Below are 72,089 nucleotides of genomic sequence, written 5' to 3' on the forward strand. Positions count from 1 at the left end.
TTATTATTGAACTTTATTTTGTAAATAAGCCAAATCTCAATTTGTTACATTTGACTTAAGTTTAGAAATATACATACAATTTACTAAGTTTTCTCCATGAAAAATAAATAATAAATTATATAATATTATAGCCAATGATCCCCTGCACTTGGCTTCCTATAAATACTCATCTTTGCCATTGCTTTTTCCTCCCCCTCCTCCTTGCATCCTTCAACACCATTGTACTACAATATTTCTCTCTAAGCTTTGCTTCTTCCTAATCCACACCCTTTCCCACACCCCATTCATTTTTCTGTTTCTGGTAAGCCAATTACTTCAATTCTTCTTATGCATAGTTTCATAGAACACTAAAGTTTTCTGTTTCACTCTTCACTCATTGCCCGTATTCCATCCAAACCATGGCTTCTTAATGATTCTACCAAAGACCCTTTATTGCCATGAGTGCAAGCCTGAGGTTTTTCCTTTTGAATTCTCAAAATTCATGATGATATGAACAAATGGTCGGAATTGAGAACCGTACCTCTGTTTTTGTGAACACACCAACTTATTTGGTGATCTTAATATGCAGACACGTGTTAACTCTTTTTTTTTTTCCCTTTATTCCCAGTTTTAAAAAAATTACGTTGTTGCTGAGTGTTGTGATTTGGTTTTATATTCCGTTGAATCCAGAAAGTTTGATGAATGAGTGATTGTGTGACTCCAAAAGTTTAAGCACTTTGGAAAGAAATTTTCTGTGTCTCAAACTCTGTTCAAAAGATTATAATAATGGGTTTTTGGCTTTGAACCGTTCTATGATTGACCTTTTTTCTGGAGGGTCCTTTTTTATTTTCTTATTTTATAGTTATAATAATTGAAGGAAGCTTATGAACCCTCTCATGTTTCTTTAAATTCTGTGCCCCCAAAGGGGTACTGTTGCAACATTTATTTTTAAATTAATCTATTTACTTGGTTGTGGATTGTCCACTCAGAATCTCAGCAAAGCTTTATCTCCAATGGATTGGATGAACACTGTGATTGTCTTCCTTTATGGTGCTTTAGCTTATATCAGTGCTAATCCGAGTAAACAAGAGCATTTTTTTAAAAATAAGTAAAGCCATCAACATTAGTAGGCTGAGAATCACAAGGAATCCCTATATAAATTTTGGTTGGTTCATGTTGTCATGCAACTAAGTGTTCACTTCCTTTTGTTGTCTCTTAAGGTTTTCTGCCTGAAATGGAGTTCGAGGACCGCTTCAGACAGAACCAGAGACCAAAATATGATTGCCTTCTTTTTGGTGAGTCTTCTAGTGAGACAGTTCATTGATTAATTGCAAATTATGAAACCTCATTAATTTGGGTGCGGTTAAGATTATAACTCTTACACTGTGCTGCAGATTTAGATGATACTTTGTATCCACTAAGCACTGGTATTGCAAATGCATGTGGCCAAAATATTAAAGGTGAGTGTCTCTTTGCGAATAATGTTCTGGGTAATGTGTTTGCTCTTTATGGATATCCTTGACACGAGTGATACCATTGATCTAGACTATATGGTGGAAAAGCTTGGCATAGAGAAAAGCAAAATTGATGACTTGTCCAACCTCCTCTACAAAAACTATGGAACAACTATGGCTGGTTTAAGGGTATGATTAAGTTTTTCAATGCTTTCAACTCCTTGCTCAAAATTAGAATTAACTGTTGAATTCAGAAATCTTTGATAACTTATGCTTGTTTTGTTTCATTGTCAATGCAGGCAATTGGATATGACTTTGACTATGATGAATATCACAGGTACAATACAAGACCTTTTATTTATCTGATTGTTTTTACCCCCGTTTGATATCCTTACGAGTGTTTTCTAGTGGTGATACTGATGTTTGAACTCTTGGTGTTACAGTTTTGTTCATGGAAGATTACCTTACGAAAACTTGAAACCAGACCAAGTTCTGAGGAACCTTTTGCTGAGCCTGCCCTATAGGAAACTAGTAAGTTGTTTATATTTGACCAAATAGAAATTGCTCAAGATTCTAGCGAGAAAAAATGAAAATAATCTGATAAAACCTCTTTTGTCTTTTTCTTTTTAGATCTTCACAAACTCAGACAAAGTCCATGCAGTTAAGGCACTTAGCAGGCTTGGATTAGAGGACTGCTTTGAAGGAATCATATGCTTTGAGACCCTTAATCCAATCCATAAAAGCACTGTCTCTGATGATGAAGATGACATTGAGTTTATGGGGGTTTCAAGCACAACCAATCCAACCACAAAAAAAAATGCTAGTGGCTCACAAATCTTTGACATCATTGCCCATTTTTCTCAACCCAATCCCAACACAGTTTTGCCTAAAACACCAATTATTTGCAAACCATCAGAAAATGCCATTGAATTGTCTCTCAAGATAGCCAACCTTAACCCGCAAAGAACTGTAAGAAAAACCATCTTATTTCACTTAGATTCTTAGTTTTGTTGACTCTTATTTTCTGACATTTTGGATTTTCCTATGTCACTTTCAGTTGTTCTTTGAGGATAGTGTCCGCAACATACAAGCTGGAAAACGTGTGGGTCTTCACACTGTGCTGGTAAGTCACTGGTAATTTTGTTCAGTAGTAGGAACACTGCCAAACTAATAATGAAGAGGAATCCAATAATTTTATGCAAGGGACATCACATACGTATATAATCTTATACATCATACATAAATGTTAGTGGTCCAACACATAAAAACAAGAATATTAGTGTGTTGCCCCCACAAGACAATCCTTATTGTGTAGGAAACTGAAATGAGCCTCTAATTGTTGATTACAATTCAGGTTGGAAAATCTCAGAGAATTAAAGGAGCAGATTACGCATTAGAGAGCATCCACAACCTTAGAGAGGCCGTGCCAGAACTATGGGAAGATGACATAAAATCAGAAGTTGCTTACCCTGGAAACCTTGCTGTGGAAACATCTGTGACTGCTTAGATCATTCATGGAAAAATAATCAAAAACCAAAAGAAAAGAGAAGTCCTTTGTGAATTTCCCAAGTTGGAACCTTGTAACTGTAGTTGATGTAGATGCTTTGATCATATTATAATAAATTAATATATGCAGTTCACGTAGATGCTTTCATAAGATGATATGAAATATTAAATTCCCCCTTTGGGCCTCGCCTACATATATAATAATATAATGTAAGGAATCAATATTTTTTTTCCCTCGTCTCCATCAAGTGAGGAAGATTCGTTTTACATTAAAGTGTAAGGAAAAAAAACATGTAAAGTGAATAGAAACTCAATTGTCATCTTGTAATTAAGTGAATTATAGTATTTGTCACCAATACATGGAAGGAAACAAAATGAGAGAAAAAGAAAATTATAGAAATGGATAGCTGTAATGCAATTTTAACAAAAAAAAAATCATTTGATTTAATAAACAATTAAATCAAAAGGTTATTTTATTTCTAAGAATGATGATTCAAATTTATTCTGTACAAATTTATCATATGAATATTCATTGACAGCATGACTAATTTTAGAATATGTTGTTAAATTTTACTATACAACAAAACGTTGTTAATTAACTTTTGAAATGCTTCATAAAAACTATCCCTTGAAATAATAAAACTTGTTTCAGTTCCACTGCAAGAATTAATTAAGAGCTAATCATTAATTAACATGAATTGTCTGACAGTTAGTTAAATTTCTATCAATTATTCGTACAAATCATAGTGAAGACAGTTAAATTGTAAACATATTTGACATTCTTGGCACGCTATTAATATAAAAACAAATACCTAAGTAAAATAGGTTAGTGTTTTAAATGCGTAACGTACTTCAATAAAAGAAATGGTTGATACGCAAGTTGCACACAACATTATCAAATCCATCATCCATTATTTTTTATAATTAGTTCACCAAACGATGACATGTTCTCTTGTCTACTACAGTGTAACCAATCTCAACGTTTGAATAAAATTAAAACAAAGTATTAACTAGGTAGTTAAAGTGCCAAATTCGGAATATATATATATATATATATATATATATATATATATAAGATTTTAAATTGAAAGTAAGGACACATTTTGAAGTCACGATAACTTTAAATATGTTATACCACTCGATGATAAATTAACATAAGAAGAAATACACATTTATTGTATATCAATATATTTGTTGTTATAGTAAACACTCATCTTCTAACCTACAAGAGAAAATGAAAATGTGGGATGAACTATAAATGAAAATGTGGGATGAACTATAAAAGCAGTAAGAATATGGGAAGCTTGTAACTTTTGTTGTGTCTTTGGGGATTTTAATTCAATAAGAAATGATGGTGAAAGGAGGGGCTAAACTGTGGCAGAAGTAGTAAGAGAGAAATCAAAGACTTTAACAATTTCATCGAGAGTATGAAGGTGGTAGATATCCCTAGCATTGGGAGAAAATACACGTGGATCAAACCTAATGGAAAGGCAAGGAGTAGGCTTGATATGTTCCTAACTTCATTTGAATGGTTGCAACATTGGTCAGGCAACAAACAATATGTCATCAACAGAAACATTTTCGACCACTGTGCACTGGTGTTAAAATCAAACGTGGCAGATTAGGGGCCAAAACTGTTCAAATTTCTGGATATATGGTATGAAGATAAGAATTTTGGTAGTTTTATTAAAAGTAAATGGGAAAGCTACATTGTTCAGGGAAATAACTTCCAAATACTAAATGGCAAGTTGAAAATGTTAAAGAGTGATTTGAAAGGGTGGAAAAGAGAGGTGTTCAGGTATATAGACAAACTCAAGTTTGATCTCACTAAGAGAGTAAATGAGATAGACTCCTTAGACGAAGTCGATAACTTGAAGAAAATGTGATTATGGAAAGAAGGGAGCTTTTGAGCCAATTACAGGTTCTTATTATGAGAAATGAATCCCTTCTACAATAAAAATCAAGGGATTCATGGTTTAAACAGGGTGACCCTAAATCTAAATATTTCCACGCATCAATTAAATGGAGAAGGATGAGTGATGTGAATCAAAAATACATGAAGATGACCAATGATGCTAAACTTGAAGGGTCATCTCAATAAGCAAATAAAGATGTCATCAATAGGAGGAATGATCAAGGACCAAAATATTTAAAGTTCTTCCTATTAGTGTTCTTAATATGGAGGCCCAAGCCCAAACTGAGGCCCAAGCCCAACACATGATTTCATCATCCATCATGCCTCAAAAGATTATTAAGAGCAAGAGCACAAGCAATAATAGATGAGTATAAATTGATGTATCTTTTTATAATTTCTTTAGAGTAGAAATTAAGTAGAACATAAAAGGAAGGTGTAGATATAGATATAAGGGGTGCCAATGTACAAAGATAAGTCACACCTTCCATGTGACATAAAAATAAGGTGTAGGTGTAGTTTTAGGAGGTGCCAAAGAAAGAAACCAAGTCACACCTCCCTTGTGACATGTAATTAGGCGCCAAATTCAAATGCTTCTCATTTGAATTTTCCCACTTTAATTTCAGCCCTCTCACACTATAAATAGAGGTGCTATGCTCATGTAAATTTAGATTTGGAATTTGAAGAAAAGCTACTCTACTCAAATTGAGAGAGATTTGTGTGAGACTTGTTCTTCTTCTACTAGTCTTATCTTGTGAGTTTGGGAAGCTCTCAAGTGGTGGCATCTTGCACTTATCTTGGATCAATCACCATCCATGTGGCGTGTTCTTCCATTCCATGGCTTCATTCACATAAGTTCTTATTGCTTTCATCTTCCATTTCCATTTTCGCATCCTATTCTAGTTTTCTATTCAGTCAATTGTGTTTGTTCTTCATTTCTATTCGGTAGTTTGTGTTCTTGTTTAATTCAACCGGTTCAATTGCTTTGTGTTGTGTTTCTAATCGGTTCAATGTCTTTTTCTTGCATTGTTTAAAATTCCGCACCAAATTCCATTGTTCTCTTGTTGCTCTTGTGTTTTTACTATTCAATTGTTGTGTAAGGAGATGACACTCATGTTCATGAGTTTGGTTCATCATTTGGAAGGCATTGAACTCCATTGATGTTTCCTTAAGCCTCCTTATTGTACTGCACCTTGTCTTCTTTCTATTCAATTCTTCATCAATGAGAAATTAGATTAAAGGAGTACATAGTTTGATCTCTGGATTCTGGAAGGAAGATCTGATTATTGTGAAGGAAATAATCAAAGATTTCTACAAAAGCAAGATGTCAGCACACGAGGACATTCGATTTAAGTTGGACAATGTTGAATTTAAACCCTTAACGAATTTAGATAACAGGCTACGGATTGAACCTTTTACGATGGAGGAAGTTAAAAAAGCCATATGGAACCGCGAAAGCAGCAAAAGCCTTGGCCCTGATGGTGTTTCCTTTAGCTTTGTAAAGAAGCACTGGGAATTACTTGAAAAAGGACGTATTTGGTGCAGTACAATATTTCCATAGAGAAGAGAAAATACCAAAATGATGCAATGTTTCATTCATAATGCTGATTCCAAAGTCAGAAAACCCTCAATCTCTAGAAGAGTATAAACCCATTTCACCTGTCAGATGCTTGTACAAAATATTGGAAAAATGATATCTATAAGGATTAAGAAAGTCATTGACAAGGTGATAGACGTGTCACAATCGACTTTTTTTTTATCAAATAGAGGGTTATTAGACAGAGTCCTTGTTGTTAACAAGGTTGTGGATGAACATAAGAGAAAGAAGAGGAGTGGGGTAATTGTAAAGATTGACTTTGAAAAAGCGTATGACTCAGTTAATTGGGAGTTTTTGTACTATATGATAGGAAGATTAGGATTATGTGGGAAATGGATTCAATGGATCAAAGTCTATCTAGAATATGCTACTATCTCAGTTCTGGTAAACGACAACCCAACAAAAGAATTCAAACCCTCTAGAGGCCTTAGACAGGGGGATCCGATTGCACCTTTCTTGTTCTTAATCATGACTCAAGGCCTATCCGGGTTGGTAAACCAAGCGACCAGAAAAATTTTGTTTTCGGGAATTAAAGTAGTAAATAAGAAGCTTGAGGTGAACCTACTCCAATTTGCTGACGACATCTTATTTGTCTACGAATCAAGTGTGCAAAATATTATGACAATTAAGGCTATGCTAAGATGTTTTGAATTAGGTTATGGACTCAAAGTAAACTTTCATAAGAGTAAAATAGGTATAGTTGGTGTGGACAGGAACCTGGTCAAGTTGTACACTGAAATTTTGTACTGCAACCTAATGGTTTTCCCCTTTACCTACCTGGGCCTACCTGTAGGTGGCAACTCATCTAGATGTTCTTTTTGGGAGCCAGTGCTATCAAAGATAAAAAAGAAATTTTTAGTGTAAAAAGGTAAAAACTTATCCTTTGCGGAAAGAATTTGCCTCATAAAATCGGTTATCAACGCTATACCATTATTCTTCTTATCATTTTTTAAAGCTCTGATTGGTGTGTGCAAGGAAATTATAAAGTTACAGAGGAAATTCTTATGGGGATGGGGCACAAAAGGGAGGAAAATTGCTTGGTGTAGCTGGGAGAACATATGCAAACCAAAAGAGGAAGGTGGCCTTGGTATTAGACGCATTGATCTATTCAATAAGGCCCTATTGACAAAAAGGATATGGAGAATGAGGTACCCTAAGGTTGGCCTGTGGAAGGACGTCTTAGAGTTGAAGTACGGATCTGGGAGGATGTTAAATACATCAGATCGAAATAAATACAAGTCTAGATGGTGGAAGGATTTATCTGAAACAAGTCTCTCAGACCAGGGAAGCAGATGGTTTGATTCAAATGTAGTCTGACATGTGGGAGATGGCTCAAAGTTTAAATTCTAGGAAGATGAGTGGTTAGACAACACCCAACTTAAAGAGAGATATCCTAGAATACACAAAAATTCCCTGAAGGAAGATAAACCAATTGTGAGTTTCAGAAGATGGACTACAGAGGTTTGGGAATGGGTATTAGTTGGAGAAGAGCTTGGTTTGAGTTGGAAAAACCTATGGTAGAAGACTTCATGACAAATATATCGCAGGTACCCCTTGATTCAAATAAGTTGGATTCATGGCTATGGAATGAACCCCCTTCTTATAGTTTCTCTGTAAAATCCGCATACTCAAAGCTAGCATGTCATGGTTATGGGAGTATATCTGGCCCGCTTACCTATTTATGGAATCTAAAGGTAATGCCCTCAACCTAGTTTTATGCGTGAAGGACCTTTTTGGACAAGATAGCACCAAGCTGAACCTTCACAAAAGGGGAATTATTTTGAGTGATGTCCTATATGTGGGAGGGAGGAAGAGTCAACCCCACACATCCTCATTACGTGTGCCATTTCAAGTTCAGTATGAAATATGTGCAATAGTGGGCTTGGGGTTAGTATGGTGAACCATGAGTCATTTTGACTAGTTTTCATGTCATCCTTCACATTTATTTCCACCCACCAACCTTCGCACCCTTTCTTTTTGTGTAAATACACTACTAATTAGTAACATAAAATAAAATGTTGCTAAATCAAATAAAATGCTACTAATATGATTTAGTAACATTTTATCCAATGTAATGATAAGTTAATGTTTCTAAAAACTTTTAGGAACATTTTTACATAACAATAGAGACATTTATAAAAATGTCTCTAAATATTTTTAGTAATATTTATTTAATAAAAAGATAATTTTTTTTAAAATGTTACCAAATTATTTTAGAAATGTTTTTTTTTAATAAAAACTAGCTCTATAAAAATGTTAATACAAATTTTTAATAACTATAGAGGTGACATTTTAAAAATGTTACTAAATTTTTTTAGTAATATTTTTTTAAAAAATAACATTATAAAAATGTTACTAGTTATTTTTAATAACTTTATTTTAATAAATAGGTAACATTTTCAAAATGTTACTAATTATTTTTAGGAACTTTTTTAGTAAAGAGATGACATTTTAAAATGTTACTAAATATTTTTAATAATATTTTTTTATAAAAAAAGTAACAATATAAAAATGTTACTAAAAGTTTTCAGTAATTTTTTTAATAAGTAATATTTTAAATTTTTTACTAAATTCTTTTGGTAATACTTTTTGAAAAGATAGTAACATTATAAACAATGTTACTAAAAAATTTAGTAAATTTTTTTTAATAAAAAAGTGACATTCAAAAATAATACTTAATATTTTTAGTAATATTTTTTAATAAAAAGTAATATTATAAAAATGTTACTAAAAATCTTTAGTAAATTGTTTGATTAGAAAATTATGTAGACTACTTAGGTTTGGATTGTAATATTATGAATTTAATAATTTATGTTTGAATGCTTTTATTCTATAAGCAAACTAGTAATAAAAATCTGTCAACACAAACGTCAATAGTATTTTAATGAATTTTTAATGTTTGAAAGTGAATTTAGACATGCCTTGTCAATAAATTGTTACTTTTATTTACCATGTAGCATGTATAAGATTCCTAGCATGTACTAGAACTACAGTCTCACAATCCGTTCTAGAAATTCCAACTTCATCATTATCATCAGTTACAAAAACTATCATTCCATTAAAATAATTTGAAGTTTCAAACAATTCAACTTTTGTAGGGAGCAAGGTCTTCAATCGGAATCACCAATAGTCAGAGAAATAAATTATTCTATTAATTCACTAATATAAACAAAAGAAGAAAGAAATTGAAAGAAGAAATAAAATTGAAAGAAGAAACTAAGGAAACAAAGAGATGGTATCATCATCAGTTATAATAAAGAATATAAAAAATTTTGGTTATCGAATCATGAACTGAAATTCGTCCCATCAAAATGAAGTTTTGGTTACGTTCTCTTTTTTCAATCTGTTTCCTTTGAATCACTGATTTCATTACTTATGTTAGATGGAGTTCATTAACAACAAAATAATGAAAGAAAATAAACATATAATAAATTACACTATTAACTTTTCTTTAATGTAATTTTTCTCTTAGTTTGCCTCCTCTATTGAAATAAGGTTCTTTTGTCTAATTCAAATATCATAAATAAAAGGCTTAATCAACATTAAATTACTTAAAATAAAATAAAAAGACTTAGACGTACTTCATTAGTCATACACTTCCACACTTTAATAGCCTTTTTTTTATGAACCTACTTTTTTTAAAAGAAATGTTAATTAATAAATGACTTTAAATAATTAAAATTTATCAATTTTTGAAATTTCACGTACTCTTTCAACATTCCTTGAATCAACAGTTCTTTCTTTATAATTCTTTTTAAATTCCTGTTTGTAATAATGATCATTATTAGCCAATAAATCAAAATAACAAAATTAGAAAGATATTTTAGAGAACTAGATTTACAAGAAGAGTTCCTTGTATCATACTTGAACCAACCTTCATTTCAAGACGTGTTGAGTCAAGCTAAGGAAGAATTTGGGTATGACCAACTAATGGGTGGTCTCACAATTCCTTGTGGAGAAGATGTGTTCTTAGATATCACTTCTCGTTTCAATAGGTGCTAAAATTGTGTGAAGATGAAACTGACTTAGATGTAGACTATACTTGACACATTTTTGTATCTTTGTTTCTTACCTAGAACATATCCCCTTTCTCTATTTTTGTTATCTTGTTTAGGCAAGTGTAAAAGAAGGTTAGTCTGAATGAGAAGTTTTCTACACAATGTTTTTTCTCACATTTTCTGTGAATTTGATCTATATAATTACTGAATAAGAAATTAGTTAAAAATCTTATCTATATCACATTTTCTCTTCACCTATCATGAGTGATGTAATAGAGAAATAAAACGAAGCATTCATGAAATTTATAAGCTTTTGTTAACCTAAATTGCTTTGGTTTCACCTAGCTCCAAGTGGTTTGCGAACGTTTCTGGTCACTTGAATATTGCCTAACATGATGACATCAAATTTCATTTTTGAAGTCCATTATAACTGCCATTTTTGGGGGCAAAATCTCATGTATTACTAGGACCATGAATTTAGTTTAACACGTATGTGAATAAAACTTCAAAAATATTTTAAATTCGTTCCACATAAATGTTAGAAAGTATGACTTTAAACTAGAGGGGGGTGAATGGTTTAAAGAGGGTTTTCGCAAACTTTAAAGCCAAGAATGAAATTACTTCAAGAATAACTTGATTAAGAAATCAATTTTCCAAAACACAAAGCAAAAAACACAGCATCAGAAAAACAATCGGTTGTTTCGCAGAAACAATCGGTTGTTTCGCAGAAACAATCGGTTGTTTATACCAGTTCACAAATATAAAAACTGAATTTAAAGAGTTAAAGGATAGAGAGAATGCACACAGAGGTTTATACTGGTTCACTCTTAACCAAGAGCTACATCCAGTCTTCCCAAAAACCATTGCGAATACACTAAGCAATCAACCCTAGATTACTTACAACACAACCAAAGAAGAGACCTTGATCCCCTCAAGACACACACTTCCTTTGGTCCAGCACAACACCACTAAGAATGCTGATCTTGATCCCCTCAAGAACACACCACACTTCTCAGCTATACACACAAAGTTTCTTTCAAAGTACAAAAGATTACACTTGTTACAGAACAAATCTGAAATCAATACAAGATGAAAATCCTATCTCACACTCTTTGATCAATGCAATCTCTAAGTAATTCTCAACTTTTCAAAATCTCAATCTGTTGAAAAACTCAAATATGTTTTTCTGTATTAAAACAAAGTTGTTTGTTGCATAATCTTAACAAACTATTAATTGCAATTAAAGATTGGTCAAAGCATTAAAAATTGGAGCGTAAACAGTTAGAAAATCTTTTAATGCTCAGTCAAAGCACAAAACAGTTCTCTGTTATGGTCCCAAAACAAACAATCGGTTGTTTCCACGAATCAATCGGTTGTTTTGGTTTGACAGCAAGTCAACCATCAAAAACATTTTTCAACCTTTCTAAAACCACCTAAGTATAAAACAATCAGTTGTTTCGACAAAACAACAGGTTGTTTTTCACTTAGTTTGAAAAACACTTTTCAATTAAAAGGTTTGAGAATGTTTATGCTTTGGATTCAATCAAGAGTGGATATATACAATTAATCTACCCCAGATCCTATCTAAAGACAGCTCATCAACAACAAGCACATTCAACCTTTCATCAACCTTCAAAGGGTTTGGATTCTTCAAAGCTTGAACACACTTGGTTCAACAATAAATTGATGGTTTTCGTTGACTATACAAAACACTATTACTTTACCCTGCCCTGACAGTGCAGATCATGGTTTGTTAAGCTGAAGAATTAGTGAGAACAAAAGTATTTTTTTGGGAACATAAAACCTTCTAGTATTCTCTACCATTCTAATTGCATGGAGATTTGAACATTGTAATGATAAACATAAAAATTTAGTAGTTGGAGTCATTGCTCAAAATTTCGTAATAATTTTTACATGATGGAGAAGATTCCTATTGTACAAAATGTCTTGACTAATGTATGTCAGTATCAAGTGTGAGATTTATTGTCCATAACAGGAAGTCATATGTTCAAAGATATCTTCAATGCAAGGAATTATGAGGCCAATCATGGGATGATCATATCCAAACTCAGCTTGACTTAATAAATCTTGGAGGGAAGGTGATGCAAACCAAGCCAACAAGGAGATGACCAAGGATTCACACTATGAGAAATCATCTCAACAATCAAGTGAAGGCCTCACCAAGGATTTAGCAGACCTCACCAGAAAAGAAATGGACACAAACCAGAGCATCTAATGTTCTTCTTGTTGGTCTTCTTAAATAATAAAACAAGTTGTAAATAAATTGGCTCACTTTAGGGGTCAAAATAGCAAAGATAGGCTAGAATAAGGTACCTTTAGCATAATAGGGGGTGTAGTTAGCATTTTAGCTTGTTCCTAGTCCTTTAGGAAGAGATTTTGACCTAGTTTCTAGAAGGACAAGCCTAGTGTGCGGGTTTGACTTAGTCAAACCCTAAGGCTACCCCTTTTTAGTGTTTCCCATCCTACCCTTCATGCTTGTTCTCCAAGGCTCCTTCACCTATAAATAGGAGGCCTATCTCATTGTATTTTACGAGTTGAATTTGAATGAAGTAAAGAAACTCCGCACAAGTTGTGTGAGCTCTTAGTGAGGTTTATGTCCTCTTAGGTTTGAGGTCTTATCTTAAGTGATTTGGGAAGCTCTCAAGTGGCGACCAACACACTCATCTCGGAGTACATCACACTCCAAGTGGCGTGACATTTTTCATCCACCATCATAAGTTTTCTCATTTCATCTTCCTTCCATTTCTCCATTCCATTTTATGTGTTTGTCTCTCTAGTTTCTATTCTTTGTTGCTTTTGGGTTTCGCTCATAGTCATGAGTATATTGCATCATTTGGGAGGTCATGACCACCATTGATGTTAACCTTGTGCCCATTTTCAATTCTGCAATTGCATCTCATTCTCACCATATCTTGTTTTTCATCTTTGCCTCTGTAACTGAACCTTCACACTTACTTAACCACTTGGTTAAGTTCGTGTCCAGTGAGAATCTTCCTTAGGTCCTCACCATTAATTGTTAAAAATCCTAATCTTAAGTAAAAGTGTCACTATAAATGAAAATATCTAAAATCAACTCACATAAGAAGGTTGGTTCAAATATCTCTAGCATACACGGTACAATATCGCTTGGGACTTCTACAAATTTTGAAGCTGCATGCCTACCTGTGGATGATGATTGTCGAATAGCAAGTAAACGGAAACCCATTTTTTTGTGCTTGTCATGAGAAGAAAGAAGAACAATATGAGATTTAAATGAATGGACCTAAAATTTCATGGATGCCAATATAGATAGTGTATATAGTTTTAAAGACTCCCTAGAAATTGGAATTTGAAAGAAAATGTAGATCTTTTAGAAACAAAGGCAATAGTTAACAAATAAGAAAATAAAAAGGACCCAAATCTATTAAAATACTCTTCAACCAAAAAACTTGATTCATAACTGCTACAACTGCAATAACCTCAGCTTCAGCTGTTGACTGAGCTATAACCTATTTTTTAAGTCTTCATGGACCTGAACTGCTCTGATTTAATCTTCAAGATTTTACTTAACTATTCCTGGTCACTAAAAATCTGAAATATGACGTGACACGAGATCAAACCCATCCATACAAGTCTATGTGATTCACATATGAGGAATGACTTAATTCTTTTATGATAAACAAGTCTTCATATATGTGAGTCAAGCGGCAACACGATCTTCACTTTATCATGTTAGGTGGTTTTACAACCACAAAAAATTATGGTAGTGACGAGTTCTCCATTAACTGAATATTCTTCAAACTTTGAACTATTTTAAGATATTAGCATCTATTTGGGGAAGAAAATAGAAATTTAGTATATCTTACTCCTAGAGGAATCTATTAAACCATCCACTGAATCTAAATAACCATGTTACTTAGAATTCCATGGAGTGGTTTTTGTCAATTTTTCAAAAACTATTTGTGTCAGTACTACACATGCCACTGGTTTCAGTACTAGCTATCCAGGGTAGACTTTAATTTGCTAAGCACAACACAATATAGGAACTGCAATTAAAATTTTTGAAATGTGAAATATGAGGCTACATGAAAAAAAATGAGATACAAAAAAAAATTCTACATTTTAAAGTTATGCAGATCAACCTGTTCCGACCTACACTTGACCCGCGCTACGAATTATACAAAACATGACTAAACGAGCCAACAGATTAAAATAAACAATCCGTCCTGCATTTTTTTTCAGAACTAACTCACGACCTGCCCACTTTTTCACCCCTCACACAATAAAAACATATTTATAAATAAAAAAATAAAATGGGTGACGTCATGGTGGGAGATAAGGGAAATGGATAAGAAAATCTGTAATGTAAGGAAAGTACACGTAAAAGGTATAACCTAATGTAACACACATTAAAGCTCAACGAATACTGAGGCGCGACAACCACCCCAACAGTGTCTGCTCTCCGAAGTGACCGTTGTTAACGTTGCCAAAGGTCGCATCATCCTTCCCTGTTCTAAAGTTCTAAACTTTTCTCCATTCTTTTCTTCTCTCACCTTCGCCATTATGCAACTGTGTCAACTACTCTGATAGATATGGCTACACGTGTTCCCTTTTTCTGCAATGCCACCTCCCTCAATCAATGCCATAAATATTGTGGGTTGTCACCGTCCCTTCCTCTACCGATTTCATCTTCCTCATTAAGGCTTCGCTCTCTCTCTCTTTCTTCTTCTTCTTCTTTGGGCGTCTTTTCTCTTGCGAAGAAGAGGAACGAGGAGGGTGTGAAGAGGGTGACGAGAGAATTCGGTGTTGTGGCCATGGCGGAGAGTGCCAAGAGTACCGTGCTTGTCACTGGAGCTGGTGGTCGCACAGGTAAGGTCTTTTTGGTTTGTGCTTTGATGGTATTTTTTTCTGAATTGTTGTTTTTTTTATTGGTATGAGACCAGAAAATGGTGTTTCGGGTGTTGCTTTTTTCAGTTTTTTGGGTTATGAAAAATAAAAGATGGTGGAGTTTAACGGTCTGTTGTATGCTTTCATGGGTATTGTTCAAATTCCGTTTTTTTTTCTTGCTCAGGAGAGAGAATTTAGGCTTTGTGAGTTTTGTTTCTTTAGGTGGATTGAGTATTTTTTACTCAGGCTTAATGTTGCTAACTTATCATGAACTGAGAAAATGCTTATTTTGTTTTATGAGTTGTGTTATTAGGCATGTGTTTACAGTGTGACTTTTTTAGATAAACTTATCATTTTTTTTTTCATTTTAGCCACAAAATGCCATTTTATTTTCTTATATATAATATTTATTCGTTTCACTCCTTATTGCATAAAATTTAAAAATCAGAAAATGAAAATAAAGTGACATTTTTGTAATTATAAAGGAAATACCATTTTCTCAAACTAAAAGTAAACACTGTCGAAAACTATTCTCAAGTTTCCATTTGGATTAAGGATTAATTTTTATTTTAAATTATTTGTTTTATTATAATATAAAAATAAATAATTATAAATGATATATATATATATTAAAATATAATTTTTATATATAATCTATTATTTTTTATAAAAAAATAATATATAATTAAACTTTCTACGCAATTAACTGATGAAAAGCATTGTTTTCCACCCTTTTTAATATTATGTTTTTCATTTTTCAACTTTCAACTTTACTTGCAATGTTTCTGTCTTAGCATTTCCACGCCTTGATCCAAAGAGCCTGTAAGAGATAAGGATGCACAGCAACCAATACACCATGATATGGTTTGACTCTTGCTGCTTTTCATTAAATTGAAGATTAGGATACAATGTAGAAAAAAGTATATTGTAATTGCACTTGTAAGTAGGAAATATAGACAAACGGTACAGTACTCAGCCTTCAGCTTGCTGATGGAAATCTATGATACTATGTTAAATCTATGATACTATGTTAAACTGGGCTTTCAAAGGCTTTGTTTTCAAAGAAGAGGATAATAGTATTTGGATTTGATTCTGATGCACCATTCTGATTTGAATAGGTATAGTGTATGGAATGTGGTGTGATCTACATATTACATAATATAAAATGTTCTGTTATATAAAGTGATTACGATTGTTGGCTGATGTTGGATAGTTACTGTGGTTTTACCAATAACTGAGAATTGATGTTACTTTTCAGGACAAATAGTTTACAAAAAATTGAAAGAAAGGCCAAACCAGTATGTGGCTAGAGGACTGGTTAGAACAGAAGAAAGCAAACAGAACATTGGTGCTGAAGATGACGTTTTTATTGGCGATATAAGGGATGCCGAAAGTATTATTCCTGCAATTCAGGGTATAGATGTTCTCATAATCCTCACAAGTGCAGTGCCACTGATAAAACCTGGGTTTGATCCAACGAAAGGACAAAGACCAGAGTTCTATTTTGATGATGGTGCATATCCTGAACAGGTACCGTTACAATTTTTGTCTTACTCTCAATTATTTTTAAATTTATCTCCTTTTTTATTCATATTTTAGTGGTTTGTGCCTATTAGGTTGACTGGATTGGGCAGAAAAATCAAATAGATGCCGGTGAGAATCCATGTCTTCTTTCCATTAACCATGGATTGTAAACTGTAATGCAGACTTTTTTTAGGTCTTGTAATAAACTGACACATGCTTGCAATATTGAAATTACAGCTAAGGCTGCTGGAGTGAAGCAGATTGTGTTGGTAGGGTCTATGGGTGGAACAGACCTTAACAATCCTTTGAATAGCTTGGGTAATGGAAATATATTGGTTAGTAATGTTTTCTTCTTTACTTCTGAATTCCCTCCTTCCATACATTCTGGCCTTGCTTTTATATGATTAGAGAGAGCTTGCAATTCATCTTAATGCCAAATGCAAGTTTGGTAAATGTATAGTATTTTTTACTTCTGTATTGATTGCAGGTTTGGAAAAGGAAGGCAGAGCAATATCTGGCTGATTCTGGCGTCCCATATACAATTATAAGGTACACCAGTTCTTGTCAGTATTGAGACATTTGACAGCTAGGTTTCTTCTGTATGAGTGCCTTTCAGTTGGAATAATGTATAATATTACTGACTGCTTGACTGTTACCTTAAATAAAATGTTGATACCTTCTGTCTCCATAACCTAAACTGCACCAGAAACACTATCAATCAACACTATAATGTTATCTTGATGCCTGGTTGTCTGGTAGAACACTTTTAAATTTTTGGTGTTAGTTTTTTTGAGAAAGAAAGAAAATGGTGATATGTTTAATTGTAAAACATCGATGTTAACAAATTGTGATCTCGAGCTTTTGTTGACAAGTGTTCAATTTGTACCTTGCTTGCATTTGCTTTTAAAGAATTCCTAAATAACAAATGATAGAATAGAAGTATCTTCTTTCGTAGTATATATTACTTAAGAGTTAGATATTTTAAAGCAAGGGGTACAGATTTGATGTCTGAAAAATAAGTAAAATTTGGAAGGACAAGAAAACAACACAATTCAATGATTCTTAGGAATCCACCTAAGATTTACAGAGTCAAAGATAAATTTGCAAGATGAAGTACCTAAGTGACAGCTTACAACCATCACCAAGGCACCTATTTATTTTATACTAGAAGTGCCTAAGAATGAATTATGCCTCTTTTTTGTATTCTTCTTTATTGACTACACACTTTTCCATCATTGGGAATGAGAAACTATTTTTTCCTAAAGAGACGTGACAAATAATTTCAAAGACTGATTGGAAGAGGACATGGAAAATGTATTAAAAATGCAGCTCTAGAATTCTCCGTAATTCTCCCCTGTTGAAAAATCTGGGGTCTTCTTTTCTTCTTCATTTGAAGCCAAATCTGAGACATTGAACTCTAAAAGGGCCATTAGCTCTGGGTCTGAGCTGCCTAAACCAGCCTTTGGAGTTTGTTCTTGTCAAAGATGAATATAAACAAAATCCCCTTGCTTGAAACTTGGTTTCCTAAATTTATCAGCTTTCTTTACTTTTATTTTGTTGAAAAATATTAAGTCAAACCTCGTAGTGTAGCCATTGAATTTCTTTCCCTGTATTTTCAGTATCATTAGTTGGAATAGGAGCCAAGTCTAGCAGGCTAAAAGGATTAGAATAGGTCTGTAACGACCTCAAATAGACTTTTACTGAATTTCTTGCTTTGAAATCAATTGCAGGAAATTCTGCCTTTTGAAATTGAAACCCCTTTGTCAACATTCCACTCATTAGTGATCTTGATAAATCACCCATACTTCAGTGGCTACTTTTGTTTGCCTGTGAGTTTGTGGCTGATGGGAGGAACTGAATTGTAGTTTCTTCCATAGAGTTTGCTAAAAATGAATCATAAAATTCACAGCATATTTGAACTTTTGGGGCTGATGGGAGGAACTGAATTGTAGTTTCTTCCATAGAGTTTGCTAAAAATGAATCATAAAATTCACAGCATATTTGAACTTTTGTTGCATTGAGCTTCTGGCAATCCTACCATGAAATCAATATTGGCATCTTCCCATGGTGGAAAAGAATCAACCAGACGTGGGTATAAAGCATACAGTTGTATTTTGAGCATGTATGGTGATGTGACGAGTAAGACATCACTTTCTGTGCCTGGTAACAGCAAAACCATGCTAGGCCAATAAGATTTTGCTTGAATAACAGAAACAGCCCAAACTAGCCTCAAGAACTCCACTATGTGCTGTTAACATTATTGTTTCACATGATGAACGTTGCGGAACAAACAATCCATTATTTTTGAGAAGGAACTCATTTTGTAAAGAGGAATTCTTAGAAGTTCTTTAGAGCTTTCACTCCAAATCTCCTAAAAATATAGGTCGTCTTCTAAGAGTTCCATAAAAACTTTGTTACAGATTCCACTTTGACTAACTAATAATAAGGTTCAAGTAGTGTACATAGAGAGAAACCTTCACTCACAAGGAGATTTTGTGGGTTTAGTTAGGTCCAAACTCAAATTTTAAGATAGTATTAGACATATTCCAGTGATTTGTCAGCCACCTGCTATCATTATAAGACCACCCGTAGCTATTCAGTCTTGCAAATTTTTTGCTCAAAATGGCCAATATGAGAGTGTGTTAGAGATCTGGTCGACTAATAATAAGGCAGAAGTAGTTACATTAGTGTGGGACAACCCTCACCTCACCAGTTTTGACAAGGTATGATCAAATTGATTTTGATTACCCACCATGTGCGTGCTGATCACAAAGGAATTGGCTTCTTTTCATAACTTTTATTAATGTGTATACAATGTTTTGGTAATGCCCAAAAATCTCACATAGCTAAGAAGTTGAGTCAAAGGGTTATTTATATACATCTTTCTTTTTTAATCCATCGAGACACCTTTTGAAGACAAAATTGTGATGGAGCCACTGAGCTCCAAAACAAACAATACTTCAGGTGCTGTAATTGACCTTAAGCAAATACTCTTTCCCCTTATCCCTTGATTGGGGGACTTATTTTTAGTAGTTACATTAGTGTGGGAAAACCCTTGGCTTACCAGTGTTGACTAAGCATTATCAAATTGATTTTGAGTACCAACCTTGTATTGATAAAAAAAGGAATAGGCTTGAGGGAACTCTACCCTCTTTTCATGACTTTTATTGATCTTAAGCTGTTCATTGATGAACAACTTTTGAAACGAAATCATGCCTCTAGTTTGTCAACACTTGACTGATAGAATAGAATTCCTTGGCATAGATTATCATGCCTCTAGTTCGTCAAAACTTGACGAATAGAATAGAATTCCTTGTCATAGATTGAATGGATTCTCCTTGAAACATCCAATTTCTCGCTGAAGTAGGAAAATTATTTCCCTTCTTGAGAAGGAACATTACCAATTCACAAATGTTTAGCCTCAACTCCAAAGACTTTGTTGAAGTCCAATATTTCATGAATGGGTGCTTTTATCATTCTCTCGTTTAATCAATTTGAAACTTATATGCCTGAGTCCCTTACATGTTTCTCCTTTTAAGCATTTTGTTATAAGGAGCAACATTTGTGCTAAAGACTGATATGGATTGCTGCTAGATAGATATTTTGGCCATGAAAGGCCTGAACTTCTTGAAGAGAATTGGGTGAAGGCCACAGTATAATAGCCTGAACCTTAGTTGGATCTATGCTAATTCCTTGCAAGATATTCACAGTCTATGAAAGTTACCTTACCTTTCTTTGCTAAAAAGGCACTTCTTGAGATTTGCACATGCATGCAAGCTATGTCCATCTAGTACCTTAGAAACTTTTCAAATACACTATCTATGTGCTTCTAGGATTTTGCTATGGATCATTGGAAAGAAAATTGGAAGAAAGAGAAGTAAACATACAACTCAATGCACCTTCATGTAAGATAGAGATGTTTTGGAAACTATTAGCCACCCTTATACTTCTAATGGACGACAAACAAAGTATTATATGTATAAAAATTATATATTACATGGTAATGTTACTCTATCACTCTAATTATACGCAAGTATAAAAATGTGATAATTCTTTAGTCTCAAGGATACACAATCTAATAAAGATTGTCCTACGATCACTCCTACAATAGTAGGAAAACATGAATTTTTGCTATAGACTAAATCTAGTCTAAAGAGCCGATGACAAACATGCTTCTCTAGAATTCTCCATCAATCATGTGACTAGTTGAGTTTTTTGATGAATAGCTACTCTTTCACTATCTCACTAAATCATGTCATGGTCCATTCTATGTCTAAAGCTTCAAATAAGACTATTTATCTCAAGTGCAGGAACAATGTGACGAGAAAATCATTTTAAATTTGACTGTCTGGTGCTTAGCACTTTACATGTAATCAGATCTGGTTTTGTGCATATTACATTTAATTACATGGTTACTTTCTTCAATATCATTTTGATATTTAGATGGAACATGTTTTCACTATTCACCTTTCTAATGAGAATATTAGTCTTTATGGACATACTAAGTTTTTTTTTCTTTCTCTCTCTTTTTTAACTTTCCAATCTTACACACTTTCTGTACCGAGTCAGGGCTGGTGGTTTGCAAGACAAAGATGGAGGACTTAGAGAACTACTTGTAGGGAAGGATGATGAGCTTCTCAAGACTGAAACCAGAACCATAAGTAGAGCTGATGTTGCTGAAGTCTGTATTCAGGTATATTATTTATATCATTTACTTTGCATGGAAACAGTTGTCATCCCACTACCCGACTCCAAAATAAAATATTTCACCATTTTTTAATTACTTCTCAAATCTCAGATTTTGATGCCCTTTCGTTCAATTGGTTTAACAGGCACTAAATTATGAGGAGGCCAAATTCAAGGCATTTGACTTGGCATCAAAACCTGAGGGAGCAGGTTCAGCAACAAAGGACTTTAAGGCTTTATTTTCCCAGATCACTACTCGGTTTTAATTTTGAATGTTGTTATCATGATCCATAGATCCTTCTTGTCTGCATTTGGGATTGAACCAAAGCATATTTACTTTATGTCTAGGCAATATAGTAAAGAATTGTTTTAATGCAAATTATAGACTTCACTAGCACTGCACGCCTTGAGAAAAACAAATGTCTACTAATCAGCGGATCATGTCACTTTCATGTTATCTCGTGTAATGTTTGCAATTCTTCCTAGTATATTGCTGAAAGTTTCAATTGCATGATATTATAAAAATATAAAAGCAGTTTTCATGGGAACAAAACTGAACTGTCTGTATCTCCAGTCTTCTGATGTTTCCTGGTTTGCAACAGTAACGAACTTACTAGAAAATGCAGTCCTGATAATCATCATCATCATTATTATTATTATTAGATTAATCTAATCATTTTGCACCTGTAGTTGTGCCTTCATTTAAAGTTTTAATAACTATACGAGCATAAGTTTTGTGCAAGTTCAATCCTCATTATCAATTAGGTTTTGATACCTGGTGAGAACACTAGAGAAAAAGGTTTCTGGGTCAATGGTGAATTTGGTCTATGAATGTCTGAGGTGCTGTAAACATACAACAATTAAATTCTGTTAATTTTTGTTGAACTATTTTATCACTAAATTGAAATTAAATGTTACTGTCATTAAGTTATTGTATTAAGGGGTCAATTTACAACTTTTTACAGAGATTAAATTATGTTTTTTTTTTTAATTTTTTTAAGAGATTTAGAGGTTTATTTTTGCATAGGCATAACATTTAAAATGAGAACTGATGAAGTAAATAAGTAGGTAAATCTTATTATTTACTAAGATAATTGCAATCCGATCTCTTTGTTGGAAGCACATGCACTTCAACACTGCCACTAGGGGCACACGTGCCCTCCAATTTGAGTGACAAGAGAATGCATCTGTTAGAATCTTAGTTGCCATTATTCAAATAAAAGTTGACTTTGAAAGAAGTGATTATTTTTAAGTTTTTCCCTGAATAAAGTTTATTTGAGTGGAGGATTTTCTAAATTTTCACCAACGCACAATCACTCTTCAAAACTGATTTTTGCTCCACCAAATAAATAAAATAAATAAGATGATGAAATGAAAAATGAGTTCATCCCAATTATAAAATAAAAAAATGCTTCCACTATTTCATTCTGTTTCAATCCAAAAACATTGAAACCCAATCATTATTGGAAGGAGGCAGTGTTATAAATATAAAAACATTGCAATCCAAAAAGGAATTGAAACCTACCAAAATTTCTTTTGCAAAATCATTGTTTGACGCACTATAGTATGTCAAGTAAATTTATCAATCAAGCATGTCTCTGTTCCATCAAAATGGACAAAGAATAATCAAACCTTTTCCATGGAAGAATTTTCCTGGTATACAAACCAACCTCGTTGTTTGTTGACTTACATCACATCTTTGCAATTTCTTTTCCTTCTCTTACTTGTACTTGTGTTGGTAATAAACTTCAACATACTTTAGTAAGTTTAACTTTTAAGAATTGTGTAAAAACAAATTTTTAAGCATTATTAGGATTTCTTTTACAATATCATTACTTCACAATCACCCTAGCTAGTACCTTTTAAGTAGCTTTTATGAAAATTAACAACTTCATTATACGTACAGTAATTGACAATTTATAATTGAATGACAATATTTGTATTTAATCAAATTCTGAAAACAAACATGCTATTATTAACTTATTTAAATCACTTTACTTTTAACAGTGCGTTTGAATATGAAGTTACTATTAGTTGTTTTTGTTTTTGGTGCAGTAATTTGCTGAGACACGAATCATACATTATTAATCTAAACACACTAAACTCACATCCTTTAACGTTACAGATTCTTCTAATAGAATCACCTTTTCGTCTTTGTTTAGATTTTGTTTGGTATAAGAAATAGAAAGAGGGAAGAAGAGAGTAAAAGCATCACATCTGGCACTTTCTCTCTTCTGATCTCTTATTTCACCTCCAATCCACCCGAAAATGAAATGAACGTCTATAATTTTCCTTAGAAAATAGTTTTGATTCTTGCAACACATTCGACTCACCTTGCTTGTAAAACATATAAGAACCTTTCCAAAGACAAAAAGGAAAAAAGTTCAATTCCTCATGTGAATCTTCAAAAGCCGCCGCATCAAACACAAGGGGTCCCCTGCTACGAGGTCCACCACTATATAATGTTCTATACCATTAGGGTTGCAAGCATTAACAATCAACTTTCTTTTAGTCCACTATGATTGTTTAAAGTTTGACATTATGTTCAAACACTTTTATTGACACGGCAACACAAGGTGCAACACTATATAGTTCAGACAGTTATACAAGGGCAAGGAATCAAAACTAAGTCCTTAACAAATTGTAAAAGCAGAATGTATAAAATAGAGTTTCTTCTGATGCACTTTCAATAGCTACAAGTTACAAGAATGCGCCAGTGGTGAAAGGTTTCAATAAAGTCCTAGGAACGTCTTCAAATCATCGTGCCACCACTGTTCTAAAGAACAACTTTCATCAGCTATCCACCAAAGGGAAAGCCAAATGGTGAATTGTGAATGATGAATGGTGACCAACTATAGATTTAAGTACAGGTCCAAATAAGTAGTAAATGTAAACCTCAAATGAAATCATACATTGAGAAAATGTTTCTCCAGTAATAATTCAACAAGGAAAATCTGTACCAGTAACAGTGTTCAAATTTCTAAGTAGAGGGCTCCACCACCCAATATGGGTCAAATGTCGAAACAAGTCTTCATAAGCAAATGAGAAGAGGTCCAATTGCAGCATCTTCTAAGCTAAGTGGACCTAGTCAAACTTTTGCCTTTGGCAGCTGGAATAGCAACACGAACCATCTGGTGTGCAACATGTATTTCTCCCAAAGTAAATATTCCATTAATTGTTAGGAGGGAAATACATAAGCTATTATCTTCAGTTAAGTAGTAAAGTATCAAATATTAAAGTAGAAAGCTCAAAATGAGTAACAGCAATAATTGGTCTTGTTACATGCTAGATTCATCCGCCACTTTATATTGAATCATGATCACAAGACAGCCCTCACGTTAACTATCATAAAACAGAATTTATAATGATCTATAGGAGAATAACATGGATTATCTACTTGCATACCAGGCTATTCAGAAACCATGTTTTCTCCCACTGAACTCACAGACTGAACCCTTACTTTTTATCTTGAACCCTATATTGGACACACCATGAACAATTATCAAATTGAAGTTAGTTCAAGATGTATCAAACAACAACGACATAAACCAGTATTGTTGAACAGAACTGACAAAGGGGATAATAAAAGTACCTGAGCTCGTCAAGAGTCGAACTAACTTGCAAAGCCCTAGTGAGATGCACACATGTACCATCTTGGTCAGTCATGCTGGTTTCCAACAAGAAAGGGCATAAACAATTCGCCCCTTCCAACCTTGTAACAACCACTGGCTATCTTCATCAATAACAAAATCCTTGTGGTAGCTAGTTGATACTTTCTCTATTGCCCTCTTTACTAAAGCATGTTCAAAAGATTGTTGTGAAAATCCAGCCCTAAGAATCCGGGCTTGCCACTGCCTATAAGTCTCTGGCCTCTCTACTCTCTCACAGCCTTCACAAGCTATGACATTCAATGCTTCCCTGCCAAATATCTCTTTCTCAATTAGCATCCTCTCCCAATCCTCTTGAGGCACAATAGTTTCAAGCATGTCAAAAAGTGAAGAGTAGTGAAACAGTGCCTCCCTGAATCGAGTAACAAAAAAAGGCGCATTAAAGGCCCCGTTAGTAATGCCATGAATGAATAAATCCGGGTTGATCTTCCTTATCAAACTGAGGAATTTGTTCCTTGGACTGTCCACAAGCACAGATTCATCAAGCACATTTTTACCGCGATAAAAACAGGTAACAACGAGGTACTCATCCCTATCAATCTTTAGTTCCTCAAGCTGAACTGTTTCCCACTTTTTTGCTATAGCATTATACTCAAATGGCACCTTAAATATTTCAGCATAAGCTGCCAAGCGGCGTCCAGTTTCTACAATTCTCTCAGCAGGCCTGAAACCAGGTTGTGGGAAGTCTATTCCTGTAATTCGAAGTTTAGGTGGTCCTCCAACTGCTAAGGAAAGTCTCTGAATAAAATTAGGCCACTGGAAACCATAAAGGATACCAAAATCTATAACATGGACCCTTGCTGAATTTGAGGAAGATGTCCTTATAGTGATATTAGAGACAAAACTAGCCATCTTCCTAAAAGGGCAAGCAGCAAGATAAAGATGATAGGCCTTCAGAAAATCAGCAGCTGATGTTCTTTTGCTAACAAGTCCTTTATAAATTTGGCTACCAGTACCAGCCAAGCGCGCTTCAAGGCCATCAGCAAAGATGTGAGCCAACCTCTGATTTCCATCCCCAAAAGGGTTTGAGTGTTTCCTGATCCGCTTTAGAAACTCATGTGCGCCATTATAGTCATCTGCTGCAACAGCTTGTGCACAAAGAACCAAAAGTGTTCTCAAATCAACCACTTCCTTTTTCCCACTTTGTTTCTTACTACGTCCCTTGCCACTGTTGGAAGCCTTTGATTTACCATTTGACAGTGCTGTCTTATCACTCTTAGTTTGCAAAGCCTCACGACGGGCCATAAAAAGCTTCCTGCCATCCCCTAAACTATGAAGCAGGATTGCATCCATAGAAGTTGATGGCAATGTAGGTTCGGAGAAAATTGCAGCTTGCTTGCTGCTTCTATTTTCTTCATCATCCGCCTCTTCCCCAAGATGATGTTTCCTTACTTTGGACCCAGCAAGAAAAGAATCCCCCACATCCTTCTCCACCTTAACTGACAATTCAGCACTCCCCATTTTAGGCTCTAGTTTTGAAAAATTAGCCGCACCCAAATTAGCAAAGAGCCCAATTCCACTTGGAAGAAACTTGCTAGCTTCCTCAACACCCTTCTGAAATTGCAAAATGGATTGACTCTCACTGTTCAGATCAGGAACCTGGAGAATACTGCTTGGAGAGTCCACAGGTCCTTCCACACTACTTATGACACTATTTGAAGAGCTACAAGATGACTGTGAAATGCTATTGCCTCGTAAATTATGGTTAGGAAATTCTCCCAAATTTTGACGAAAATTTGTTAAAATACTACTGAGATCACCATCATTGTAAGAACAAGTACCATAATTTTCAGAGAAATTACGATCCCCAACCCCACCATCTGGATCAACAGGACTTGGATTTTCTAAAAGCGAAGAAGGGTACTTTTCTCCTATCACCTCATAGAATGATCTCTCGGCAATTTGAAGATCTAAAGAGTCATGCAACATGCATGTCTTATCTTCCATGTCTTCCTCCATAAGGATCTGACTGATGTAGCTCAAAATTGCATCAGAAAATTCACATTCTTCCGGAGAAGGTTCCTCGTGACTTAAAACAGAGGATGCAGAAGGCGTCTTATTAGGCACTAGATTGGATTGAAGGTAACCAAATTCCCTACTTTGATCAAAGAAATCATTTTCAAATCTCTGATTTCCTAACCGGACTTCATTAGAGGGACCACTAAACCCACAAATACGTGGATCCATGAGGACTAATCTTTGCATAAAAACTCAAACTTTAGTCCTCAAACAACTCCAATAAACAACCCTTCTTCTCGTCTCTTCTGAAAGTCCTTCAGAAACCAAAACAGAAGCATCAAAACACAAACCTTTAAACCAAATCCTCTAAACACGTGTCATGACTTTCAAGTGTGTCAGTCTATGCACAAAAGAACAAGAAGAGTAAAACAAAATGGAGAAACAGATAGAGTTCACCAAAACCATCAAACAAGGCAAAACAAAACAAAAAACATGAAAAAAAAGAGTCACCACACAGTAGACGAGACCAAGACGCTGCGTTCAAAGACGAGGCTCGACAATTGGAAGAAAATCAAGAAACACAGAGATAAACGAAAAAGAAAAAAAAAACAATAAAAGTCATACACAAATGGTGAAGTTGCAACAAAAAGCAGAAAAACAAAGAAGTTACAACCCAGAAGAGAGACAAAGTTGTTTACCTCGTTGGAGACCCACCAGAACACTAGTTCCGAGAGAAAGCATCAGAGGGAGAGAAAGAGGAGAGAGAGAAGAAAAGAGAGCGCGAAAAGGTTATGCCAAGGAATAATATATATATATATATATATATATATATAATTGCTTTAACTATATAAGAAGAGTTATCTTAAACAAAAAAGTACCTATTGCTTCCAAAAAATTATTCATTTGTGAATTTTTGAGCAATCTAAACACTCAGCAAATAATTAGAAAAAATATAAATATATATTTGGTGTAGAGAAAATAAAAGAGAAAAGAAAAATAAAATATGGAACTAATTATTTATTTTGACTCTTTTTTTCAACACTTCTAATAAAAAACTTTTAACAGATAATGAACAAGGGGAGAAGCTACCTTAATCATGGACAACATAAAGACTAGGCAAAGCAGCACATTTCCACACAAGTCATCTCTTCATGTATATTTTTATTAAATAATAAAATTTTGTTTTTATTTTCACTCACTCTTTCTTCTACTTTCTTTCTTCTTGACCTAACATCTTTTAGTGTCTAAAATGAAAAAGTATTGAGTAGATCTTTGTTAGAATTAGTGTATTATTTTATTTTCTCTTATTTTTTCATCAAATACTTCTAGCTTTTCTTTTATTTTTGACATTTTGACTCCTCATATTATTTTCCTCTCTAGCATTCCACACATAAAGGTACAAAAAGTTATATAAAAGAGAGGAAGAGAGAGAAAATGTGGTGGGGTAGGGGAAAAGGGTAGAAGCAATGATAGCCGTTGATTGTTGTGATGAAAGGAAATAGGAGAAAAGTGAAAGATGATGTTGTGGAATTGCATGAAGGTTGAAAGGCCATGAGAGGGAGACACATATAGCGCAAACTGTGGGGACTCCAATGTTCTTGTCTCTTACTCTAACCTTCAATAATACTTTATTCATTTTTCTTATTCCCTTCATTTATACACTATAATTTTCACCTTCTGACTTTTCATGCCTTTCTATTATATAAATCATAACTACAAATAGTGCTCTACCATCCACGAGCTAATATTCTGCTCAAACCAGACACACCATTCAAGAGACTTATCTTTTTTAATGTTTTCTACTTTTATTACGGGCATAACAAGTGTCTATGCTTGTGTTTGTGTATGGATAGTGCGTGTGTTAAAAGATTAGGTGCTCAGAAGATGAAAGAGGTTTTGCATTAGTTTTATACAAGGTAGGTGTGCATAACCACTCTAATATAAGGAAATGAGCATGAATATTCAATATGTTTTTAATATATCAAGTGTTAGTTTATGATGGATCGTGTTTAATACATGTTTTTTAAATAATATTGAATAAAATATTATATTATTAATTCGAGATGTGGTTGAAGGTTCTCTCATTTTAATGACAATGCTCTAATGGTAATTTGTGATGTGTGACTCTTGAGAGTGTGATTTAATTTATATAGATGTATGTGTTATATATGTATTATAGTATCTAATGCTTAAAGAAAATGAATATTATAAATGGTAGCATGAGATATGTTATATTGTAAACTTGGTATATACTATTTTCAGGAAACTTTTATAATTCAAGGTTGTGGTAATATTTTATATAAAATTACTAGTGAGTGTGAGCCTATATATTTATATATAGGCTTGGTATTAGAGTAATTAATTTGTTATCTTACTTGTAAAACTATGAAGCAAATTAACTAAAAAAATTACCAATTAAATTATGAAAAAGTTTTTCCAAAATAGTTGCGAAAGATTATTTTTCATGATCAGATGGATAAGTATCCTAAGTTATCAAGTTAATTGAACCTTTTGTCTTTATCTTAAGAATTTTGTTTAATTCATGTCAAATTTATGATTTAAACACTTTTATTTGAAAATTGAAGTAATTTGTATATTTTTTTTAGAGATCTGAAAGCTTAAAGTTAAGGAGGGAAAATTATTTTAGGGTCTCTTCACCCCAATGAGCAATACTCTTATCTAGTGAGAAGACCATTATGCTCTCGTCTAGAGAGAAGAACATTTGTCCAAGTAAAGGAAAAAGTTATAACGATTTAAAAAGTTTTTTTTATCACCCAACAAGTGGTATTGCTTGCTTATCGAGAGGTCGCTTCCTAAAATGTTTGTGAAAAATGGGGTTTAGCTTTCTATGTGTTTCTTGTTGGACCATATTTGTTCGTAGTCAGACATAAAAGAAACAAGACTATAGAATGTTGTATTGTCTATTAGACAAAACTCTTGTCTCTTACATTATTTGTTATTTACACAAGTTATTGTTCTTGCCGGTTGACCCTAAACGTCTTCGTGCATCTACGCCACTCTTACATCTAGAATCCCTGCGCTTGCACGTGCTTTCCCTTTGATGAATGCCTGAAAACACAAAGACAAAGGGCGCCTTAGAGGCCGTTTGCACTCCGACACTCAAGTCAATCTTAGGGCTAGGAAACACCAAAACTGTTTAACGTAAATAACTGTGTTAAGCGGCGCAAATCAATAGCGTACCTTACTAAGTTTGTTACTTCCCTTTATATAGGATGAAACTAGGGATTCCACTTTACCCAAAATGGGCTTTCTGAGGGGGTGGGCCCAACACTACCGTTACCTACTCTTAGGATAACCTAGCGCGTGGGGTTCCCTAACTGGAGTGCAACCTCTGACGGGGTGACCACCTGGATGCCTCCTCATGCACCTGATCTCTGGGGTCACCCGCCTTGGGAGCGCCCTAGCTGTTCACGTGTCATGCATGCAACTCACCCCTAGAACATGACCCTCACAGGTCGTATCTTTCCAGTGGCTCTGTACTTGTGTTACGCCTAAACGCGTCATCCACTCCACACGCATGGACCCTCGTGACCTAGGCTTCTCCCTTACTGATAACTGGTGTGTGGTCTGTGATCCACCTCTCGTGGCCCAGCTCTGCTGTTCGGGTTCCCGATGTCCAACCTCTCCACAATGACTAGTGGCACGTTGGTACATCCTGGTGACTGATGTCTGACCACTCTTTGGTTCCTTGGCGCTCGTGCCTCGTAGACACTAACACATGCCGCTCGTAGGACCTCGCTTACGTGGCCCTAACATTACTAGTGGTCAACGACGCCCGAGGACTGGTCGATACAAAAGCCCCCCAGTCTCGAGCTGTAACTTGTTCAACGAAGATACTAAGTTCTTGCCCTAGGCGACCTACGTGGCTCTGTATGACAAGACGTGAATAGTGCACAAAGTGACGTCTCTCTGAGCCTGTCTTAACTGCGCACACGTGTTTTGATCAACGGTCAGGGCTTAACGTCGCTTACGCTTCTTTATTTAAATATTCGAAAACGCGCGCGTCCAATCACTGTTCCAGCATTCTCTGAATCACCCTTGATGGCTTCGTCTTCTTCCTCGAGCGCTATTGCGTTTTCCCTACAAATTCCAGAACCTTCATCCTACTTGATCCAAAGGTACGAACTTTAACTGTTGATCGCACTTATCTATTAATTATGATGCTTGATAACCGCTTGGGGCTGTTTAACCCCTTGCATTTTAAGCTTTCCCTGTTTTCTCTTCGTTCCTTTTTTCTAGGATCCCTTCGAGTGGGGGTTTCTGATGGAGATCAAGCTCAAGTGGACATGGAGGCCAATCATCAAGAGCGAGAAGCGGTTGAGGCTCAAATGGAGGACGCTCATGGAGTTAATAACCCACCTCAAAGGCTTACAAGGAGCATGTTCAAGGCTTTAGGAGCTAATGGATGTTTGTTTTCTCTTTTTGTAATTTCTTTGTTTGAAGGTGCTTAGAGGGAAACATAAGAAACCTCTTTTGTAAAATCATCTTTAGGTCTTTAGCTTAGGAAACTTAGGGGGGTGTGCGTTTAGTAGAGAGGTGTAGACGTAATAGGGAGGTGCCAAACTAAGAGAGGAAGTCACACCTTCCTCATGCTCTAGGATTGGCGCCACTTTTATGTCATTTGGGGGGAATTTTGAATTGAATTAGCTTTTCATTTCAGCACCTCTAGGCTATAAATAAAGGTGCTTAGCTTGTACAATTCAGATTTGGAATTTTGAATTAGAGAAACTCTACTCAATTTGAGAGAGAATTGGAGAGCTTTGTGCCTTCTTCACTTAGTCTTATCTTGAGTGTTCTTGGTTACCTCAAGTGGCGGCATAGCACACTCATCTTGGAGTCTTCATCCTCTAAGTGGCGTGATCATCCAACCAAGCCATCCATCTTCATGAGCTTTTGCTTCTCCTTCCTTCCTTCTCCTTTGATGTTCATGTCTTAGCTTGTTTTCTTTGCATTTTCAGTTTCGGTATTCTAGTTTCCCTTGCTTTTTGCTTCGTTCATTTTACATTTGCTGTTCCTCTTTGCTTCTTCTTCATTTCTAGTTGTTGTTTTGATTCAATTGGCAATACATGGATCTTCCATGTGAGTTTGGGTTTTGGTACTAGTCTTGGTGAGTTCTTGATCATAGAACCTTGATCCAATTCTATCAAAAAGTGCCTATCTCATATCCAACTCAAGTTGATTCCTAAGAATGTCAAAGAATCATTCATATTGTGTTATTGGAGTCATATCATTCATTATTCTTTGAGTTTGTCATACATCTAGTATTCCTTTTGTTATAGCCTTTTATTGCTTATACCTTTTCTTGTTTGTCTTTATTGCTTCATTGGTTTTGTTGTGATTGGCTTTGAGATTGGTGTGTCTTGCTTTGACATCTTTTATTTGAGGATTCCTAAGGCCTCAAGACCAGCTTGGTGCAGGGACATTATTTCTTTGAGAGTGACTTTTTTCAGGCCAATTTCACTTCGGCAATTTGGTTGCCAAATTAATTTTTGCTAACTTTGTTTCTTAACTTGTTTGCTGTTATTTTTTTTTTTTTTTTGTGTTTGCTGTTTTCATTTGCAAATGGCTGCCTATTCAAGTGGTGAATTTTACAAGCAGCACTCTCCTTCCAAAGCTTCAGTCGTTGGTGAATTGCATGAAGCTCAACGCACCATTCGGCGTTTGGAAGAAAAATTGCAAAAAGATGGAGGTGCAACAAGCTAGACCGTCTCACTCTATCAATGATGGGCATCATTCACATAGACCTTCATCAAGAGGTTCTTCAAATGACTTAGGCCGTGCAGAGGACCATAGGAGAAGGCGAACTCCACCCCAATTCCATGGACATAGATATCACAATCAAGGGGAGAGACATCACCGTGGAGATGGATACTACCAAGATGCAAAGGCTAGGCTACCTTCGGGCAAGCTTCCTAGTTTCAATGGCTCTAGTGATCCTAATGTGTATTTAGATTGGGAGGCTAAGTGTGAACAAATATTTGAGATCCATGAGATCCAAGATGAGCACAAGCTTAAGCTAGCCACCTTAGAGTTTAGTGATTATGCCATGAAATGGTGGCATGGTGTTGTAAAGGACATTATCTATCACAAGGGTCCTCCCGTGGACTCTTGGAACTCTTTAAAGGATCAAATGCGCCTTAGGTTTGTGCCACCACACTTTAGGAAAGACCTCATGTTGAGACTCCAACGGTTTCAACAAGGCACGCTAAGTGTGGATGAATATTACAAAGAATTAGAAACGCTTTTGCTTAAAGTTGAATTAGAAGAAAGTGAGGAAGCTATGATTGCTAGGTTTGTGAGTGGTCTAAGGAAGGATATTCAAGATGTTGTTGAGTTACAAGAGTATTCATCATTGGGTTCTTTAGTTCATCTTGCAATGAAGGTGGAAGCCCAACTTGCTAAGAAAAATTCTTTCAAAAATATTTCCAATGATGGTTACTACAACAATTCTTGGAGGAACAAAAAGTCTTTTTCTAAATTTCCTTCCAAAGATTCTTCTTTCAAACTAAAGGAATCTAAGCCTTCTACTTCTAGGCCTAAATCCCCAATTAAATCGTCTAGTAAGAAATGCTTTAAGTGTATGGGTTATGGTCACATTGTGGCTAATTGTCCTTCTAAAAGGAATATGTTTGTGCATAATGGCATTGTCATGAGTGAGCATGATTCGGATTCACCTAGGCATTCTTCACCTTCTAGGGCGTCTAGTGAGAATGAGAGTGAGAGTCCACTTGAAGGAGATTTGTTAGTTGTGAGAAGACTTCTTGGACAAGTTTCACAACCTTTTGATGAAAGTCAAAGGGAAAATATTTTCCATACAAGATGTCTTATTCAAAACAACATTTGTTCTTTAATAGTGGATGGGGGTAGTTGTGCTAATGTGGCTAGTACAAGAGTAGTAGATAAACTTGGATTGCCTACTATCTCTCATACAAAGCCCTACAAATTGCAATGGCTTAGTGAAGTAGGAGAAATTGTTGTGAATAAACAAGTCCTCATCCATTTCTCTATTGGAAAATACAAAGATGAGGTATTATGTGATGTTGTGCCCATGAAAGCTACACATGTTCTTTTGGGAAGGCCTTGGCAATTTGATAGAAAAGTTTTTCATGATGGCTTTACCAACAAACTTTCTTTTGATTTCCATGGCCACAAGGTTACTTTAAAATCTCTCTCTCCTAGAGAAGTCCATGAGGACCAAATCATAATGAAAAAAAAGAGGGAGAGTGAAAAAGATAAAAAAGATAAAAGTTCTAAGCCTACACTTCTTGTGTCTAGGCATGAGATTCAAAGGGAAATAGTGGCTCACCATCCTCTTTTCTTAGCCATCCCTAGAACTCTTAAGTTAGAACCACTTGTTGATAGTCCTCATTGTTTGGAAAAATTGGTAGAAGAGTTTCAAGATGTGTTTCAAGATCCTCCAAAAGGACTTCCACCTTTAAGAGGGATTGAGCACCAAATTGATTTGATACCGGGCTCTTCCTTACCAAATCGTCCAGCGTATAGGACCAATCCAAGTGAAACCAAGGAAATTCGCCAACAAGTTGAGGCTTTGATTGAGAAAGGGTGGGTTCAAGATAGCATGAGTCCTTGTGCTATGCCTATCAACTTAGTGCCTAAGAAAGATGGCACATGGCGAATGTGTTCGAATTGTAGGGCCATCAATAACATTACAATTAAGTATAGGCATCCCATACCTAGGCTTGATGATTTGTTGGATGAATTGCATGGTTAAAAAATCTTTACAAAGATTTAAAAGCGGCTACAATCAAATCCGTATCAAACTGGGTGATGAATGGAAGACGACTTTTAAGACCAACTTTGGTTTGTATGAGTGGTTAGTTATGCCCTTTGGTTTAACTAATGCACCAAGTACTTTCATGCGCCTCATGCATCATGTTTTAAGACCTTTCATTGGTAAGTTTGTTGTTGTTTACTTTGATGATATTCTCATTTATAGCTTATCTTTGAATGATCATAGGATGCATGTTAGGCAAGTCTTAGAAACCCTTAGGAAGGAACATTTGTATGCTAACCTTGCTAAATGTTTGTTTGCTCTTGATCATATAGAATTCCTAGGGTTTGTTGTGAGTAGCAAAGGGGTCCATGTGGACAAAACAAAGGTAATGGCCATTCAAAATTGGCCTACACCGAGAACTTTGAATGAAGTCCGAAGTTTCCATGGACTTGCTTCTTTCTATAGAAGATTTGTACCAAACTTTGGTACCATTGCTGCACCTCTCAATGATATAGTGAAAAAGGATGTGGTTTTTCAATGGGGAGAAGCACAACAAAAAGCTTTTGAGATTTTAAAAGAAAAATTGACTAATGCTCCCATCTTAGCCCTTCCCAATTTCACTAAAACATTTGAGATTGAGTGTGATGCTTCAAGTATAGGCATTGGGGCTGTCCTCCTACAAGAGGGCCACCCCATAGCTTATTTTAGTGAGAAATTGAAGGGAAGTCATCTCAATTATTCCACTTATGATAAAGAATTATATGCACTTGTTAGGGCTTTGTTTACTTGGCAACACTATCTTTTTCCTAAAGAGTTTGTGATACATAGTGATCATGAATCTCTTAAGTATTTGAAAAGCCAAAACAAGCTTAACAAGAGGCATGCTAAGTGGGTGGAATTCATTGAGCAATTTTCTTATGTGATCAAACATAAGCAAGGCAAAGTAAACATTGTGGCGGATGCACTTTCTAGAAGATATGCTTTGCTAAATCTTTTGAGTTCTCAATATCTTGGCTTTGATCACATTAAGGAACTTTATCATGATGACCTTGATTTTTCTCTCATCTATCAAGAGTGTCTTAAGGGAGGACACAAAGATTTTTTTTATACAAGATGGCTTTCTTTTTAGAGGAAAACGTCTTTGTGTGCCTCAAAGCTCTATTTGATTATCTCTTGTTAGAGAAGCCCATGAGGGGGGTTTAATGGGTCACTTTGGGGTTGCTAAAACTTTGGATGTGTTGCATGAACATTTCTTTTGGCCTCATATGCATAAACATGTTCATAGTTTGTGTGATAATTGCATAGCTTGTCGCAAAGCTAAATCTAAGATGCATCCCCATGGTTTATATACTCCTCTTCCTATCCCTTCAATGCCTTGGGTTGACATATCTATGGATTTCATCTTAGGATTACCTAAGACATCAAAGGGAAAGGACTCCATTTTTGTGGTAGTAGATCGTTTTTCAAAGATGGCTCACTTTTTTCCTTGCCACAAAGTGGATGATGCATGTCATATTGCAAACCTCTTCTTTCAAGAAGTGGTTCATTTTCATGGGATTCCTAGAACTATTGTGTCCGATAGAGATCCAAAGTTCTTGAGTCACTTTTGGAAGACCTTGTGGGGTAAGCTTGGTACTTAACTTTTATTTTCTACCACTTGTCACCCACAAACCGATGGTCAAACCGAAGTGGTCAATAGAACTTTAGGACAACTATTGCGATGCTTCATTTCCAGGAATCCTAGAGTGTGGGAGAATTTACTACCCCATGTTGAGTTTGCATATAACCGTGTAGTAAATTCTACCACCTCACATTCTCCTTTTGAGGTTGTCTATGGGTTTAACCCCTTAACACCTCTTGATCTTCTTCCTATTCCCATTCTTGAAGATGTCTTGTGTAAAGATGGGGATGAAAAGGCTTCTTTTGTGAAAACTTTGCATAAAGACATCAAGATGAGAATTGAGAAGAAGGTTGGCAAGTATGCTGAACTTGCCAATAAAAGGAGAAAAGCATTGTTGTTTGAGGAAGGTGATTGGGTTTGGCTTCATTTGAGGAAGGATCGTTTTCCTACTCAAAGAAAGTCCAAACTAATGCCTCGTGGTGATGGACCTTTCCAAGTCCTCAAGAGGATTAATAACAATGCTTATGAGTTAGATATGCCTGATACATTCCTTGGTAGTCATACTTTTAATATCAATGATCTAACTCCTTTTTCTGTAGGTCTCCAGAATTCGTCGTCGAATTCTCTCCAACTCGGGGAGTATGATGGAGATCAAGCTTAAGTGGACATGGAGGCCAATCATCAAGAGCAAGAAGAGGTTGAGGCTCAAATGGAGGACGCTCATGGAGTTAATAACCCACCTCAAAGGCTTACAAGGAGCATGTTCAAGGCTTTAGGAGCTAATGGACGTTTGTTTTCTCTTTTTGTAATTTCTTTTTTTGAAGGTGCTTAGAGGGAAACATAAGAAACCTCTTTTGTAAAAGCATCTTTAGGTCTTTAGTTTATGAAACTTAGGGGGGTGTGCGTTTAGTAGAGAGGTGTAGACGTAATAGGGAGGTGCCAAACTAAGAGAGGAAGTCACACCTTCCTCATGCTCTAGGATTGGCGCCACTTTTATGTCATTTGGGGGGAATTTTGAATTGAATTAGCTTTTCATTTCAGCACCTCTAGGCTATAAATAAAGGTGCTTAGCTTGTACAATTCAGATTTGGAATTTTGAATTAGAGAAACTCTACTCAATTTGAAAGAGAATTGGAGAGCTTTGTGCCTTCTTCACTTAGTCTTATCTTGAGTGTTCTTGGTTACCTCAAGTGGCGGCATAGCACACTCATCTTGGAGCCTTCATCCTCTAAGTGGCGTGATCATCCAACCAAGCCATCCATCTTCATGAGCTTTTTCTTCTCCTTCCTTCCTTCTCCTTTTATGTTCATGTCTTAGCTTGTTTTCTTTGCATTTTCAGTTTCGGTATTCTAGTTTCCCTTGCTTTTTGCTTCGGTCATTTTACATTTGTTGTTCCTCTTTGCTTCTTCTTCATTTCTAGTTGTTATTTTGATTCAATTTGCAATACATGGATCTTCCATGTGAGTTTGGGTTTTGGTACTAGTCTTGGTGAGTTCTTGATCATAGAACCTTGATCCAATTCTATCAAAAAGTGCCTATCTCATATCCAACTCAAGTTGATTCCTAAGAATGTCAAAGAATCATTCATATTGTGCTATTGGAATCATATCAGTTTCCCTGAGTTAGGGTTCCAGAAACCCAGGACCTTCGAGGAACTGATTCCTGTTATCGTACTGTTATGCTTGCACATCCTGCCTCTTTTTATTCGTGTGTTTACCCTTATGTTTCGGATCCCTGACCTCTTGTATTCTGAAATTTGCATGCAGGGATGGTGCTGAATGAGGAGAAATGGGCCAAGCTGGCTGGTATCCTTACTCGCCGTTAAGGGGTGTCTGGGGGTGCAGGCACCTCTAGCCTTCGCGCCCTCGCCTACTCCCTTCGCTCCTACAGTCGCGGTTCCCCTTGCCGCCGCCCAAGCTTCTCCCGCTCCATTTCCTTACGAGAGAAAGGTAGGGGAGATCAAATCTGAGGACTCCGCTGAGGGGCTAGTCTTTAAAAGGCTTAGGCCTACGACGACGACGACCTCCCATTCCCCCATTGTCGGTCGCCCGACATCACCCCGAGACTGAACGCCAAACGCTCCCTCGTCCCTTACCCTCTTCGCGCTTGAAGACGGTGGGACAAGCGCTCTTACGATTCCACTTGCCCTCGAACTGCCCGTTGTCCTGCAAAATGCCCTCAAAGGCTTCCAATTAGAGATGACGGTGGACTCAGATGAGACCGCCACGAGGGAAAGGCTGGGCCTCAATTTTGGGGCAATTCTTGCTCTGTCCAATGCCCTCATAACTAGGCCTGAGGCGAGGGTGACGCTGGTAGAGGCCAAGGCTAAGGAAGAAACAACCTTGCTGGCTCGTTCATTTGCTACCCGCGATACCGCACTGAAGCAGGAGTTGGTTAGCCTCTGCCAATCTAAAAAGGATCTCTCAAAACGACTTATGACAAGTGCCAAGAGGCTGTCAAGATGGAGGCAAAAATTCTGCCCATGCGAATTCGGGTCCTTGAGTTGGAAGGGGCGACTAAGGCATCCAAAGCCAAGATGGCAAGGCTTGAAGAAAAGTCCATCAATCGAGAAGTGCAGTTGGGTCGTGTTGAGGCCGAGCTCCTCAAACAAGCCAAGAGGTTCGAAGAAGGCGAGGCTGAGCTGACTAAAGATGTTGTTGATGCTTATGACGCGGGGTTCGAGGACGCCCTTGCTCAGGTTGCCTGTGTGCACCCTGAGATGAACGCTTCACCCTTCGCGGCATCAAATCGTGTTGTAAATGGGCAGATCGTTCCAAGGATTCTTCCTTTTTAGCTTGTGCCTGGTTGTCAAACGAACAATTTATTGTCCGCTTGCAATTTTACTTTCTCGGATGTCTAACTGCTTTTAATTCCTTAAGCTTGATTTGTCTGAAAACTGCTTTTTATTTTACTCAAATGCTAACTCGTGGTGCCTGGCACCGCGATGCTTCTACTAACGCCTTTTGGTACCCTGCCCTTGCTGTACGAGGGGGGTTTAACTGTGAACTAAACCGTTCAAACTTCAAACTTGGCGTTCTCACTCGAGGGAGGAGGTGTTCTCTATGAACCTACCTTTCCACTCACGAGACTTCTAATACAAGGAAAACAAGTTCCTAACTGACCTCAACTTCGCTTAAGGGCGAGGAGGATTTATCTGGTGAACTATTTCGTTCAGCCTTGGCGTTCTCACTCGAGGGGGGAGGTGTTCTCTACGAACCTACCTTTCCACTCACGAGACTTCTAATGCAAGGAAAACAAGTTCCCGACTGACCTCAGCTTCGCTCAAGGGCGAGGAGGATTTATCTGGTGAACTATTTCATTCAACCTTGGCGTTCTCACTCGAGGGGGGAGGTGTTCTCTACGAACCTACCTTTCCACTCACGAGACTTCTAACGCAAGGAAAACAAATTCCCAACTGACCTCAGCTTCGCTCAAGGGCGATAAGGATTTATCTGGTGAACTATTTCGTTCAACCTTGGCGTTCTCAGTTGAGGGGGGAGGTGTTCTCTACGAACCTACCTTTCCACTCACGAGACTTCTAACACAAGGAAAACAAGTTCCTAACTGCATTGTACACAACTCGAGAAAATATTTCAATCAAAATTTATTGGGTGACCTCATTAAAAAACCCTTATAAGGGAAAAATAGTGTCCCCTAATGCAATGTACAACGTTACTGTTTAACTGGAATAAAACTTGAAGTTGGCCGCATTCCATGTGCGAGGAATTGTGCCTCCTTTCAGTGTCTCAAATCTGCATGCTTTGTTCCCGAGGACCTCTGTTACTCTGAAAGAACCAGTCCACACGGGGGAGAGCTGATGTGAGACTAACGGAGTCGCCTTCTCGGATTCCCGGTATCTTTCCTCAGGTTCTTGCCATATTCTGCTCACAAAGCATATGAGTTTTTGAAACTGGTCATGTTCTTGAACAAGGACTGAAATGATCTTCTGATCGATCACCACTAGATACAAACTAAATGGCGTGCTTGGCTGTGGTTTGCACAGGACTGGAGGGCTGGCTAAGTACTCCTTCAACTTGATGAACACCTCTTTACCCTCTTGGTAAGGGAGGTCGCCCCCTCCTCCGACTGATGCAAATCCAGAGACAAGACAGACATGCACCTCGTCAGCGTGCACCTTTCTGGGTTTATTTTCGTATCACGCTCAGTGAGCAAGAAACCCAGAAGCTTCTCTACTTCTATTTCAGACACACGCTTCTCGGGGTCCAGTTTCAGCCTGTACTCAGCTATCTTTACGAACAAACCTTCTAAGTTAGTTAGGTGCCGTTCCTTTGCCCTCGAGTGGACAGGTTGGACCTTGGCCTTCAGATCATGCGTCGTTTGGTCGAGGGCGTTGTTATAAGCGTAGGTCTACCTAACAGTATGTTATAAGCGGAGAGGGCATTGACAACGAGATACCTGATGTTCTCCGTACGGGACGCGGTACCATCCGTGAAGGTGGTCCTCAGTTCTTAATGTTCGCGCACCTCCACCTGGTCTCCCGCGAAACCGTACAGGAAGCCGGTGTAGGGCCTTAGCATGTCAGGAGATAGTTGCAGCTTGTTGAAAGTCATCCAGAACATTACGTTCCCCGAGCTTTCCCGATCCACTAGTACACGGTGCACCTTCCTTCCTGCGGTTACTACTGAGATCACCACCGGGTCGTTGTCATGGGGAACAACGTTCTGAAGGTCGGCCTTGGTGAAGACAAGGTCGACATCAAAAACATCGTCGGCCCTTTGTGCTTCTACCGACATCACGACCCGGGCGTATCTCCTCTGCTGAGAAGCGGTACAACCTCCTCCCGAAAAACCTCCCGCGATGGTGTGAATCTCGCTATGCACGGGGACCTCATGCCCCTGGTCACCCCTGTCACCGCCACGTCCTCGGCACCCTGCTTTTCCTGCAAGTAATCCCTCAGGAAGTCGTTCTTCACTAACTCATCTAACTGGTGCCCCAGTGCCAAACAGTTGCATATGGGGTGGCCGAATGCTTGGTGGAACTCACACCAGGCGTTCTTGTTGGGCCCAAGCCTCTTGTCAGGCTTGGGGGTACCTTTAGCTACTCCACTATGTTGGGGATAGCGATGAAGTCCTTCAATTCTACCACGAAGTCGTGCCTTGGTGGCATGTTGTCCCTTTCACGCCCCTTGGTTTGAGGCCTTCCTATTGGGTAGGGCTGCTGCTTCACGGGGGCCTTCTTCCCTATCGTTGCCTCATGCACCCTTAGGGTTTGAGGTCGACCTGATGCACGGGGGCGCTTGGGGACCACACACGTGCGTTTCTCGTTAACCTCCCCTTCTGCCGCAATATGTGCCACCGTGCGACGCCTTATCTCGACAAAAGTCCTGGGGCGGTTTTTGATGAGTGACTCGTTGAAGGGCCCTGACACAATGCTCTTCCTGAACACGTGCACCATCATCCTTTCGTCCTTGAGGTTCAACCTCACTACCTGTGCTCCAAAGCGGTGGAGGAACTCCTTCAATGACTCTCCCTGATATTGTCTTATGTCAAAGAGATCATAAGAGATAAATGGGGGAGCCTGATTCGCGATGTACGGTGCCCTAAACAGCTTCGTGAGTTGTGGGAACGACGTCACGTGACTATCAGGGAGGCTGATGAACCAATCCATCGCTGTTCCCACCAGCGTGCTCGTGAATAGCTTGCATCTCACCGCATCGGAGCTCCCAACTAGCATCATCTGCGTGTGGAAGGCCGTGAGGTGGCTCTCTGGGTTCTCCGTACCAGTGAAGGTAACTTTGGGCCCTACAAACGTGGCTGGTATCACGACATCCATGATTTCTTGCGAGAACGGCATAGGGAACTCCCTGGGTGGCGTCGCAGGTTCTTGATCTTCCTCCTCACGTTCGTCTGCCTGGTTTTGCAGATCCCTGCGCAATTCCTCATTCGAACGACGCAGTTCTTCGTTCGTTGCCCGTGACGCAACCAAATCAGCCTGGATGTGTTCCTGGTTCGCTCTTGATGCAACCACTTCTTTTTGAAGGGCCTGCGTCGTTTCCATAACCTGTTGCAAGGTGAGACTTTCAACCCCGTTTGGTGCAACAAGTCCTTGCATCGTACTTCTCATATTCTGGATCTTTTTCCTTCTTGCTAGTGGGACAATGTTTTGTATCGTGCCCCACGGTGAGCGCCAAATGTTTCTGCCGGTTGACCGTAAACGTCTTCATGCGTCTACGTCACTCTTACGTCTAGAATCCATGCGCTTGCACGTGCTTTCCCTTTGATGAATGCCTGAAAACACAAAGACAAAGGGCGCCCTAGAGGCCGTTTGCACTCCGACGCTCAAGTCAATCTTAGGGCAAAGAAACACCAAAACTGTTTAACGTAAATAACTGTGTGTGTTAAGCGGTGCAAATCAATAACGTACCTTACTAAGTTTGTTACTTCCCTTTATATAGGCTGAAACTAGGGTTTCCACTTTACCCAAAATGGGCTTTCTGAGGGGGTGGGCCCAACACTGTCGTTACCTACTCTTAGGATAACCTAGCGCGTGAGGTTCTCTAACTGGAGTGCAACCTCTGACGGGGTTACCACCTGGATGCCTCCTCGTGCACCTAATCTTTGGGGTCTCCCGCCTTGGGAGCGCCCTAGCTGTTCACGTGTCATGGATGCAACTCACCCCTTGAACATGACCCTCACAGGTCGTATCTTTCTAGTGGCTCTGTACTTGTGTTACGCTTAAACGTGTCATCCACTCCACAAGCATGGACCCTCGTGACCTAGGCTTCTCCCTTACTGATAGCTGGTGTGTGGTCTGGGATCCACCTCTCGTGGCCCAGCTCTGCTGTTCGGGTTCCCGATGTCTGACCTCTCCACAATGACTAGTGGCACGTTGGTACATCCTGGTGACCGATGTCTGACCACTCTTTGGTTCCTTGGCGTTCGTGCCTCGCGAGACACTGACCCATGCCGCTCGTAGAACCCCGCTTAGGTGGCCCTAACATTACTAGTGGTTAATGACGCTTGAGGACTGGTCGGTACAGTTATCATTTTGCAAACAAAGTATGACCATGTTTTCTGCTTAGTTGTTTTTACCACTTAATCAAAATTCTAAGGTGTTCACTACAAGAAAATTGGTCATTACCTATTGATAATTGCATATGAATTTTACATATGAATCCATATCCATATGTAAATTGCTTCTACATACTAATTTTTCCATATGTATCGATAAATAACTTTTGTAGAAATTATTTGTACAAAACATTTGTATGTAAGGTTGACACGCTAGGGTGGGAAAATTTTATAAAATTTGTATGTAACGTTAACTCCATTCGTACGTAAAAGAAGACATCCATTACATTCAATTCTTACATACAATTTTTATAAATTATTCAAAATAAATAAATTTGCAAAGCTTATCTTTGTGGACACATTTTCAAAACATACTACTTTCAAAGAAGCCATTATCGCCCCTAAAGGTTATCTTTCTTTCTCGAAGCTAAAAATATAATTTTCATAGAAGTCATTGTCCTTCCCTCCATCTAAGCACTCCATATGACTTTTCCCAAAAATCTGAGTTACCTTAACCTAAACTGCAATGTGACCTAAGCTGAAAAAGTGGTGTGTCCTAAGTCCAAATCGTGAAACGAGTTTAAGCATAGGTGAAGAAACTCAGTTGTGGTTTAGAGAGACATGGTTGTATAGTTAGGTTAGTTTTCTCTATTTCCTTATCTTAATATTTTGTTTGCATGAATGTGTTTTTACTCATCAAATTCATTGTCTCCCATTCTAAATATACTTGCGATTGTTGTTTGTAGGTTGCATTGGAAGGTTTGAAAACCCCCAATTTTCAAAACCTTAGGTTAGGTTCTCTTAAGCTGATGTGAGTAGTTGTAACTACAATTGATTGTACAATAGGTAAGAATTTGCAATGTGTTTATGAAATTGTCTTAATTAATAAATGGTTGGGTTGAGGTGCGCTGTATTTTGGATACTTTTAATTTTTGGTTTAACAACATGTGTGTTTCTCGTGTCCCAATTATCGTTTTTGGATTTAAGAAAAAAATGCATGTTGCTTATTCACCTATGTTTTTTTGTTTAGCACAACAACGGTGAAATCTTTTGATTCACTAGTGCTAAATTAAGAAATGAATGCTCTTTATTTAGTGCGGCTTCGCGCTTAAACGCATTTGTAAAAAATGCGGTGGCATTTTTGAAATTAATTTGATTTACAAATGCGGCTATACAAACAACCGCAATTGTAAATCAAAGCTCTTGATTTACAAATGCGGCTAAATGTAAAACCGCACTTGTAAATCAAAGCTCTTGATTTAGAAATGCGATTTTACGTTTAGCCGCATTTGTAAATCCTTTTTTACCTAAAGTTCTAAAGCGCGACAGACTTTCGAATAGTTTCTTTCTCCACTTTGCCTTTGGTTTGCACTGTTCCTGCGCTGGCCTTTCGTTCATCTCTTCTTCTGTATCTTCATTATGTAAGTTTCATTCATCTCTTCTTCTTCAAATGTTTTTCGTTTCCTTTCATTTCTTGAATCGTTTTTTTCCTCTCTCCGTCGAAGATACGTACTGTTCCATTGGCTTTCTCTGCGCTCCATCGCTGCTCTGCCACCGCTTCCACTGCCGCCGTTGTTGTCACTGCTCCCCTGCCACTCTTCACCACTAACGTCACACAAGGTTGGTACTGTTTTAAATATTTTGAATTTTTATTTTATTGTTTGAATTTATTTTTTTATGTATGAGAATTTGTATATTTTAAATTTTATATTATTTAGTATTTTTTATATTTTGTATTTGTATGTTATTTTATGTATTATAATTTGAATTTTTTAAAATTTATATTATTTAGTATTAGTACTTATTATAATTTGAATTTTTTCTTTTTTATGTATTATGTAATTTATATTATTTAGTATTTGTACTTATTATATTATTTAGTAGTTAGTTGTTACTTTATATGTTATCTCTGGCAATAATACGTTCTACTATTGAGTTCGGGGGTGTTCGACCCTCGACAAACGCGTGAGATATAACACTGATATAAAAATCCTAACCATTCTAAAATATATAATGGATCGAAATTAGATGAATTGTGTTCGTACAAGTGAGGAGTAAGAAAGAGGAGTAGAAGAATTTATACAATTTGCACAACGTAACACGATTAATAGTGGTCATGATGGAGCAAAGATCAGGTGTTCGTGCGTTAGTTGTTTGAATGGAAGGATACTGGATGTTAATATAATGAGGGAGCACCTGCTATGTGATGGGTTTCTTCAATCTTATACAACTTGGACATGGCATGGTGAATTATTAAATTTACCACGTGTTTCCGTAATTGAAGAATATGTGGGGTCCACCATGGATGAAGCAGTACACGATGATGTAGATGATGATCGATTGGAGCACATGATTTGTGATGTAGGAGCTTAGTATTTGCAAAAGCGCATGGATATGGAAGTATGTCAAGCGATGCAGACACTCCATTGTATCCTGTATCAACTAACTTCACACGGTTGTCAGCGGTGTTAAGACTGATGAATTTGAAGGCAATAAATGGATGGACTGATAAAAGCTTCACAGAATTGCTACAATTGTTGAAGGATATGCTTCCAGAGGGAAATACTCTACCTAATCGTAATTATGAGGCCAATAAGATTCTTTGTCCAATGGGTATGGAGTATAAAAAGATACATGCGTATCCTAATGATTGTATATTATACCGGAAATATTTTGAATTGTTGAAAAGTTTTCTAAGGTGTGGGTTATCACGTTATAAGTTAAAACAAAAAAATGATGATACTATTGAAGATATAGAAAAGCATGGACCCCCAATGAAGGTTATGCGGTATTTTCCAAATCATTCCAAGGATGAAGGGTTTGTTTGCAAACCCAAACGATGCTAAGAATCTTAGATGGCATGTAGATGAAAGGAAATGTGATGGCATGTACCGACATCCAGCTGATTCTATTCAGTGGAAGAAATTTGATGATGAGTTTCCAAAGTTTGGTAAAGAATCAAGAAATATCCGACTTGGTTTAGCTACAGACGGAATGAATCCGTTTGGTAATATGAGTACAAATCACAGTTCATGGCCTGTTTTACTAGTTATTTACAACTTACCTCCTAGATTGTGCATGAAGCGAAAATACATGATGTTGTCTATGATGATATCCGGTTCGAAACAACCAGGGAATGATATTGATGTTTATCTAAGTCCTCTAATTGAAGATTTGAAGTTAATGTGGGACCAGGGTGTTGAAGATTTGAAGTTAATGTGGGACCAGGGTGTTGAAGTATTTGACAAATTTGCTAATGAAACTTTCAAGCTTCATGCCAAGTTATTTTGCACCATTAATGACTTTTCGGCATATGGTAACTTATCAGGTTATAGTGTTAAGGGTTATAAAGCATGTCCAATATGCGAAAAAGACACTGTTTCTCATCAATTGAAACATGGAAGGAAGACAGTATATCTTAGAAGTCATCATCCCTACCGGAGGTTGAAAAAAAGCCTTTAATGGACACCAAAAGGCTAGTGGTCAACCAACTCCATTAATCGGTGTTGAGGTTTACGAAAAGGTAAATAACATTGACCACACCTTCGGTAAGTAAAATAAAAAAAGTCATCTGTGACAAACATTTGGAAGAAGAAATCAATCTTCTTTAATTACTGGTCGATATTAGAAGTCTGACATTGTATAGATGTAATGCATGTTGAGAAGAATGTGTGTGATAGCTTAATTGGTACACTTCTTAACATTAACGGAAAGACAAAGGACGGTCTAAATGCTCGTTTGGATTTGATTGAGATGAACATACGCAGCGAGTTGGCACCCATAGAAATGGGTAAGCGTACATATTTGCCCCCAGCCTGTTACACAATGTCAAAAGATGAAAAAATTAGTTTTTGTAAATGTCTAAAGGGTGTGAAAGTGCCACAAGGACATTCCTCAAATGTGAAGAGCCTAGTGCCAATGCAAGATTTGAAGTTAATTGGGTTGAAGTCTCATGATTTCCACATCTTGATGCAACATTTGTAACCGGTAGCTATCCGTGGGATCTTACCAAAAAATGTTAGACATACCATAACCTGTTTGTGCTCATTCTTCTCTTCCATCATGGTTCATCTAGTGGTGCATCTAGTAAGAGAGGTTAGATTGTGTGGACCAGTGTACTTAAGATGGATGTATCCTGTTGAGCGATATATGAAAATTTTGAAAGGTTATGTGAAAAATCATTATCGTCCAGAGGCTTCAATGATTGAAAGGTACATAGCTAAAGAAAGTATTGAATTTTGTTCAGAGTACATGACAAAAGAAAATCCAATAGGTCTTCCAGCTAATTCATGGCACCACAGGCATTCTACAAGTAAATGTTTAGGTGGTGTGAATATTGTAAGCAAATCTCGATCAGAAGTCTTGCAAGCACATTTGTACATATTGAATAACACAGATGAAGTTATACCTTACATAGAAGCTCATAAAGCCATTGTGAAGGCAAATAACTCAAGACAAGTAGAGAAATGGGTCTTGATGGAACATAATAGAACTTTCATGCCTTGGTTTAAAGACGAGGTGTTCAAGGATTGAATGACATCAAAGACCTTGACCTGGTTGGCTGCTGGATTGAAGTTTGATGTCATCCCATGTACTGCGTACGAAGTGAATAATTGTATATTTTACACGAAGTCCATGGATTAAAAGAATACAATTCAAAATTCGAGTGTTACTCTTGAAGCAGAGTCAATGCAGTTTTTGACTTCGAAAGATACAAATCCAGTACTTGGATCAATGTCATACTATGGGTTTATAGAAGAGATATGGGAGGTTGACTACACTAAGTTTTTCGTTCCAGTTTTCAAGTGTAAATGGGTTAACAATAAAAGTGAGGTTAAAATAGTGTATCGAGATGAGCCATTTATAATGGTTCAACAAGCATCTCAAGTGAAAGATCCTACATCAGAACATTGGTATGTCGTTTTACACGGGAAAAAACAAGGGGAGGCCATAGGTGATATTGAAAATGGTGACCCCCGTTCATTCACACCAATGATAATTAATAAAGATGACGATGTACTTGATGATGTACATGCAACCCGTAAAGACCACAGTGAAGGAATTTACATATGAACATTCAACCCACATGCAACCCGTAAATAAGCATTTAAATTTTGTGTATTATTTTTATATGATTTTAATTCGATGTAGATTAACTAATGTTTGTTACCTAATTTTTTTAACAAAGACATGGATGACGATCAAACCCCACTCAGACCTCGATCTAGACGAGGCAGCAAAGGACCTACTAGATTGAAGCGTCTCGCATTGAGACGTGCTCCTAGTGAGAAGACACGTGTTGACATTGACTCAACACTGGAGTGGCTTTTGGTCCTAAAGCAGATGAGTTTATGAGCTATCTTGGAGTTGTTTCTTGTTAGAGGCTCTCCATTTTGATTAATTCATGGGATGAGGTGTCAGAGGTCGATCGGAACACGATCTGGGAGGATGTTCTGGTAAGCTTTACATTTTGATATAATGCTTTTTAATATTCATTGATTAATTTTATTTTGGTGATGTTATTTTCTAGGAAAACTTTGAAATTTCTGATGTGGAACCGCTTCGATCAAAGATTATATCCAATATCGGACTTAAATTTCGTACCTTTAAGTCAAGACTGACTTCGAGATACGTTTTTGGCGACTTTAAAGACAAAAATCCATGTTTAAAGTACAAACATATTGATGAAGAGACATGGCGTCTTTTTAAAGAAAGCCGTCAAAATGAGGCTTGGATGGTAAGTGAAGTAATTTAACTTTTTATTTATTTATATAACATTAATAAGTTTATCTTATTTACTTCACTTTGTTTATTTCAATTATGACAGGATCGTCGGAAGAAAGCTCAAGAGATAGCTTTGAAGAATGTTACCCTGCACGTACTCTCTCGTTTGGGGTATCGAAAACTTGAGCAAGCACTGATGGTGGAAAAGGAGCAATCTAAACAGGGGACGTCGTCTGAGAATGTGGAAATAGAGGTCACTTCTTCTCCATCACCACCTTTTGGCCATGTAAAATGGAAGAGGGCCCGAATTAAAAAGTTGGATGCACCAAGTTTTGAGCAATCCGGGGTTATCATCGAAAAAATTGAAAGCTATTTTTAGTTATTTTCGTTTATTTTAAACATTAATTATATTAAAAACTGATATGATTTTTGTCTCTTTCTGGATTCCTTGGAATCCGACGGTAAATTTGTTGTTGAAGGTCGTCACGGTATCCTGGTTGAAGCAATTGGACAACCTGAGTACTGTGGTCGTGTTCGTGCAGCTGGACAAGGGGTTGGAATTAAACTATATTTTGGAGTTTCAGAAAGACAATCATCCTCCTCCAACAAAGAGAGCGAAACTCAAATGAAGACTAAGATATGTGATGAATTAATGGAGGAGATGAGAAAGGAGACTGATCTGATGCGGCTAGAGATGAGAGAGGAGAATGATTGAATGCGACAAGAGTTTCTATCGCAACAACTTTGTGCTGAGCCGATTCAACCCTTTGTTAGTCCCACTCCCAAGAGCACAAATGGGAGTTGTGCGACTCCTACAACATCAGGGGATGATATCATTGGACAGACAAGGGAATGTGAGCTACTGGTAACGGGCGACAAGCTTCCTCGGGTGGTGGCCCTTGGAAAAGTCTATGAAGAGTCCACCACCTTACATAACGTTCCTCTCTCCCCTGATGTGGTGAAGGTAACAGTTGAAAAAGTACGAGTTTATATTGAGCTCCTGATTCCTAGATACAAATTCTAATAAATCTGTGTTGTACATCACCACCCCCTCAGCATATAAGATTCTGTTGGGGAGACCAACCCTCAACAGAATAGGAGCTGTGCCCTCAACCAGGCACATGAAGGTTAAGTTACAATCGATGGAGGGGGTGGTGATCACCATCAGATCTGACCAGAAGGAGGCGAAGAAGTGCTATGAGAATAGCCTCAAGAATAAGAGGTCGATAAGTTACATCACCACGCCGCCGCCTCCCGGTGTGAAGCCCCAGCCAACAGAATGGCGAGTTGTTGATGCGGCGATGGAAGTGGCCGCCAGAGGCGATGTCACCATGGTGGATGCTAAGGTTGAGGGAGAGAGCGGCGGACGGGAAGAAGAGGCGAGGAACCGCCCAGAGGAAGCGAGGGAATTGGGAATCACCAGGGCGGTGATCGCCAGGGAAACCAGACCCAAACCCGTCGAGGAATGGCTCGAAAGGGAGATCGGGGGAAAGGTCTTCAAGCTGGGAAGATCTTTGGAGGCTGAGCTCCAAGACCAGATCGCCAAGGTGATAGAACGACATCTGGATGCTTTTGCGTGGTCGGCTTCAGACATGCCGGGAATTGACCCCGATTTCTTGTGTCACCATTTGGTAATGGACACACAAGTTAGACCAGTGCGGCAGAGAAGAAGGAAGTTTAACGAGGAGAGGAGGCAGGCGATTAGGGATGAAACACAGAAGCTCCTCGCCGCAGGCCATATCAGGGAGGTCCAGTACCCTGAGTGGTTGGCTAATGTCGTGCTGGTGAAGAAGAGCAATGGGAAGTGGCGCATGTGCGTCGACTTCACTGACCTGAACAAGGCTTGCCCAAAGGATTCGTATCCTTTGCCAAGCATAGATGCCCTGGTCGACAATGCAGCAGGGTGCAAATTGCTGAGTTTTCTGGACACCTTCTCGGGGTATAATCAGATAAAGATGCATCCTATGGATGAAGAGAAAACTGCCTTCATGACTGAGAGGTCGTGCTACTGTTACAAGGTGATGCCCTTTGGGCTGAAGAATGTGGGGGCCACGTACCAAAGGTTGATGGATAAGGTACTTGCACCAATGCTGGGAAGGAATGTGCAAGCATACGTAGATGACATGGTCGTGACCTCGTTAGAGAAGAGCAAGCACGTCTCGGATCTAAAGGAGTTGTTCACCACGATTGCCAAGTTCAGATTAAAGTTAAACCCCGAGAAGTGCATTTTCGGCGTGGAGGCAGGGAAGTTCTTGGGATTCCTCTTAACTGAAAGAGGAATAGAGGCAAATCCTGATAAGTGTGCTGCCATATTGGCGATGAGGAGCTCGGCTACCGTGAAGGAGGTGCAGCAACTTACAGGTCGGATGGCCGCCCTGTCTCGTTTCGTATCAGCTAGCGGAGAGAAAGGCCATCCGTATTTCCAATGTTTGAGGCGAAACAACAAGTTTGTCTGGTCGAAGGAATGTGAAGAAGCCTTCGTGAAGCTTAAAGAGTACTTGGCGAGCCCGCCGGTTTTGTGCAAACCCCTAGTAGGAACCCCTCTCAGGTTGTATTTTGCTGTGACTGAGAAGGCAGTGAGTGCGATGCTCGCCCAAGATCAAGACCAGTCTCAGAAGCCTATTTATTTCGTCAGCAAGGTGTTGCAAGGCCCGGAGGTGAGCTATCAGGCCTTGGAAAAAGCTGCACTGGCTGTAGTATTTTCGGCGAGGAGGTTGCGCCACTATTTTCACAGTTTTACGGTGCTGGTGATGACCGACTTGCCCATCCAGAAAGTCCTGAAGAAGCCTGATATAGCTGGGAGAATGGTGAAGTGGGCGGTGGAGCTGTCGGAGTTCGACATCAAATATGAGCCCCGAGGACCAATCAAAGGGCAGATTTTCGCCGATTTCGTGGTCGAACTCTCGTCAGAAGCAGCACGAGTTGAAGGGGATGACTTTCGTTGGGTGCTCTTGGTGGACGGATCGTCGAACCAGCCGGGTAGCGGTGCTGGAGTCATTCTAGAAGGGCCCAACGGCGTGCTGATAGAACAGTCCCTGAGGTTTGCCTCCAAAGCCAGCAACAATCAAGCAGAGTATGAAACGTTGATCGCCGGAATCTTGCTGGCCAAGGAGATGGGGGCTAGGGTGCTGATGGCCAAGAGTGACTCGTTATTAGTCACGGGGCAAGTAACAGGCGAGTTCCAGGCCAAGGATCCACAAATGGCGGCTTACTTGGAGTATGTGCAGGAGTTGAAGAGTTCCTTTGTCTCATTTGAAGTAGTGCATGTGCCCAGAGAGCAGAATGCCCGAGCAGACTTGCTAGCCAAGCTCGCCAGTTCGGGCAAGGGGGGTAGGCAGAGGACAGTGATCCAAGAAACTCTGAAGACGCCTAGAGCATTTAAGGCAGACCACCTGGTTCTTCAGATAAGCAATTCGACGGAGAAAGCGGCGGGGAGTCACAGGTCCTTGACCCAGGAGACTTTTAAGATCGCCGAGAATAAGAGCATGTCGGGGGGAGAGGGTGAACATGACGCAGGTCTGCGCTACGCATGAGCCAGACACATGGATAACACAGTACCAGCGCTGTCTGGCAGATGGCCTTCTCCCGCTGGATCCGACGGAGGCTAGGAAGATAAAAAAGAACTCCAGCAAGTTCACCATGATAGATGGCGAGCTGTATAGGTTTGGGTTTACACACCCACTCCTAGAATGTGTGCACGGAGAAAAATGCACTAGAATCATGGCCGAGCTCCATGAAGGGATATGTGGAAGTCATGTCGGGGGTCGAGCTCTGGCTGCAAGAACTCTCCGTGCAGGTTATTACTGGCCAACGATGAGGGAGGACTGCAAGAAGTATGCACAGTGCTGCAAGCAATGTTAGCAGCACGCCGATTGGCACAAAGCGCCTCCAGAAGAGTTAAAGTCAATTTACAGCCCTTGGCCGTTTCATACGTGGGGAATTGACATTCTGGGACCTTTCCCATTGGCGATCAGGCAGATGAAGTACTTGGTGGTGGCGATTGAATACTTCACCAAGTGGATCGAAGCAGAACCAGTGGCCCAGATCACCGCACACAAGATCGAGAGTTTTGTTTGGAAGAACATCGTGTGCCGGTTTGGAGTGCCTAAGCACCTGGTGTCGGACAATGGGACCCAGTTTGCAAGTCACCTGCTGAAGAAGCTGTGCAAAGAGGTGGAAATACAGCAGGTGTTTGCATCCGTCGAGCACCCTCAGACAAATGGCCAAGTAGAGTCCGCCAATCGGGTGTTGCTAAGAGGCTTGAAGAGAAGGCTAGAGAAAGCCAAGGGATCATGGGCTGAGGAGGTACCCCGCATAGTTTGGGCGTACCACACCACCGAGCAGTCAGGGACCCCTCGAGACCCCGTTCAGCTTGGTCTATGGATGTGATGCAATGATTCCAGTAGAAATCCAGGAGAGCTCGCCGAGATTCCAGAACTTTGTGGCGGAAGACTCGAACGAAGAAAGAAGGCTGAATCTGGATTTACTGGATGAGCGATCGGCCGCAGCGGCGCCACTCTGTCTTTTGTAGGTTCTTGAGGAGAATCAAAGTGTGAAGGACGGAAGCTAGCGTGGTGCAAAGCCGATCCAGAGGAAGATACCTTTGACGTGGCAAGACTCTTGCGCTCTGGTCAACCGGCAGGATCAAACACCGTTCCCAATCTTAGGATCTTCTCAGTGTGTAAGATTTCCCTGTCGAAGAGAAACTCGCACAGGGGTGACTGCATGGGTGCCAACTCATGCGCCCATTGTCTGAGTCACTCGCCCTGGGAGTACCCTTCCTACCTTACGTGCCATGCATGCAGATCACCTACTAGGACGTGACCTCCTCACGGGTCGTTTCTACCCCAATGGCTTTCCAACGGTGGTGCGTACAGTCGCGTCCCTACACCCCATGCATAAATCCTATATGGGTCGGGTCTCTCTCTTATGGTACTGAGGGTGTGGTTTGAGAACCACCTTTCTTTATCTTTTTACTACTGTCTGGGATGCTGAGGCCCGAGGCCCTCACGTCCCTACCGTTCCGCCTCCTATTGTGCTGCCTCCTCCACGGTTATCCTTACCCGTGGGTGTCAGGAGGGAACACCTCCCTGGCTTACAAAACCGCCTCAAACACCTTTGTCATGCTGGTCCTGGAGACGGCCCGAGGCCGGTCAACGCCCGAGGCCGTGGAATTTAACATAAACTCCTTCCTGTCCTGTGGTACTTTCTAATGGATTCCTCTCTCGGGGTCTCACCATGTTGACCTTGGTCAATGCCCGAGGACCATACGGTACAAACTTAAACTTCCTTCAGTTATCCCTTCAATATTGTAGGTCCAAAAGTTGGTTTTGAACTTCTTCAATCTACTCATCCAAGGTTTGAAACCTTGAATCCATATGTTGAAACCTTGAATCACACAGTTCATGGAGATTTCTCTGGTTCTCAACAAAGATGTCCATACGGTTTACCATTAGCCTATCGAAAGGAGACATTGAAGTCATCCTACCTCCCATGTGATCAGCACTAGGATCAGCTTCATGAGTCTCAGTAGCAGGTTTGATGTGATTCCAATAGCGATATAGAGAAAGGTTCTTGACCTTCTTAGGAATCACCTTGAGTTGGACATTATAGAGGCACTTTTCTTAGAGTTGGATCATTTGTTCTAAGACAAGAACTCACCAAAAACTAGTACCAAATCCCAAACTCATTTGGATGAACCAATTTTAGTCAAATTGAACCAAAAAAGAGGAGAAACTAAAAGGAACCGAACAGAATTGAAATTAAAAGGCAAGAACAGAACATAGGTGCTGGAAAAACAGAAAAACCGAACCAAAAAAACTCAAGAACACAAGACAACATGAACAATTGAAAGAGAAGAAAGGAAGGAGAAGAGAGTGCTCATGAAGATGGAAGAATGTTGGATGATCTCGCCACTAGAAGTGTGGAATGCTCCTAGATAAGAGTGATGCCGCCACTTGAGGACTCCATTGATCCATCAAGATAAGACTAGAGAAGAAGGCTCCAAAAGCTCTCCAAAGTTCACTCAAAATTTGAGTAGAGTTTTCTTAGATTAATTCCAATCTGAATTTTACAAAGGAAGCACCTCTATTTATAGCCTAAGGTGCTGAAAAAATAGGTGGGAAATTTCAAATAAACTCATTTGAAATTCCCACCAAAAACAAGTCACATGGGAGGTGTGACCTTTTTCTACTATGACACCTCCCAAAAACTACACCTACACCTATCTACTAATACACCCCCCCTAAGACTCTTAACTAAAGACTAAAAGATGCTTTAACAATAGAGATTTCTAATGTTTCCCTCTAAGCACCTTTCTAAACAATATTTATTTAAAACTTGGCTTTGCCCTTCATAAGATGGTCTTTGGGCTTTTGTGGGCTTTGGCTTTCTTGGGCTTGGGCTTTATCTTTTGCAAAGATTAACAACAAAAACTTTAAATGTGAAGGCGAATGATCTTGTTCTTCATTATAAAAAGCCACCTTTAGTTGATTCTCATCATACTCCCCGAGTTGGAGAGAATTCGCCCACGAATTCTGAATCCCTGCATATAACAATGTCAGTTTACTTTTACAATCAAAAGTGTAAGAAAAAGGAATACATGACTTAGCAGATGGAACCAAAGGGATTGCAGAAAAGGAGGTCCTACAAATTGACCAAGTTGGACAAATGTGTTTGGGAATGATGATAATTTTGGGAAAAAGACCTCTTACATGGTGAAACCCATTAGGAGGTATGAAAAAATCATCCCTAACATATTTTAACCAAGGTGGTGTTGAAATAGGAACCTTGGGTAATGAAAAAGATAAAGAAGAAGAAGACCTTGGTGGGTCCATTTGAGGTATAGCACGAGTCAACATGATGGATTTAGAGGAGAAAATGGTGTGACTCGGTGTAGTACTTACTTCTTTTTCTTTCTCATTTTCTCTTTTAGTTTTCATTTTTATTTGGTCCTCATGAACCTCTTTGGGAGAGAGGGGTTTTAATATAACCTTGCGCCCTAGGAAGGAAAAGACATTGTATTGGATAGGCCATCATGTAAAACATGTCTATCATATTGCCAAGGCCTTCCTAAAAGAAGATGAGAAGCTTCCATGGGCACAACATCACATAAAACCTCATCTTTATACTTTCCTATAGCAAAGTTAATGAGGACTTGTTTATTCACCATGATTTCACCTACTTCACTAAGCCATTGTAATTTGTAGGGCTTGGTATGAGAGATAGTGGGTAAGGCTAACTTCTCCACAACTCTTGTACTAGCCACATTAGTGCAACTCCCCCCATCAATAATCAAGGAACATAACTTGTTGTTGATAAGACATCGGGTGTGAAAAATATTTTCTCTTTGAGTATCATTCAAAGATTTTGGAATTGTGCCCAACATACGTCTTACCATCAATAAGTCACCTTCACAAGGACTTTCACTCTCATTTTCACTTGATGGTCTAGAAGGTGAAGAAAGCCTAGGTGAAGTGGAATCATGCTCACTAACTACAATGCCTTCATGCATGTACATACTTCGTTTAGAAGGGCAATTAGCAGCAATGTGACCATATCCCAAACATTTAAAACACTTTTGACTAGACGATTTAATTGGGGATTTAGGCCTAGAAGTAGATGGCGTAGGATCCTTGGGTTTGAAAGAAGAATCTTTGGAAGGATGTTTGGAAAAAGAATTTTTGTTTCTCCAAGACTTGGAGTAGTATCCATCATTGGAAGCATTTTTGAAAGAGTTTTTCTTAGCAAGTTGGGCTTCCACCTTCATTGCAAGATGAACTAAAGAGCCCAATGATGAATACTCTTGTAACTCAACAATGTCTTGAATATCCTTCCTAAGATCACTCAGAAACCTAGCAATCATAGCTTCCTCACTTTCCTCTATTTCAATTTTAAGCACAAGCGTTTCTAGCTCTTTATAATATTCATCCACATTTAGCGTGCCTTGTTGAAACCGTTGGAGTCTCAACATGAGGTCTTTCCTAAAATGTGGGGGCACAAATCTAGCGCGCATTTGATCCTTTAAAGAGTTCCAAGAGTCCACGGGAGGACCCTTGTGATAGACAATGTCCTTTACAATTCCATGCCACCATTTCATGGCATAATCACTAAACTCTAGGGTGGCTAGCTTAAGCTTATGCTCATCTTGGATCTCATGGATCTCAAATATTTGTTCACACTTAGCCTCCCAATCTAAATATACATTAGGATCACTTGAGCCATTGAAACAAGGAAGCTTGACCAAAGGTAGCCTAGCCTTTGCATCTTGGTAGTAGCCATTGCCATAGTGAGGTCTCTCCCCTTGGTTGTGATGTCTATGTCCAAGGAATTGGGGTGGAGTTCTCCTTCTCCTATGGTCCTCTTCACGGCCTATGTCATTGGAAGAACCTCTTGTTGAAGGTCTATGTGAATGATGCCCATCATGGATAGAAGGAGATGGTCTAGCTTGTTGGACCTCCATCTTTTGCATTTTCTCTTCCAAGCGTCTAATAGTTCTTTGTGCTTCATGTAATTCACCAAGGATTGAAGCTTTGGAAGGAGAATTCTGCTTGTATGATGCATCACTTGAAAATCCAGCCATTTGTAATTAAAAACAACAAACACACAAAACAGCAAACAAGTTAAATTTTTTTTAGCAAAAACAGTGAGCTTTGCAATTGAAACTGCCGAAGTGAAATGAGGTAGAAAAAGATATCACTCTCAAAGAAATAATGTTCTTGCACCAATCTGATCTTGAGGCCTTGGAATCCTCAAATGAAATATGTCAAAGCAAGCACACCAATCTTAAGAGCAATCCACCACAAAACCAAAGAAACAATAAAGACAAACAAGAAAAGGTATAAGCAAGGAAAGGTAATTGCAAAAGGAAAACTATATGTAAGACAAACTCAAAGGTAAGAATGAAAGACAATCAAGAAAATAAAGAACTCAATGAGAAAAGTAGGCACACAAAAGAATACCTAAGGAAAAGCACTAGAGTAGATGAAGAAAACAAAAAATTTAGCTACTGGAAAATATTTTTTTTAAATGCAAACTGTGCTTGATATTCACTGATTTAACTGGAACGTTGTAGAGCGAACTGGATTATGAAATTTATACCACAGAAACTTCAAGATGTTAACTCAAAAATGGCACTGGAATCAATTAAAAACAGTAAGCCAATTGAGAGAAATAAATTTTTTAAAATCGCTGCCAGATTACCGTATTTTTTTTGGCAGGAACGTACACTTTTTTTATTTTATTTATCATTTTTTGTGTACTTCATATTTTTGAATGATTCTTTTTTCTATTCTTTTCTAACACTTTGAATATCTTAAATCCAGAATTTCAGAATTTTACAGTACGTAAATCAATTGCAATAAGGAAAAACAGTAAGCACTTTTTTCAGAAACAGAGGAATCCTAATAGGAATAAAAAACAGAATGATGAACTAGCAAAGACATAATAGAAAATGATGTATTGGAACTTGTATAGGTCTAGAATACAAGTATGAACTCAAATCTAAAAAGAAAATGCACAAAGGATCAACATCAATTCAGAAAATTATATGACACCAAAGCAAGAAACAATCAAAACAATAAAAGTACTACTAGAAGTAATGACAAATATGGAATAACATGACTAAGACAAAACTTGACATGATTACAAAATTAAAAGACACATCACAAATTTTAACAAGTGAAAGGAAGCTTAAGGTAAACTCTAGGAAGAATAATGCCATTCCAAAAGAGCAACCATACTCATAAGAATTATGAGTGCCATAAACCTTTTCACAAGCACTTGGTGTAAAAGAAAAACAGCAAGAATACTCAATTAAAATTCTAAAACAGAAACTTAAATTGCAAGAAAATTAAAGAGCTCTTGAAATTAAAGTGCACACAACTCAACAATTAAGCAAGAAGAACCTAAGACTCATGATACCACATGATGTGATTCCAATAGCGATACAGAGAAAGGTTCTTGACCTTCTTAGGAATCACCTTGAGTTGGACATTATAGAGGCACTTTTCTTAGAGTTGGATCATTTGTTCTAAGACAAGAACTCACCAAAAACTAGTACCAAATCCCAAACTCATTTGGATGAACCAATTTGAGTCAAATTGAACCAAAAAAGAGGAGAAACTAAAAGGAACCGAACATAATTGAAATTAAAAGGCAAGAACAGAACATAGGTGCTGGAAAAACAGAAAAACCGAACCAAAAAAACTCAAGAACACAAGACAACATGAACAATTGAAAGAGAAGAAAGGAAGGAGAAGAGAGTGCTCATGAAGATGGAAGAATGTTGGATGATCTCGCCACTAGAAGTGTGGAATGCTCCTAGATAAGAGTGATGCCGCCACTTGAGGACTCCATTGATCCATCAAGATAAGACTAGAGAAGAAGGCTCCAAAAGCTCTCCAAAGTTCACTCAAAATTTGAGTAGAGTTTTCTTAGATTAATTCCAATCTGAATTTTACAAAGGAAGCACCTCTATTTATAGCCTAAGGTGCTGAAAAAATAGGTGGGAAATTTCAAATAAACTCATTTGAAATTCCCACCAAAAACAAGTCACATGGGAGGTGTGACCTTTTTCTACTATGACACCTCCCAAAAACTACACCTACACCTATCTACTAATACACCCCCCCTAAGACTCTTAACTAAAGACTAAAAGATGCTTTAACAATAGAGATTTCTAATGTTTCCCTCTAAGCACCTTTCTAAACAATATTTATTTAAAACTTGGCTTTGCCCTTCATAAGATGGTCTTTGGGCTTTTGTGGGCTTTGGCCTTCTTGGGCTTGGGCTTTATCTTTTGCAAAGATTAACAAGAAAAACTTTAAATGTGAAGGCGAATGATCTTGTTCTTCATTATAAAAAGCCACCTTTAGTTGATTCTCATCAAGGTTCCTCTTGGTTTGCTGCAACTTCTGTTTCTTCTTCATCATGAGTCCCACTAGGGCCAACTTGGTCACCATCCTTGCTTACCCACCTACCACCAATCTTGGTAAACCCCATCTTTCTTAGGGAACCACTACTGATCTCACTTGAAGGTTTCACAATCTCAGCTAGTTCTTCTTCAATATCTACTTCAAAATAATGTAGAATTTTAGAAATCAAAATGGCATATGGATAGTGGAAGTCACTTAACCTTATAGCCTTTTGCATGTGGTCTTGGAAGATGTGAATCCAGTTGAGCTTCACCTTGTTCATGATACAGTAGATTAACAAAAAATATTCTTCAGAGAGAGTAGAGTGATTGCTCCCCCTTGGTCTGACAATTCAAGACACAATGAAGACAATAAGTCTTTCGTCAAGTTTCAGCACTCCAACAGAAAAAATTCTTACATTCGAGAGGGGATTCTTGAGACAATTCTTGTAGAATTGCATCTTGTTAAACTCTTCAATCGCCCAAAGATTGCCTTTGTTAATTCTTAAACCAGAATACTTTAGCCCAGTTATAGCAGTCCACACAACATTGGTGATTACAATGTCTACCCCCTTCACATGAGAGTTGAGAGTGTCATCTTTAAATTGAAGATTGGTATAGAATACCTTCACCAAATCAGGGTAGATGTTTCCAGAAAGCTCAAGGAATCTCTTCAGCCTTTGCTCTTTCAGAAGACTTCTCACCACAGTCACATTTTGTTGCTTCATCCAGGTGAAAAAGACAACCTTTAGAGTGTTAACAATCTTCCTACTGGTTTCATGTAGGTATTTGTCTATCAGTTCTGATTCCCTTGAGAACCAACCTTCTAGCTTTCCACCACTCCTTACAGCTCTTGTCTTCATTCTCTTAGAGGATGGAGGAGTTGATGCCATGATTTAGAGAGAAAAGATGAGAGCACACTGCAGAAACGAATTTAGTGTAGAGAGAAGAAAAAATCAGATTGTTCTTTGTGAATAATAATAACTAATAGCTTCACATATATAACAATAACATTTAGTCAAAGTTGGCATTTAGTGGGTTGTTTTCAAAATAGAAAAAGGAATCAAATCAGAGCCATAAAGCAGTTTTTGTCAGACATAACAGACAACACAGAAAACACATGCTTAATTTGACCAAACTTAAAAACAGTTTTAATTTCCAATGCTTAGAGGAATCTGATTCATGAAGAGCAGTTATTACAGAGATACTTTGTATTCAAAGCTATAATTAAAGCATTGTTGACCATAAACATCACTGGGTTTGAACAGAATAACAAATCAAAGCATATAAATTTAAAACAAATTTGACCAGTGCTGACAGAGCTGAAACAATCGGTTGATTTTCTGCAACTGATGAAAAGATTTGAAAAAGCCAAAATCTTTTAACAAACATTGAACGTACAAGGATTCAGGTTTTAAAGCACATTATAATTTGTCCTAAACAAGAAAAGATACAAAAAAACATAATCGAGAAACAAACTAATGAAAATTCAGAATTGGATTTAGAATCAAATGTTCAACTATAGAAAGAACAAAAAGTCATTCTTCAAGTTTAAAGAATATACAAAACAGTACACAAATTTAGAACAAGGCACTGTTTTGATTATTTGCATCCATGAGATCCTGATCCTACTGATCCTTCAAGTGGAGGCAAAAATCTGCAAAAGAAAGCTTGTTAAAACACAAAATTTGATCCCTTAAAAAAATTGGGACCTTGCATGTTAGATTTATCTTTGGAATCATCAATATTTCTTGGAATCCATTTAAAGATACCTTTAGGAACAAGAAATTTGAGAAACCTGTAGAATCTAACAGAGTGACCTCTCTTCATATAGTAAAAGCATGTAAGAACTGATTGTTTCATTCTTTTAATTGGTTGATTTTCTGGCACTGATGAAAAAGGTTTTGAAATTCCATTCTTTTTTGCTTTGTGGATAAAATCCTAATCCTGCTTTTCAAAACACACAATTTTGAGATGCAAGAACATTCTCAAAGTTGGATTTTCCATTTGTAAGCTTATCCAAAGTTTTCACAAGATAGTGAACCTTCTTTTCAAGTGATTCACAGTTTTCACAAAAACTTGAGTTACACATGCAAGAAGAATTTTTGTAAATCATTTCAAGGTTTTCAAAATCAACTTTAGATTCTTCCAACTCTTCTTCCAGTGATTTAACTTTTTTTTCAAGCCAGTTGTTCAAACCTTTCAATCAGTTGTTCAAGAGAGCCAAACTATTAGCTTCTTCATGAGTTTCATTGAATGCTTCAAGAAGTTGGTAATAGTTGTTACCTTTGACTGAAGAAGATGAGTTTGATGCAGATTCCCTTAAGCATAAATTTGCTTCTTCATCATCTTAAGAGCTGGAGGAGGATACCTCATTGTCATCCCAAGCTATGTATGCTTTCTTGGATATTCCTCTCCTTTCTTCTTTGTAATCAGCTTTCTCCTTGCTGTCATTGTTGGAACATTCAGCTTTGATGTGTTCCTGTTCACCACAACCATAGCAAGTATATTTGTTAGAATTAAAGTCATTTGGCTTCTTAGAACTGTACCTCTTTGAAAATTAGCCTTTATTCTTTTTCAAGAATTTGCTGAACTTTCTTGACAACAAGCTCATGGTGTCTTCATCACTATCACTAGAGTCTTGTTGTCTTTTCTGGTTGGCAGCTTTAAGTGCAATACCCTTGTTGTGTTTGTCCTCACTTTCTTGGGCAACCAACCTATTCATCTCAAGGTCATGCTCCCTTAGCTTACCAAACAAAGAAGTTGATGTCATAGATGTTAGATCCTTTGACTCTGAAATGGTAGTGACCTTTGATTGCCATGACCTATCAAGACAATTCAAGATCTTGATGTTCAGATCCTCTTTGTCAAAAGCTTTTTCAAAGGCTCATCAAGTGGTTCACAATGTGGGAAAACTGTTTCTACACATCACAGATTGTCTCCCCTTTCTGCATTCTGAACAACTCATATTCTTGTATGAGAGCATGCTTTCTTGCACTCTGTACATCATTAGTTCCTTCATGTGTGACCTCAAGGATATTCCACATTTTTTTTGCTGAGTTGCATTGTGATACCCTGAAATACTCATCACAACTCAAAGTAGAGGTTATAATATTCTTATCAATCCAATCAAATTTTGCTTTCTTTTTATCAGCCTCAGTCCATTCAGATGGAGGCTTATCAACAAATACATTTTCTTTTCTAACTTTCCAAAACTGGTAATTTACATCGACACTTCATAACTACTCAAAAACAACAACTGCTCAGGTGTATTTCTTTGGGCTCTAAATATGGAGGAAGATGCCTTTTGTGTATGAGATGAAAGTAAAGCTAATTACAATTTTGATGGCTTCCTCAAACAGTTGTGGCAGGTTAAAGCATTTACCAATGCTTTGACTACTGCATGGAGAGTCCTTTTGGATAAAATGCCAACTCGTATCAGCTTAAGTAGAAGAGGAGTGATAGGTTGCTTCTCTGAATGTGGGTTATGCCAAACTTCAGAAGAGACTTCTCAACACCTATTTTTGGAATCTTCGTGGCATAGGTGTGGTCTTTATGTCTTAGATGGATGGGAATTTTGAATGCCCAACATAAGGATTTGTAGTCTCACTTTGTTAACTTTCACCTAGTGCATTTCAGAACCAAGCAAATTCTGGTATGGAAAGGTTTGTGGTTGGGAATAGCGAAGGGCGTGTGCGAACAAAGAAATATTGTTATCTTTAAGCAAGGGAAACCTAATGCGCAAGAAATATTCCATCAGGCACAACCCAGATCCAGACTTTGGATGACAAACTGGGTATGCGCTTTCAACTTTTCCTTCTTAGATTGACTCTTAAATCTTGAACTTTGTCGAAAAAGTTACAGGTGATGAGCAGAAGTTCTGTCACCTGTTAAGATTCTGTTCAACACAAGGGGAGTGGAGTTTTGTTATGCCTTTACAATTTAGACTGTGAATAATCTCAATACTAAAGGTTAAGGGTGTATGGTAGTTTTTGTTGCTTTGTAGAGGTTGTATGCTAGCTTTGTTGATGATGTTGTTAGTTGGTAAGTTGGGACTGTTAGGATGGGATGTGGATGGAGAGGTTTTATCCTTGAATCCTCTGGTCTGTGTCTTTGCTTTCTTTACTTCCTTAAACCTACACTAGAAAACAAGGGTGCGGTCTTAAGTAAATGGCAAAGAGCATATGTTGGTAGGGTTTTCTCTATGGGGCCTAGTAAATCTTTGTTCCGGTCTTGTGTGGAGCAGACAACATAAACTATGATGGTTTTTATTGTGGGGACCCTGGAGGCGTGCCGATGTTTTTGAGGGGCATTGGTTATTTGGGATGCGTGTCCTACGGATCAATTACTAGGAAGCTAGTGTTATAACTAGTTTTGGAGGAGGTGCTTTCTGGTTTTAGTTGCCCTTTTTAAGCATTGTACTTCTTTGTTCACAAAGTTCTCCCCTTGGTGGATGATCAATCATTAGTGGTCATCTCCTTCTAAGTTGGATCAAATGTTGTTTGTCTATAGGCGTTGGATATTTGGTTTTCTTCATATTATGACTGGAGGGGAGCACCTAATCTTTGGAAAAGATGTTATCAGTTATAGTGGTTTTGTTGTTTATACTCTACAAGGGAGCCAATTTTGGTTGGTGAAGGTGTTGCTCATCCTGTTGCTAAGGCAGACTTTCTTTACGAATTAGAGGTGAATCAAAGTATGTGTAGATTCATCCTCAAGTTCCTTAGGCTTTGTCTGCTGGAAGATTCTTATTCTTTGGTTTTGGTAGTCTTCGTGCAGATGAAGGATTTGATGACGAATATATCTAACCAAGGGTACCGTAAAATGTATAGATTAGGATCTTAGAAGCTGTGAGCTTTGTCCAAACTGCCAACTCTTGCCTGTAAGCATAAGTGTTGGTCTCCTTGTTGGATGTTGCAGATCCAACCTAAGTGTAACCAGGGTAATATTGCTAAGCACACGGTTTTGTGCAGCTTTTTATGCTTGCTGTCAAAAATGTTTTTTGTACAACCTTTTTGCATAATTTGGCAGCAACATTGGCAACTTTGTTTCTCTTTCTGCCAGTGTTTTGTAGTTTTTCCTGCCTCTGACTTTTTTTGCGAATGTTGGTTCTTGTATAAGGGTTGAGACACTCCTAAAGTGTCCCTCTTAACTTATTTTATTCTTTGTCAATAAAAAAAATATTTGGACACTTCATTTGATGAGTTTAATTAATTTTAAATTATGCTATAACTATTTTTTTTCCTATCCAAATGTTTATATATTTTTAATCACTATCCAGATGTTTTCTTGGTCTTATATTTTTAGCATCTGCAATAGTTTAGTTGATTCGAGTCATGCAGATTATCGCAAACCATGACAAGAAAATGAAGTTATTTTTTAAAATAAACATAATTTATTTTCTTTTATGATTGTTATTGTAGTTTGTAGGTTATATAAATTAAATGACTTTAGGAAATCGTTTTTATGTTTTATAAGGGTTAGTCCACTATGGAAGTGACCCATATTTATTTATTTTTTCTTGTCGATAAAAAACAACTTTGTTAATAAAGCCAGTTTTCTATGTAAGTAACGCATGTCCCTCTAGCTATACATATCACAATGCTTCTTATATTCCTAAAAAGAAATTAAATAAAAATAATGAAAGATAACTTTTTTTTATCAGTACGAAGTAATAAAATTAAATAGACTCACTTTAGTGGTGGTTCAACCCTTATATAGAGTAGTGAGTTCAAAGAGTATCTTTCTATATACATATCAAACCACAATATAACTGGAGGGGAGCTCCTAATCTTTGGCAAAGATGTTATCTTTTGTGGTTTATACTCTAAAAGGGAGCCAATTTTGGTTGGTGTATGTGTTGGTCACCCCGTCCCTAAGGCAAACTTTCTTAACGAATTAGAGGTGAATCGAATTATGTGCAGATTCATCCTCAAGTTCCTTATGTTTTGTCTGTTGGAAGATGCTTATTCATTAGTTTTGGTAGTTTTAGTGCAGATGAAGGATTTGATGACAAATATATTTATCCAAGGGTACCTTAAAATGTATAGATTGGAACCTTGGAAGCAGTGAGCATTATCCAAAACGCCAACTCTTGCCTGTAAGTAGAAGTGTTGGCCTCCATTTTGGATGTTGCAGACCCAACCTTAGTGCAACCAGGGTTATATTGCTAAGCACACGGGTTTGTGCAGGTTTTTATCCCTGCTGTCAAAAATGTTTTTTGTACATTTTTTTTAATAATTTGGCAGCAACATTGGCAACTTTGTTTTTCTTTCTGCCTGTGTTTTGTATTTTTGGCTGCCTCTGGCTTTTTTTTGTGAAAGGTGGTTCTTGTATAAGGGTTGAGATACTCTTAAAGTGTCACTCTTAATTTATTTTATTCTTTGTCGATAAAAAAATTATTTGGACACTTCATTTGATGAGTTTTATTAATTTTAAATTATGTTATAAACATTTTTTTCCTATCGAGATGTTTAATTATTTTTAATCACTATCCAGATGTTTTCTTGGTCTTATATTTTTTAGCATGTGCAATAATTTAGTTAATTCGATTCATACATATTATCTTAAACCATGATAGGAAAATGAAGTTTTTTAAAAAAAAATTAATTATAATTTATTTTCTTTCATGATTGTTATTGTAGTTTGTAAGTTATATAGATTAAATGACTTTAGTAACTCGTTTTTAAGATTTATATAAATAATTAACGTTTGAAATTGATAATTTTTGTTAGGTTGAATTAATTGTTAGGCGTTCAGGATGGTGTATAAGGGTTGGACCACTCTGGAAGTGACCCATATTTATTTATTTTTTCTTGTCGATAAAAAAACTTATGTTAATAAAGCTAGTTTTTTTTGCAGGTTACACATGTCCCTTTAGCGATATATATCGCAATGCTTTTTTTATTCCTAAAAAGCAATTAAATAAAAAATATAGAAATATGACTTTTTTTTATCAGTAAGAAGTAATAAAATTAAATAGACCCACTTCAGGGGTGGTTCAACCCTTATAGAGAGTAGAGACTTCAAAGACTATCTTTCTATATACTTATCAAACCACAATATAACTTGTTACTGTCTACACAACACTACCAACTAAATTAGAAATAGAAATATCAAGGTTCAACCACAACTCTTCTACCCTTGTTGTCATTCTTCTCATCATTTTATTCTCTAGTAAGCTCAATTTTCAAGATTCAAGGAATACATTATGATTTAACCAATACATTGATGAATGGAAATCAAAATTTTATTAAAATAAAAACTTATTACTCTATTTTATTTTCAAAATATTTCTAAAAAGATAAATCTGAGAAATTAAAACATTTATTAAATTAATGTGATTTTTTAAATATTAATAGGTGAAATATTTAATTTTGAAAAAAAAATTATTGATGAATCATGGTATAAAATTATATTGGTTGATTGAAAAATAATAATTATGATTATAATAATATTAAATTGATTAAAAATAGATTCTTTCTTATTGTGATTATAATTATGGTTATGAACAGTTTTTATTACTATTTTTGATTTAATTTGTTTCTAAAATAAAGAGTAATTGATATGAGTACATTGAAGATTGTATTAACATGGTTATCAACAACAATAATTTTCCATTATATATATGAATAGTTTTTAGAAGAATTTTAATACACAGAAAATAATTGCTCTTTTTTTCTTCTCTTATTGTTTGAGTTTGATATTGGATGAGATATAGTGATAGAATAAAATAAAGATGGCAATAACATCAAAAACATGTTTACCACTCATTGCTTGCATTCTGGTCATCGTTTTATTCTTAGGTAAATTGAGTTTCATTATCGGAGAAACTATGAAAGTTTGGTTATACTTTTTGTTGTTATAAGTTGCATGCATTAACCATTTTAGATTCAGTTAAAAGTATATGTGTTGTTGCATGCATGTTGTACCGCCCTGGTAGTCGGAAGTGCTGACGAGACGCCAGGTTGGCAGAAGGGAAGGGGGTCGGGGGGCTCGTGAAGTCGCCAGTTATGAAGTTGGCGTGCTCCGATCTCCAGCATACCAGAACCGGCGATCACCCAGTTGAAGATGAAGTCGCCAGATGTAAACCAGGCGACCAAGTGATCAGAGATCGCCGGAGCAAGCACATCGCCGAAGATGAAGGTGGTGCAGATTATGACGGCGGCCGGCAAGACCACAGGGAAGGTGTACGAAGGCACCCTAACTCGCCAAATTCCAGTAGAGATCGCGCTCCCAAGTTGGCTATGCACTGGGCAGCACCATGCATAAGTAACTTAGCCAAAGGAGAGTCAGAAGCAGCGCCCAAGTCAAGGAGGCTCCAGATGATGGCACGTGTACAGCTGGATGCGAGCCACGTGTCCAGGTCTGTAACTTCCAGGAGAGAGAAAGTGACCAGGTATTTAAGGGTTCCCCAACGAACTTTTGAGGTACGCACGTTCAGATTGTATTCTTTACGCTTGCGAGTTCTTGAGCATACTGTGAGAGAGAACATTGCACGGTTCCTTGAGAGTTCTTGAGTGTTTGCTCTTGAAGTATTTGGTGGTTCAGTCACTGACTTGGGCGTTGGAGTGCGATCGGCCGCAGCGGCGCCGCTCTGTTCTTTTGCAGGTTCTTGAGGTGGATCGTGACGAAGGACGGAGGTTGAAGCGGTGCACACGTCGATCCAAGTTTGACGAGGCAAGTTCCAACGTTCAGGTCAACAGGCAGGATCATCAAGCGCCCACCGTGGGGCCGTGTAAAACTTGTTCCCATCCACAGCGTGAGTTCTTGGAGGTTTTCGTAATTTTCTGTGTGCTTGTGTGCTGGTGCAACCGTAGTTCGCTGTTCATATAGTTTTGCTCGGTGTTTTCACGTTTTCCACCGTTCGTTTGAGGTTTTGTTCGGTGAGGTGAAGTTCTCTGCGGACTGCGCGGGTTTTGTTCGGTGAAGATTTGAGTTCTTTGGTTCGTTTGGTTTTCCGTGGAAGAAGCGGTGGTTTCTGGTGGAGTTGCAGGTTTCTGTGGAGGTTTTCTGTGTCCTTGAGTTTCTTGCGGGGTTTCGCGCAGGTCTGACCGATTGATCGCTGAATCGATCGTCGCTGAAGGAAGTGTTGTTTATTATTCTCTGTGATTTGCTGAGTTTTCATGAGAAAAATGAGAAGCAACCATTCAGGTCCAGTTGCGCCCGTTGCTGCTGAAGGCGCCGCCGCCATGACCATGGCGCAGATGTTAGAGATCATGCGCTCGTTGCAGGCAACTGTGGAAGCCTCGCGCATAGAACAGGCGAGAATGCATGAGGACCTGGCCGCCTCTCGGGCCAGGAATGATGAGCTTAGCAAAGTGACTGAAGAGCTGCGTCAAGCTCTTCAGGAGCAGCAAGGGCGTCCTATTGCTGAAGAGGTCGCGCCGTCAACGCCGCCTCGTGTTTTTCCTATGCCTTTCGCTCAGGCGATTACTGACACGCCTATTCCTATGAGTGTGGTACCTGTCAAGGCTGTTTTTACCGGCGTGGAGGATCCTGAGGCTCATCTCACCACGTTCCATACGCAGATGATACTGTCAGGGGGATCAGACACCGTATACTGCAAGATGTTCGTGAGCACACTCCAGGGAACGACGTTGGAGTGGTTTGTGAGCCTACCTAACGGTCACATTACCAACTTCCAACAGTTTTCAAAGATTTTCGTCGAGCAGTACATCGTGAATAAGGCACCGCCCAGGGTGTCTTACGATTTGTTTGATATAAGGCAGTACCAGGGAGAGTCCCTCAGGGACTACTTGAATCGTTTTGGAGCGCAAATGGTCAGATCGCCGGCCAAGGATGAGGAAATGCTGGTCTACGCATTTAAGAAGGGCGTGCTGCCGGGACCATTCTGCGAGGCATTGATCTGGGCTCACCCCGCCACGTTTGCTGAGGTTAGGCGACTTGCGGTGGCCCACATCGCCGACGAGAGCGAAGTCGCCGAGAAGAGAGGAAACGTGGCTCCCACTAGGCCACGCGCCCAGACCAGGGTCCAGCCACAGAGGGTGCTGGAGACAGCGGCGGCCAGGAGGGATCAGAGGACTCGCCATCCTTATGATCCAAGGAAGAACAAGGGCAGGGGCCAAGGACGCCAGCAACCAGCACGCCGGGAATACAATCGCTCGCCTAAGCACAAGTTTGTCATGGGATTGGCGGACCTGATCGCCATTCCCAATATATCTGCTAGGTTGAAAGCGCCAGAGAAGGTGGGCGACAAGGTGCTGGGACCAAAGCCAGACGCCTGGTGTGAGTTTCACCAGGGCTTTGGCCATACAGTGGATTCGTGCTTGGCTTTAGGATACCAGCTCGACGATCTGGTTAAGAGCGGGTTCCTAAATGACTATTTGCTGGATAGAAGGACGGGGGGCGCGTCGAGCTCCCAATCAGCAGGTGGAGAAGTTCAGCAGCACGAGATGCCTATGCACGGGGAAATCCACACCATTGCAGGGGGTTTCTCAGGAGGTGGATGCACCGCATCACAGAGGAAGAGGTACGCGAGGTCTGTGATGACGGTGGATATGTTTGAAGACCACTCGCCGGAAGTGGATATTACATTCACCAAGCAAGATCTTCGGGATGTTGTGCCTCATGACAACGATCCCATAGTGATTTCGTTGATCACAGCAGGAAGAAAGGTCCATAGGGTGCTGGTGGACCAAGGAAGCTCGGCAGACGTGATGTTTTGGCCGACTTTCACGCAGTTGGAGCTGCCCCTTGACCAGCTGAGGCCCTATGGAAGGTGTTTGTATGGTTTCGCTGGTGACCAGGTGGAGGTCAGGGGGTACATAGAATTGAGGACTACGTTTACAGATGTGGCGGGTTCAAGAACGGAGAAAATCAAATACCTTGTTGTAAACGCTCCTTTAGCATACAACATCCTGTTGGGAAGACCCACGCTCAACAGGATTGGTGCCTTACCGTCGACCCGGCACATGAAGGTGAAGTTGTCGTCTATGGAGGGGGTGGTGATCACCATCAAATCCGATCAGAAAGAAGCGAAGAAGTGCTATGAGAATAGCCTGAAAAACAAGAGATCGGTGAGTTATGTAATGACCACCCCGCCTCCTGGTGTGAAGCCCGGATCGACGGTAACAGAAGAGACCGCCGGAAGGGACGTGGAGATGGTGGACGCTGAGCTGGGGGAGGGGAACGCTGGTCTGGAGGAAGAAGAGGCAAGGAATCGCCCTGAAGAAGCGAGAGAGCTAGGAATCGCCAGGGCGGTGATCGCCAGAGAAACCAGACCAAAACCCGTCGAGCAGTGGCTCGAGAGAGAAATCGGGGGAAAGATCTTCAAGCTGGGAAGATCTCTGGAGGTCGAGCTCCAGGACCAGATTGCTGAGGTGATAGAACGGCATCTGGATGCCTTTGCATGGTCCGCTTCGAACATGCCCGGGATCGATCCCGACTTCTTGTGCCATCATCTGGCGATGGACAACTTGGTGAGACCAGTGCGACAAAGAAGAAGAAAGTTCAACGAGGAGAGGAGGCAGGCGATCAGGGACGAAACACAGAAACTCCTCGCTGCAGGCCACATCAGGGAAGTTCAGTACCCTGAATGGCTGGCAAATGTCGTGCTGGTGAAGAAGAGTAATGGGAAATGGCGCATGTGCGTCGATTTCACTGATCTGAACAAGGCTTGCCCAAAGGATTCATATCCTTTACCAAGCATAGACGCCCTGGTAGATGGTGTTGCAGGGTGTAAGTTGTTGAGCTTCCTGGATGCCTTCTCGGGGTATAATCAGATCAAGATGCATCCCATGGATGAAGAGAAGACTGCCTTCATGACCGAGATATCGTGCTACTGCTACAAGGTGATGCCGTTTGGGCTGAAAAACGCGGGGGCCACATACCAGAGGTTGATGGATCGAGTACT

The 72,089-nt window shown here is 38.3% G+C and overlaps 3 protein-coding genes across 5 annotated transcripts; 2 read left to right on the forward strand and 1 right to left on the reverse strand.

Moving 5' to 3' along the window:
* Positions 1-163: 163 nt before the first annotated feature.
* LOC137824424 (Haloacid dehalogenase-like hydrolase (HAD) superfamily protein) lies at positions 164-3,077 on the forward strand. Of its 2 annotated transcripts, XM_068630067.2 has the most exons (9): positions 164-301; positions 1,200-1,274; positions 1,374-1,439; positions 1,525-1,622; positions 1,733-1,770; positions 1,877-1,964; positions 2,064-2,402; positions 2,491-2,556; positions 2,788-3,077. In XM_068630067.2, exons 2-9 carry the CDS (start codon positions 1,214-1,216, stop codon positions 2,938-2,940), a joined length of 909 nt encoding a protein of 302 aa, XP_068486168.1. In that variant the 5' UTR covers positions 164-301; positions 1,200-1,213; the 3' UTR covers positions 2,941-3,077. The 2 variants fall into 2 exon arrangements, with proteins under 2 accessions (XP_068486168.1, XP_090149921.1); XM_090293795.1 differs by lacking the exon at positions 1,200-1,274 and having other exon boundaries at positions 245-301.
* Positions 3,078-14,811: 11,734 nt separating this feature from the next.
* LOC137826356 (uncharacterized protein At5g02240) lies at positions 14,812-22,000 on the forward strand. Its single transcript, XM_068632293.2, has 7 exons — positions 14,812-15,315; positions 16,592-16,863; positions 16,950-16,986; positions 17,095-17,192; positions 17,345-17,406; positions 21,427-21,550; positions 21,690-22,000. The coding sequence occupies exons 1-7, from the start codon at positions 15,039-15,041 to the stop codon at positions 21,807-21,809; spliced, it is 990 nt and encodes a 329-aa protein (XP_068488394.1). The 5' UTR covers positions 14,812-15,038; the 3' UTR covers positions 21,810-22,000.
* Positions 22,001-24,159: 2,159 nt separating this feature from the next.
* Positions 24,160-27,976, reverse strand: LOC137826357 (scarecrow-like protein 9). 2 transcript variants are annotated; one of them, XM_068632297.2, is made up of 4 exons: positions 27,869-27,976; positions 25,136-27,484; positions 24,949-25,018; positions 24,160-24,674 (listed from the first exon to the last, which is right to left on the reverse strand). In XM_068632297.2, the coding sequence occupies exon 2, from the start codon at positions 27,414-27,416 to the stop codon at positions 25,206-25,208; it is 2,211 nt and encodes a 736-aa protein (XP_068488398.1). In that variant the 5' UTR covers positions 27,417-27,484; positions 27,869-27,976; the 3' UTR covers positions 24,160-24,674; positions 24,949-25,018; positions 25,136-25,205. The 2 variants fall into 2 exon arrangements, with proteins under 2 accessions (XP_068488398.1, XP_068488396.1); XM_068632295.2 differs by lacking the exon at positions 24,949-25,018 and having other exon boundaries at positions 27,869-27,973.
* Positions 27,977-72,089: the final 44,113 nt, after the last annotated feature.

This window comes from Phaseolus vulgaris, chromosome 8, assembly GCF_051622355.1.
Source record: "Phaseolus vulgaris cultivar YP4 chromosome 8, ASM5162235v1, whole genome shotgun sequence".
In the NCBI taxonomy this organism is placed as follows: domain Eukaryota; kingdom Viridiplantae; phylum Streptophyta; class Magnoliopsida; order Fabales; family Fabaceae; genus Phaseolus; species Phaseolus vulgaris.

What these genes read in the sequence shown, in the direction of transcription:
- LOC137824424 (XM_068630067.2), top strand. Translation starts at nt 1,214, where the DNA reads ATGGAGTTCGAGGACCGCTTCAGACAGAACCAGAGACCAAAATATGAT. An exon ending in CAACTATGGCTGGTTTAAGG is followed by an intron (nt 1,623 to 1,732) that starts GTATGATTAAGT and finishes TTGTCAATGCAG; the next exon opens with GCAATTGGATATGACTTTGA. An exon ending in TGGGTCTTCACACTGTGCTG is followed by an intron (nt 2,557 to 2,787) that starts GTAAGTCACTGG and finishes ATTACAATTCAG; the next exon opens with GTTGGAAAATCTCAGAGAAT.
- LOC137826356 (XM_068632293.2), top strand. Translation starts at nt 15,039, where the DNA reads ATGGCTACACGTGTTCCCTTTTTCTGCAATGCCACCTCCCTCAATCAA. An exon ending in ATGGTGCATATCCTGAACAG is followed by an intron (nt 16,864 to 16,949) that starts GTACCGTTACAA and finishes TGTGCCTATTAG; the next exon opens with GTTGACTGGATTGGGCAGAA. An exon ending in GTCCCATATACAATTATAAG is followed by an intron (nt 17,407 to 21,426) that starts GTACACCAGTTC and finishes GTACCGAGTCAG; the next exon opens with GGCTGGTGGTTTGCAAGACA.
- LOC137826357 (XM_068632297.2), bottom strand. Translation starts at nt 27,416, where the DNA reads ATGCAAAGATTAGTCCTCATGGATCCACGTATTTGTGGGTTTAGTGGT.